The following is a 72,089-nucleotide window of genomic DNA, read 5'->3' as shown; positions in this document are numbered from 1 at the left end:
ATCTAGACGGTCTAAACCTATGGTTTAACACCTCCCTTTGTACACTCTTCATGCTTCAATGCATTTTTTGTGTTTTATTTTTTAAATGAGGCCATCCAGAAGTGGTGAGTGATACTATTGAGAACCCCATATTGAATTACATTAAAAATATGCATTCATGGCTTAAATGGCACAAAATGTGATGCAATGATGAGAAAAAAGGGACCGTGACAAACAAGGAGAACAATGAAGGTAGTGTGATGTTTTAATCATCCAATGACATGTACATGGAAACTATGGAGTTAAAGAAAAATCCTATAACATGAGAAGTGCAAATGAGTGAACGAAGTAATATGAGAATGCATGTTATGAAATAAAAGTTAACTAAAATAGAAATTTTAAAAAGTAATTGAAACAATTTCACAACATGTAATCTGGAACTCTTTTTAGCATTCCTTAATGATGGTTCTAGAATGCAATATTTTTCAATCTAGAATTAAGTTTTTTACTACTTTGAATTAATTATTCTGAAACGCCTAATAATAAGATTTATTATTACATATAAGCTTTGTAGAATATTTCAAAATTCATTATAATATTATTTTTTAAAATAGTTTGGAATTTATTTTGAAATAAAATTTCTGAAATAATTTAGAATTCATAAAAAAATGTTGTTTCTAAAACAATTTAAAATTCACTCCAAATCAGTTTTGAAAAACGATTTTTATAGAAAGGCTCATTCTCCCTGCACCCAATGCTTTGTGACTGGCACCCAATCAGATTTGTGAAAAGACCATATTACCCTTAATGAAATTAAAAACACTTAAATTATGATCTGCACCCAATGCCTGCACCCAACAATAGGGTTCTTCTTCTTCTTCTTCTTCTTCACCGTGAAGCAACAGCCACCGTGAGCAGAGTTGGTTTGCTTCGTCGTGAGTGCTTCATCGTCAAAGAAGTTGAGGTACCGTTCATGGATTTTTCTTCGTAGAGTAGTACATTCCGGATAATTTTATCCGCAGATCACCATTTGCTTCCGGATAATTTTATCCGTAGACCACCATTTGGTTCCGGATAAATTTATCCGCAGAAGAATATTGGCATCCGGATTTTTTCATCCGGACTTCATTAATGGCTTACGGATATTTTTATCCGTAGTGCAAGAATTGGTTCCGGATTTTTTTGTTCGTAATTCAAAAGTGGGTTCCGGATATTTTTATCCGTAAGCTACGTTTGACTTGTGGATATTTTTATCCAGATTGTTGTTATTGGTCTGCGGATATTAATATCCGTATTAGTGTGAAATTTTTCACAAGTGTTTTAAACTATATGTGTTATAATTTTGTTATATATGTTGGATTGAATGTTACTTTTATGAAATGTAAGATGGTGCGGACTAGAGGTGGAGGAAGTTCTAATTTGGATCGTGTGCGTCCAACTGCATCGATTAGAAGAAAACGGGGTGGGTCTAGTACTTCAATTCCAAATGAAGAGTTTGAAGATTATATTGAACAAGAAGAAGTTGAAGTTGATGATGAAGGCTATCCAGGAGGGCCATTGGATAAGTCCTTACTTGTTAATTATGAACATCACGTAGCCAAACAGTTGTGGGATGGTTTGGTAAGTAATGAAAAATAAATTTTTGTATTTGTTATGTATTCCTGATTATTGATGATATATGTTGATTATTGTAGGATCGTGGTGAGCTGAAGGTCGTTTCACATGGGAGGAAGATAAATAAGTTAGGAGCACCTCATGAGCGCATAGAAGCTGCTGTAGAATTGTCTGGCTTAGGTGGTCTGCTTCATGCTAGTTATGAGAGTCTAGACCGAGGACTGCTGTGTGCTTTTGTAGAGAGGTGGCATGCAGAGACAAACAGTTTTCATTTACCGGTTGGGGAGATGACCATCACTCTTGATGATGTGTCAAATTTGTTACATTTACCCATTGTCGGTCAGTTTTACACACAGGAAACCTTAGATTCTGATTCGGCGACTGATTTATTGGTAGAAGCCCTCCGTGTTGACCATGCACTTGCATCTGAAGAAACAAGACACTGTCGGGGAGCTCATGTGCGCCTTAGCTGGTTAAGAGAAGTGTATCAAGATGCATGCTCAAGGAGGCAGTGGACTGTGGCTGCCAGAGCATACTTACTCCACCTTGTCGGTTGCACTATTTTTGCGGACAAGAGTGCTACATCAGTAAGTGTGTTTTATCTTGGATTTTTTGTTGATTTGAGGCTTACCGGGGGATATTCTTGGGCAGCAGCTGCCCTAACTCACATGTATGAACAGCTAGGAGATTGTAGTTATGCAAATACAAAGCAACTAGCTGGTTATGCAACATTGTTGCAGGGGTGGATTTATGAGCATTTCCCGTCTATAGGGATGAGACGTATGCAAGCATTGTATTCTGAAGATCAACCTCGGTGCAGGCTGTATGATGCTGGAAAAGGTACTTCAATTGTTGTTGTACGATCACAGTTGGATACATTGACACCAGCTTCCATTCGGTTTTGTCCATACAACGAGCACAGGGAAGAACGTCCATTCGAGTGGATTTCCTTATTCTGTGGTTATTTGAGGCTTGGAAATTGGACACAGCTGCACATGCCAGAACGTGTTCTGCGTCAGTATGGCTATACACAGATCATCCCTCGCAACCCATCTGTAATTGGGCATGGTCATCCGGATACAAATGAAATGGACCGTCGATGGTTACATTTCAATGATTATGTCATACATGACTATGCCATAGCACGTCATCCTGACGCTTGCGTTCAAGAGTACATGGGTTGGTTTAGATCTGTATCACATCCATATGTGATTAATACAGATGAGGATGACCGTCCTGTACCGGTACCCTCAGATGCACGTCATCACGAAGCAGTGCCAAGTCATCATGAGGAGTCACATCCTGCTCTGGTATGCTTCTAACCTTGTTAAGATATTAATTTCTATTGTTTTTTTCTAATAGTATGTCATTCATGCTTGTAGGGTATTTGTCGTAGAATTACAGAGACATTGCAGCCATTACTTGATCATGACGATGTCGTGGAGGGCAGCCCTGTTTGGGAAGGCATACAAGTAGCCATTATGTTAGCACGAGGAGCGACTGATGAAAGAGCTGTTTATGTCAGGAGACATGCACGTAGGAATGATTGATTAGGATTTCTCAATATGTCAGATGTATTACGATTTCTTTTTATGTAATATTTTGATCCATGACAATGTATCTGAACCTTAATTATATGTTTCAATATGATCCTTATCGGTTCTTGCTTCACATTACTTTTATTTTATATGTTTCAATATGATCCTTATATGTTTCAATATGATCATTAGTACAGAAATCACTGGCTTACGCATATATTTATCCGTAGGCAAAAGTATGACTTACGGATATTTTTATCCGTAGGCATAATTGTGACTTCCGGATTTTTTTATCCGTAGGCATAACTGTGACTTCCGGATTTTTTTATCCGTAGGCATAACAGTGACTTCTGGATTTTTTTATCCGTAGGCAAAAGTGTGACTTCCGGATTTTTTTATCCGTAGGCATAACAGTGACTTCCGGATTTTTTTATCCGTAGGCATAACAGTGACTTCAGTGAATATTGTAGGACAACTGCAAATGTACTAAACATCCATAAATCTAAATTATGCTATTACAAATGTTATAATTACAAATATCGTCTAATGGACATTAGTTGGGTATAAACTTGTATCCGGCTAGTGTAGTATGTTGACCAAGTTTGGGCCGCCGGATAACGATGTGATGCCCACAATATATCCGTAGGTGGAATTGGACAACCATCTTTGAGCTTGACCTATAAAGGTAATAAATATAAGGTACACAAATCTTGATTTAGCACATCAATCTTGATTGGTTTAGTTTATACCTGGACAAAATGATTTCCGTGGACATGTCCAATTGCAATGATTCGGTGTTGACGGAAGTTACTTGGTGCTTGGGTTCTTAAAGGAAAAATACTCAATGATTGTAACATGGACAAAGAAACAAGAATGACATTATACCGATTTGCAATAACATATCCCATGTCTGGAATTGTCATCCACTTATTTGTTCCTGCCTGCAAGTACAATTGACAAACAAAGTTAAATAAAGAAATGCAATGTAAAAATGAAATGGTTTTAGTGGTTGGTACCATAGACATGTGTTCCACTAGAAGTGAGTTCTTCAAGTATTCATATCTATCATCACCACCAAAGAGTTGAACATATTCTTGTCTCCATTCACTTAGTTCTTTTAACAAATTCATTCGAACAACAGCCCATGACTCCTCTCCCATTCCCAATTGGGCAGCAACAGCACGATAGCCACAATGGCCATCAGCCCTAACGTCAACAACATCAACAATATATGGATGATACCCTACAGGGAACTGATCAAGGAAAGGAATACATTTTGCTGGTACAATTTCTGGTAAGCTTTCTTCATTAGATTTTTTGCTTGCACAACTATCATGTTGTGAGTGTAAGAAATCCACATGTTCAAAATAAGAAGGGATTCGCTTAGTTGATCTCATGAATTTGGTAGGACGAGACATCTTTACAGCACCTTTTGTTTTCACCTTATGATCTGGTGCGTAAATAGATGTTTTCTCTGGAAAGGCAATATCCTGCAATTTACTCTTGATGTTAACCTTACCTGCAACATCCAACTCTTTAAACCGCTTCGCGATGACCTCAAACTCTTTATCAATTGACAACTCAGATGAAGATTGTTCAGTAGCAATGTCTTCAAAACTTAAACGAGTCCACATCACATGTACTGATTTAAGTGGTATGCTACCAACACCAAATGAAGCCAATTGACACGCACAAGGAAGACCATGAGTACATGTAAGACTACATCCACACCTACTTTTATCAAACCCCACTGATTTAACCCTATCAAGTTCTTCTGAAATAAGGTTCAAAGCATATTTAGACACAAAACCTAACAATTTTTTGTAAGCTGTAACCTTGAACCGATGTCCAACCACATGCAAACTCTTTTGGAATGAATCTTTGATTGCATTATGTTGTAAAATAATCATCTTATTGATGGAATCCCAGCAGAAACATAAATCCCCCATCGAATTCTGAAGAACTCTCTTTAGGCTCCAGTGTGCCGCCTCAACTCTGTTACTTGTTGTGTTTCCTAAGTGCATCACCTTATCTATCCATGCCTTGACAAATTTTTCTTTATGTGGACGTAACCATGTATCCATCACATAATCAACAAATATAGGCCATGGAGAACAGACAACTCGAAGAGCATTGACACGATCTTCAAAGGCCTCAACAATATCACAATCCACAACAGATCCCCACACTTCCATTACTTGATCCCATGCCTCTCTTGGATGCACCAACATTTTACATTTTGCTTTCACATTTTTATCAATGTGAAACCGACATAGCAAATTATAAGCTTCAGGAAACACCATTCTAATTGCATTCATTAAGGCAACATCTCTATCACATACCACCACCCTAGGGCATGAATCAACTCTTAAAAACAACCCTTTAAGTCTGTCAAGGGCCCAAAAAAAATTATTTTCCTTTTCTGCTGCTAGTAAACAAAATGCAACGGAGAAAGTCAAACCTGTAGACGTAATCCCAACAACCTCAAGTAACGGCATCCTATACTTGTTCGTCTTGTACGTACTATCCATTAATATGACAATGTTAAATGAGTTCACCAATTTTACTGAATCTGGGTGTGTCCAAAATATATCTTGCACAATATTAGAGACCTCATCGCACCTACACCAATGCACGTACCTGTCTCGCTCTAGTAACAACATCAGTTGTTGCATTTCTGTTCTGTGACCTCGTTGTGATCTTCGGTGAACAGTGATTGCATTATAAACCTGCTTAATCGTTGTCACATTCTTCTCATTTCTCTCTTTCATGGTTAGTAAAATATTTCTTGGCTTCACCGCAGTTTTACTCATATCCTCAACCATAACCTTTTCCTCTATACTTAACCTTCCAGCATAGGGATGACCCACCATTGTCTCTGCCAAGTCATGATTGTGAGAACCACAAATTAATTCAACCTTCCACCCTTGACCACCTTTGACTGGTTTGCCTCGCAATCTGAAAGGACACTCACACTTCCTACTTCCAGTTTGACTGACATCTACTTCTTTTTTATACCGTTTGTATTTACCTCCTCTCTCACAACCTAACAATACATAGGTCATCCTTCCTCGTTGGCCCGTCCATGTATCTGACCTTAATATAACAATGACAAACCCATAACTATAGCCAACACTTCTCGCCCAATCTAACAGCTCATCTCGATCACGAAATACCTACAATAACATTCTTAAAAATTTAAAAGAACATCTTGATCATCATGCCAAATTTAAAAATAATTCATATAAAAAACATTCACAACCCAACATTGACCATACCTCATTTGTAGAAAATGCCTCACTACATTCATGTGCCCTGTGTTCATTATCTAATGCGTTATAACTTGTTGACTGCTCTAGATCAACATCATCTAATCCATCCCACACATCAATCTCCCCTAAAACTCCCATGTATGACTCTGTTGTATCCATTCGGTTGCTGAAAAAAATTAACACTTCACTTCCGGATAAATTAATCCATAACCAAAAAAATATCAACAGTTAACTTCCGGATATATATATCCGTAAGGCAATATTATGAACTACGGATATTTTCATCCGTAAGGCAAATACTAGTCCCGGATATTTTCATCCGTAAGGCAATATTATGAACTACGGATATTTGCATCCGTAAGGCAAATACTAGTTCTGGATATTTTCATCCGTAAGGCAAATATGAACTACGGATATCAGCGTCCGTAGGCAAATCCTAGTTCCGGATATTATTATCCGTATACAAAATTTTGACTTCCGGATATTAATATCCGTAGGCAGCAAATTTGAATTCCGGATTCCGATATCCGGGACCAGCTGAGCTCGAGAAAATAACCAAAGACGAACGAAAATGGATTACTTACCTCATTAACTTGCCAAACGAAGCTTACACTCAACTTAGCAACAATGAACGAAGCACAACCTTCTCTTTTGCAGCTCAAACCAAAGCTTCACACATTCATGAACTTCTTCTTCCTCACCATTCAATGTTTTCATAAATGAAGAAGACAAGGGCATTTTTGGATTTTAAAAAATGTGTCGGGTGCCAATCACAATTGATCGGGTGCAGGAAGCAATTGCCTTATAGAAATCACATCTTTTTTTCTTCTTTTTTTCTCTTAGCTCCAATAAGAAAACCATGTTTCAAAAGCCCACAGACACGACTATCTCTCTCTCTCTCTTATTGTCTTTACCCTTCTCGCTCTCCGACAACAAAATCTACAATCAACTCCTATGTAAATCCCATATTCCGGAAACAAGGTTCTAGAATGAAATGAAATGAAATTATCCATTTGAAAATGTGAGAGAATTTATCATTAAATTTTAGTTCCAAAATATTAAAACTTATTTCAAATTATATATTCCGAAATTGTTTTAATTACTTTACAAAATGTCTACTTTGGGTACATGGAGAACTACTTTTTTTCACCTAGCATGTCATAAACAAGGAATATTGAAATTTTGGGGTGCAATAAGAAATTTGTGGGTGCAATAGGCATATGCCTACCGAAGCTGGCTAGGCTTGGCCCATTCAATTAGTTTATGGGTTGATTTCATTTCAAGCTTTTAAGGTCAATAAGTGGTCTTAGGGGAATTCGACTTAAATGAAAAGTTTCAAACTTGTGAAAAAACAAAGTTTAATAATCCTATCATTCATGTATCATCATTTATAATTGAATTCATCATCAAGTGGAGGTATAAATTAGACTACTAAAAAGTGTGTCTTATCCGTTATCTTCATGGATTAAATTTTTCAAAGTTAAATTTAAGTTTAATAAAATAAATTGGATTTAAAATGTTCGTTTTAACTACATCAAATTAAAATTTTCCAATCTAATTTAAATTAGATTAAATTTAATTTGTATAATTTTTTTAAATTAGATTTAAATTAGTTCAATTTTGGTTCGAGTTGGTCAAACCCAATTTATTGTGGGCTCGCCCTCATCAAACCGAACTTGACCTGAACTCGACTCGGTTAGATTTAATTTGACTTCAACTTAACCTAACTTGAGCTTTGTCTAGCCTGATCAAACTTAACCTGAAATCGGTTTGATCCAATCCATTTTGACTTGGGTTAGACCCTACTCAACTTAACATGAGTTTGTCTTAATCCAACACAGACAACCTTGGCTTCACCCAACTTAATGTAAAGATATCAAACGATCTATCACCCATTAGACTGAGAGTTAAGAGTTTTGATGATAATAAATACTATAAGATGTGTTGTGATATATAACCAAACTTACTCTTGTACAAACCATTAGAAGCTATATATGAGACAATACATGTGATAGACGTTGTAGATAATGAATGTTAGATGATTGTCTCAGCATAAAAGTGAAAGATGATGTTACACAAAGTATCAGACAATATCAAACACTAGTGTAACAGACGATGACAAAAGTGGTAAACGATGTCTGTAGAAGAACTCAATAGACAAATCTCGTTATACAGTATTAGAGAAAGCTAACACAGTTGATAGACGATGAAAACACTACAACGCGACAGACAAATATCAAGTCATACATGATAGACCATGATGCGCGTTGGACGATCTTCAAAGGGAAGTTTCCAAACTTAAAATTAGCAGTGAATGGGATTCGAAGCCAGGTTCCTTCAGCAATCCTTCAACAACTAAAGAAAATTTAACCACTACATCAAGCAAATTCTTTAGTTTTATTATGATTTTTATTATACTTATTATTATTAATAATACTAACAATATTAATAATACTAACAATATTAACATATGAATCACATTTAATTTATCTATAATCTACTTGAATCTAAACATAATTTATTATATTATCTATTAGTATAATCACATTTAATATATGTCATACTCATAGTCATCATATTACCTATTACATTAAAATCAACTATCATATTAATTATTATTTTACGATCATATTGACTTAATTAAGTTCATTATAGGTAGTTGGTTTTACTTGTGTGTTATAGTAAAGAATATTGTCAACAAACAATATTATCTTTTAACATAGAATGATGACTTTTACATTAACTATTAATTAAATCTCTAATACAGATTACTAGTTAACATATCATTATAGTTTAAACTATATTAATTATTCCATAAATCTATGTAAAAAGTTGTTACTAAATAACCCTTTCTACTAATATATAAATCATAATGACAAAGTGATTAAATAATTTATAATTTAAAATATTTTAAAAATTAATTTTAATCTATGTAAGTAAATATTTGAAAATAAGATTTTTTTTATCGACAAAGAATAAAAAAAATTAAAGGAAACATTTTAAGGATATTTCAATCCTTATACAAGAATCTCAAATCAGAAAAGAAGTGTAAGATACAAGCATCTATATAGCCATCTAACAAAAACTTCACAACTACCTATAATAACCTATATTTGAAAATAAGATATCAAATAATTTTATATTAATATATATATATATAATATGAAAGTAAATTTAAATTTAACCATGAGTTTTAAAAAATTAATGATTAAATTAAAAAATATATTAATCAATATATATGTATTTATAGTATTAAAGTTATATTAATATTATATAATTTCTTCCTTTTTCTCTCTATCTATCTATATCCGAATAAAAGTAATATTACTCAAGTCAAATAAAACTACTATACACACACAATAAATATCTAAATGTATATTTATATCAAAATTAATATTAATAATATGAATATAATATTGATAATATGAATATAATATTAATAATATGAATATTAATACTAATAATATTAATAATAATACTAATAATATTAATAATAATATTAATAATATGAATATAATGTTAATAATAATAATAATAAATATTAATAATATGAATAATATTAATAAATATTAATAATATTAATAATATAAATATAATTTATTTTATTATTATTATTATTAATAATTATATTAATATGTATAAATTATATTAATATGTATAAATTATATTAATATGTATAAATTATATTAATATGTATAAATTATATTAATATGTATAAATTATATTAATATGTATAAATTATATTAATATGTATAAATTATATTAATATGTATAAATTATATTAATATGTATAAATTATATTAATATGTATAAATTATATTAATATGTATAAATTATATTAATATGTATAAATTATATTAATATGTATAAATTATATTAATATGTATAAATTATATTAATATGTATAAATTATATTAATATGTATAAATTATATTAATATGTATAAATTATATTAATATGTATAAATTATATTAATATGTATAAATTATATTAATATGTATAAATTATATTAATATGTATAAATTATATTAATATGTATAAATTATATTAATATGTATAAATTATATTAATATGTATAAATTATATTAATATGTATAAATTATATTAATATGTATAAATTATATTAATATGTATAAATTATATTAATATGTATAAATTATATTAATATGTATAAATTATATTAATATGTATAAATTATATTAATATGTATAAATTATATTAATATGTATAAGTATAATAAAAAATGATAATATGATTAAAGAATTTGTCTGGTGTAGTGGTCAATGCTTCCTCTGGTCACTAGAAACACTTGGGTTCAAATTCTGGCTGCTACAATTTTTTTTAATATTATTTGGGGTTTTGTTTCGAGCCCTATGGGCTTGGGTTCGAGTCCTTGCGGCCTCTAGGATTAATAAAAAATATAGGTAGTGATAAAATAATAATTAGAAAAAATTAAAAAATAAAACCTGTTAAAGGGTTTTTTGAAATATATTCACAAGAATATAAACCAAATTAAATCTAATTGTACTCAAATGTTTTAATTCAAGTTAATATGAAAAATGTTGATAATTTATTTCTGAATTAATATATGAATTAGAAAGACTTATAATTCAGAAATAGTCTAAGATATTATTCCCATTGATATTCATTATCCAATATAAAGATTATATTGATTGTTTGGATTCACGAAAGATTTCTAAATATGTTTTAGTAACATCAAGAAGCACATAAGTCAATATTTAGAATTTTCGTACTCAGTGTCTAACTAAAAGAAATAAAAAAAATTGATGAACGAGATTTAAGGAAATCAAATATTAAAGTGTCATCTAGTCATTGCTTAGAGGAAACACATCCAACAGATTAATTCTAAGAGTAATTATATGACAAATAAGTATTCAGAGCTCGTATCAAAACATTCTAAGTGTCTGATACATGAAGATTTGATTTCTATCAGATCAAGTATAATGTTCTCATTCAAGTGTAATGTTCTTATAAAGCGAGTACGTGATGAAGAAGTGAAGAACATGATTCAAGCATTGCCAAATATATATTCAGCATTCATACAACCACAAGTATAGAAAGAAATTACAAGTGCAAAGATGCGCATATATCAACAAAACTTAAGGTTTTTTATCCAGCGTTTACTGCATTAATGGAGATACAACGTGACAAATGATTGAAGAAAAATCACAAAGTATTTAAAGGTTAACATTCACATCAAAGATTTGAAAGGAAACAATTCAAATTGTTTCACATGCTCAAAGACGCGCATAATCAAATCAAAACAAAAGATGATTAAAAATACACATCAATTAAGGATATATTGAAGATACTCGAGATTACAATATTAAAGTATCAACATTCACATTTGGGCAAAGAAAAGAAATAATTCAAATTACATTTAATGTCCAAGACACAGAAGGATCAACTAGATTAAAGAACTTCCATATCCAACGTCTAACGACTATGTGAACAAGAGAAGAATTAAAAGCTTCAACAATCACTATCTAAAAGCTATATAAAGACCTTGAAGATGAAGAAGACAAGTACGAAATATACGAGAGACCACAAATATAGAATGCAATCAAAATCTTTAGTGTGCCTAATCTTACTCTCTTTGTATTTCATATTTACTCTTTAGAGCAATTATACTTTGGGAGTGAGCTATATATTGTAAATCCTTCACTGTGTGAAGATAATCATATGCGCTTCCATTGTTGCTCTCTGATTGAGAGTGTTTCTTACTTGTTGAGAGGTCTCAATCTTAGGGGGACATTAAGGCTGGTTACTTGAAAAGATGTAGAATACTTGTTACCTGAAGAGGTGTAAAATACTTATTACCTGGAAAGGTGTAGAATACTTGTTACTTGAAGAGGTGTATAATACTTGTTACCTAGAGAGGTGTAGAACATTTGTGTTAGTGAAGGCTTTTAAGCGATTTGCTTAGGGGGGATTGGACGTAGTCATGTGATTGGGTGAACCAATATAAAACTCTGTGCATATTTCTTTATATCCCTTGCCTATTATAATATGTGGTTGATTGTGTTTTAAATAAGCGATTGTGTCCCAAATTGACTAGGCTTAACGTGGACTTGACCTAATGTGACCCAACTTGTGCTAGACATGAATCGCCCTAATGTGGGCCCTTATTGAGTTGACTCAATGTGGACTTTGGTCGACTCTACTTGATGTAGGCTGACCTGACTTAACATAACCCGTCTCGTAACAACATAGGTTTCAGTAGACTTAGCCTTATACAAGTCTAGTGCCTCTTGGGCTAACTTAAGCTTGAATTGTCTCAAAGCGACCTAACTTGGCTTAACATGTGTTTGGTATGACTTAATCTAACTTGACTTTACATGAGTTTGACTTGATTTGACATAGTGTGGGTTTTACTTGATTTGGCCTTACGTGATGTGACCTAACTTGGTATAACTTGTCCTGACCCAACGTTAGTCCTACTCAACTTGCCTCGAGCAAGGCTTAACTAACTCTAATATGACTCTAATCCTACGCAAATTGACATTGACCTAATTTAACTTGAATTAACTTGAACCAGGTTTGACGCAATATAACTTTGTATAAATTGAATTGAACTAACAATTATTTTGATTTTAGATTTTCAAAATCCAAACATTATTTAATCTATATCCAATCTAAATCTAAGATTTAAAATAAAAAATATATAAATTTAATTTAAAATAAATTCATTTAAATATACTTAACATAATATTAATATGGATAATTATGAATTGATTCTTTTTTTCACACTTATCTGTGCACAATAACTTAAAAAAAATATTAATGGAAAAACTTAAAAAATTTAAATAGAGAAAATGAAAAATCATAATTTTACCTATTTGGTTTGCGTGGGACTCATTCATTTATTATTAGTTGACGGTTATACGTATCTTTAGAAATGTTTATATAACCAACAGTGACATTTTAGAGAAAGAACATAGATTTTTTTTCTCAACTAAGCTAAACATTGAAAACGATATTAAATTATAGATAATGTCATTTAACACATTTAAAAAATATAGAAAAAGAAACAAATTTAAATAAAAATTGTCATGGACGTACTAGGTTGTAACTCCTACCCCCTTTACTGTGAGTACTTTATGCTTTATCTGCTTTAAGCTCCCCCATAACTTTTTTTTGCTAGATCTACCTTCTATTTTTTTTATTTTTTTTTTATGTTACATTACCCATCTTTCGATCATAAATTTCACTTTTAAGTTAAAAAAAGTTAAACTTTATGCATGTTTATTTCAAATTTTTTTAAATATAGCATCTGCATTAGTGTTTATACAATGCATCTTGGATCCTTCATCTAATTCCAGATTTTACTTTTGTTTTAAAGTAACTGCATTTTTGGAAAAGTAAAACACTTGGATCAGATCAGATACACATGGTGTTCTTATTTTTGAAAATGAGATATTTTAGTTCAATCTCCCACTTTATATATAATTCTTTTTTAATCTTGGCTAATTGAATCCTAAATTTAATATAACAACTTCAACCCAATCTCCAATAAAAGCATATTATTTATTGATTCTTTAACTGCTGTGATTGATGATTTACTTGGAAATCTAAGTGCAGATTCATGTAATTACATATTTAACCTTGATTTAGGATGATTTTGCATAATCTCAACATCTGTGGTCCTATTCCTACTCTATCCTGAAATAGAATTTCTTTTATCAAAATAGATAATTTCATTGCTTAATTATTAGATAAAATTTTAAAAAAATATCAAAAATAAATAAGTTATAGCAATTTTATTATATTTAAATTAAAATTGTATAAATATGTTACGGTTTGATAAGATTTCAGTATAATTATTTTTTAATTGAAATTGTCTAATTATTGATATAACTTTAATATTAATTAAAGTCCCATTACACTAAAATTTTCTCAAAATAATACAATTTACTCATATCAATAATTTTTTAAAATTTTATTTATTTTGATAATTAGTTTATAAAATTATTTTAGTTTGATAAAAAAATATGTGCAGAAGTAACCAAAAATATATTTGCATGTATATGGAGTTAAAGGAAAGGGAAGTTGAGACCTAGAAACCACCCACCTTTATGAGTTGAAAACTCCCACAACACAAGAGAGACCAATAATTGAATAATGGAGTTGAAGTAGCCATAAGAGGGATTTAACCTAGAATGAGTTTACTATAATCATTTGGGGTAGAAAATGAAATAGTCTTGTAGAGGTGCAAAGTTTAAACTTAGATGCCCTATAATTGCATAATAATGTTTTGGTTACACGAAAAGCAAAGGAGAATTTGAAAGTTGGATTTGGTTTTGAAGTATAAAAGTAGGTATATAGGGTTCTTAGAATCTATTTCTTAGATAAAAATGCATAGATATACATGATTATTATTGTGGCGCAACTGCACGCGGGGACGCTAGTTATTCCCTTCACATGCTATCATACTCCTCACTCAATGCTTTGCTATTCATTCCCTCTCACGGATTCATTCACACCACAACCAAACAATCTACAACACATAACCTTCACCCATTTAACCACTTTCTCATTATTACCACAATTGCATTCTACATGTCTATTCATGTCACTATCCCCTCTATTCTCTTTTTTTCTTTCAAATTAATAATATTTTATAGTATATAATTGATATAAACTTTATCTTATTCTATGTAACACAGATACGGACACTCACATGATATAGATATGGACACGGAGATACGTGTGTAATCTCTAAAATGTAGGATACGGGACGTGGATCTATGTATTATATAAATTGAAAATAAATATTTATGTGCAAAAAGATTCTTTTGGGAGTAAGAAGATATTTGTTATGACTGATTCAAAAAAATTTGTTCCTTATTTTTATAATCATTATAAAAATTTATACAATAAATTTGAGTTTTTAAAAAAATTATTTAAAATTGTGTTATAGAATCGTGCTAGAATTTTCAAAAATTCAATAAATATTTTTTGAATTGAACACTTCACTGATAAGTGTTCTACGAGATATGTGTGTCTGACACGAATACGTCATTTAAAAGAAGTGTCTGACTCTCATAGCTTATAACCTCATTTTATAAAATTGAGTTGAATTTAAAGTTTATTTTTTAATTATTTTATTTTATTTTTATCTTTATAGGTGAGTGTTATTCTAGTTAAGAATTTTTTAAAATGGGTTTAAAGTAACTATTATTCTAATGAAGCTTTTATTTAAATGGAATTGGACACGACAACTAAATATGGTGGCAATAGTATAGAAACATGGCGATTGTGATTCCAACATTTCCTGCTTATCACGCCACAACCCATGACTCAATTAGTCAATCCAAATCCCAACAAAAATTCAGCCGGCCACATCACTTTCTAATGTCTGTCATGACTCATATTTAAGATGACTTTTGATTTATTATAAGAGTAATTTTTTTTTCAGTTATAATATAAAAAGTTGAACTCTCTTAGTAAAGAAAAACATTAAGATTATCTCGAATTCGAATTCAATTTTGTTGAAATGACATCATCAAAATTTATGATCGTATTTGATATATTATTTATAATAAAAAATTCTGTCATAGTTTTATTCATTTTATTAAATTAAGAGAATAAAATATATTTAAAATATCTTGGTCTAAACTCTTATGATACGTTATTAAGTATAACGAATACAAACTTTTATAGTTTAACAATAATTCTGAATCATCTAAATATAAGTAAAACACACAATATTTATAATAATATATAAAGTGTTTCCCTATTTATTTATATTTTCATATTTTGTTTTTTAATTTTATCTTTTATAATATAAAATATAATAAATTTAATAATCAGTAAGAATGTAAAACATGTTGAATGTGAAATTTGAGTTTTTGTTGAAACTAGAGAACAAGTATCAACAAAAAAGAGGTTTGGGTCCAGTTTGTTTTTGGTGAAGAAAAGCAAATCTTTTACTCTATGCAAGGAAAATGTGAAAACCAATGCAAGAAATTTTAAAAAACACGATAATTAAAAAAAAAATTGAATGGAAAATTGTAATTAATTAATTAAATATATATATATATATATTTAATTAATTAATTATAATTTACTTTTTTACATTTTTATTTTAAACTTAAATTATTTTTATTTTTATTTAAAATAGAATTATAATTTAAATATAAAAATATAATCAAAATTATAAAAAAATAATTATTATAAAATAACATAATTAATCATATTATATATATAATAAATTATAAACATAAATAATAATAAAAATAAATATATTTTTTAATAATAAAGAAATAAATTTATATAATAACTATATTAACTAAAAAAATAAAAATAATAATGTTATTTAGTATAAAAATAAACTTTTATCAAATATTTATAATTATAAATATTTCAATAATATTTTAATTAAAAATAATTATAATTTATAAATAAATAAATAAAATTAATTTTTAAAAAATTTTAAATATAAATATATAAACTTACATTTCTATCGATTTAAATAAATATAATTTCAATCAAACCCATTACAATACTCACAAACTTATCATATCACTCACAAATTTTCATATTTTCTAAATTTTTCACTTTATTTATCTTAATTCAAACATCTTAATTTTCTTTATATTTTTTCTTCAAAACATTTTTTCATTTTCAATCTTTAATTAAAACACAAACAAATTGGAGTGAGATTAGAATGGAGGGAAGTAATTTGGTGAGTGTGACTGCCAATCTCTGTCTGCATAACCTGTTTTCCAATCTCAGCAAACTCATCACAGCGATCCCTTTGCAAATAAAACAAAATGATGAAACAAACAACACTAACACTAGATACAACCCAAATCCAAGTAACAAACTTAATACAAACCATGATTAATCAATTACTCACACCTTTGCATAAAAAAGACCTAACTTTGTCTTCCTGCTGCTGCACATTTTTCAAGGGGCAGAACGGTCCCGACAGAAAAATGCTTCTGACACGTGGCAGCAGAAGATGAGTTGACAAAGTGGGAAAAATAAAAGAGAAATTAGAAAACACGTTCGGCGTGGTTGGGGAGAAGTCAAGTTCAGATGCTTCCCTCCTTTTTCTGACATTACAGTTCTGCAGAATTCAGAAACCCTTTTTTTTTCTCCGTCAATATTTTTTTTTTTATTACGAGATTAGCGAATTCCCCATTTTGCCCCTTCCATCACCACCCTTTCTGGTCTCTGTTTCATTCATTTTTCTTCTGTTCCTCCAAATCCCATTTCTTTTTCCAACACATACATCGCACCAAAAAAGGGTATTGCGTTGAGTTTCTCTTCTTCTCTCTGTGAGTTCTTTCTCTATATATACACACACTCCTTCCTCTGTCTCTCTGCAACCGACAACCTCTGCTTCTCTTCACTTATGCCTCATTCTTAAGGTATGTGGCCCTTTTTCTTTTTTATTCTTCGAATCGGTTATTTTTATGCCTCCGAATCCGACGAGGAAGAAAAAACCAAATGGTAAAATTAAGCAAAAACAAAATAAAACAGAACCCGTAATTTTCTCTGTCTTTTTATTATTATTATAATATATATGTTGTTTTTTATGCCTCCGTTCAATCTGGTTTGTGGTTAGTTTTTTTTTAACTGTTATCTTTCTTTGCTGATAATTGTTTCTATTTTTATGACACTGTTTGTTCTTCAACCGTTTCTCAACGTTGATGTTTCTGCCCGGGTTATGGGATATTCAAAGCTGAAGAATTTTGACTCTTGCTAATCGTGGGTTAAGATGTATGTGTTTTGAACCATATTGGTTTGTTAACTGTTGTGTCTTCGTTGTATGGATAATAAAACGGTTTGAGTTAGAGACTTGTTTTTTTCTTTCTTGTGTGTTTGTTTGGTTTGGATTGGATCTGGTTGTTTGTGGGTGGTGTTGATTTTGTGGACCATGTGTTTGATGTTGGTTGTTACAGGAGTTTTTGTTCGTGGAAGAGTTGAAGATGTCAGGTATTGTTACGAACGAGGTTCGTGATGAAGGGGAAGGTAATGAGATGAATGGGAACCGTGATTCCCCTTCTAAAGAAACCTTGAGTCAGGTTAAGTCCCCCAGGGGTTCCTCGAGTCCGGGAAAAGGTGAAGGCGATACTGCTAATTTTGGTGTTGAGGAGGTGGTTGAGCCCTCCATTGAACAGCTTTATGAGAATGTGTGTGACATGCAGAGTTCGGATCAGTCACCGTCACGGCAAAGTTTTGGATCTGATGGCGATGAGTCTAGAATTGATTCGGAGTTGCGCCATCTAGTTGGAGGACGGATGAGGGAGGTAGAGATAATGGAAGAGGAAGTTGGGGAGGGGAAAGGGCCAGAAAGGAGTTCAAGTAGTGAAATATCTTCTGGATTGGATGGCTTGACCAATGATAAGAAGGTGGATCAGGTGAATGAGATTCAGGAGGTTCAGCCTGCAGCTACTAGTTCTGGTTCCTCAGTAAAATCTGTCAAAGCATCGAGTTCATCACGGGTGGGACCTGATACTTCGCCCAAATCAACAGCCAAGGGAAAAAGTCCTCTCCAAAAACCTCCAATTGAAAAAAAGAATGGTAGGCATTCGAGGAAACAAAGTAGTGGTGGTACTGGCGTGAAGAATTTGAAGAATTCTCCTTTGGGAAATAAGTCAGTGTCACAAAACCGTGTTGAGAAAAGGGCTGAGTCCGTAGTAGAGAGACCTGAGAGGGCACCGTTATTACTAAAACAAGCAAGAGATATGATTTCCTTCGGGGATAATCCGCATAAGGCTCTTGACTTGGCTCTTCAAGCAATGCAACTGTTTGAGAAATTAGGTGATGGGAAACCGAGTTTGGAGCTGGTTATGTGTCTACATGTTATAGCAGCAATATATTGTAGCTTGGGTCAATATGGTGAGGCAATTCCAATTCTTGAGCGTTCAATTGAGATTCCTGTTATTGAGGAAAGTCAACAACATGCCCTTGCTAAATTTGCTGGTCACATGCAACTCGGAGACACTTATGCTATGCTGGGCCAGCTTGAGAATTCAATTACGTGCTATAACACTGGATTAGAACTCCAGAAGCAGGTTTTGGGAGAGACAGACCCAAGGGTTGGTGAAACTTGTCGGTACGTGGCTGAAGCTAATGTTCAGGCTTTACAATTTGATGAAGCAGAGAAGCTTTGTCAGATGGCTCTAGACATTCACAAAACAAATAATTCAGCCCCATCTCTTGAAGAGGCAGCTGATAGGAGGCTCATGGGCCTTGTATGTGATACAAAGGGAAATCACGAATCTGCTCTTGAGCATCTTGTTCTAGCCAGCATGGCAATGGTAGCTAACGGCCAGGAAGGGGATGTGGCTTCTGTTGACTGCAGCATTGGAGACACATACTTGTCTTTGTCCCGATATGATGAAGCTGTTTTTGCATATCAGAAAGCATTAACAGCTTTCAAGACCAACAAAGGAGAGAATCATCCAGCAGTGGGATTTGTCTTTGTACGTTTGGCTGATTTGTATAACAGGATAGGGAAGATAAGGGAATCAAAATCATATTGTGAGAGTGCACTTAAAATATATGAGAATCCAATTCCTGGAGTTCCTCTAGAGGAGATTGCTAGTGGTCTTACAAATATTTCAACTATCTATGAGTCTATGAATGAGCTTGAGCAGGCACTCAAGTTACTGCAGAAAGCACTGGAGATATACAATGATGTCCCTGGTCAGCAAAGTACAATAGCTGGAATTGAAGCCCAGATGGGAGTCATGTACTACATGTTGGGGAAGTATTCTGAATCTTACGAAACTTTGAAGACCGCTATTTCAAAGCTTCGTGCTATTGGAGAAAAGAAATCATCTTTCTTTGGTATTGCTCTTAATCAAATGGGACTTGCCTGTGTGCAGCGGTATGCCTTAAGTGAGGCTACAGAATTATTTGAAGAAGCAAAGAGTATTTTGGAAAAAGAATATGGTCCGTATCACCCAGAAACACTTGGGGTATGTAGTAATCTTGCTGGCACATACGATGCAATTGGCAGGTATTTACCTTTTTTCTCTTCCTTTTTGGTGGCATCTCCTTTTTTCTATTTGCAGATATCTTTTAACTAGTAGAGCATATGCAGTACTTTCAATTTACTGCGGTATTAAGAAGTCTAATAGTAATACGGTATGTTATGTTAAGTCTGCCTAACCCAGTCACGCCACTCGGTATGTTCATTGTCATGCTCATGCTCATGCTCATGCAACTCCTGAATACAATGATCGATTTTCATTGTGGCATTCATGTTGAGGATGAGTTCACTAGTTTAATGTCACTTTCTTCCCTCTAGGCCATTACATTAACAACATATAAACAATTGCACCTTGTGACATTAATACTACGGCTTAGAGGATTGCATCTTTGTGACATTAATACTATACTATGGCTTAGAGGAAAGAAATTGACGGAAGGGATAACATTTTTTAAGTTAGAATTGAAGAGAAAACAGAAGGAAAGAAAAATCTTGATTTTGGCTTCCAAAAGTAAACTTTTCTCTCCTTTCTTCCTTTTACTTTTTCTTTAGTCAAACAAAAAAATGCACCATCATTTTTGTTTTTTCTCATCTGTATTATCTTTCTTGGCATCCAAATGGACAGCAAGAGTTTTAGATTATCCATATAATGGTTAGTTGGTTTTTCTCTTCTCATGGGGTTTGATATTTTCTATTGCAGGCTGGATGATGCAATTCAAATTCTGGAGTACGTTGTTAGCACGAGAGAGGAAAAGCTGGGGACAGCAAATCCTGAAGTGGATGATGAGAAGAAAAGGTTGGGTGAGTTGTTGAAGGAAGCAGGTAGAGTTCGGAGCAGAAAAACCAGATCACTCGAGAACCTTCTTGATGGCAATGCTCACACTGTAAACAATGTTGTCATCAGGGCCTGACGATGATTTCTACCAGTGACTCATGAAAGAAAAGCTATTCTTTACTGGAACTCAAAGTAGCATATGCTGAAATGTAGAAGAGATAAACCTGCAGTCTGGAAAGTATTAATTTATTGGGGTATAATTGAATGATTGAATAGTGTTATCATTGATGGGGTAAATTTGGAAGAGTGTAATTTTTGTGATAGATTATTCTTATTTAAAAGCTATGTTATTGTTTATATGATATTATGTAAGTAATTATGGTGTATAGATACTCCCCTTGTTTGTGTATACAACATTTTTTCCCTCGTTTCACATATCAAGAGAAGACTTTTTTTTTCTCCCATTTGTTTGAGACTCTACGTTGCCGATATGAGCTTAATGGTTGACAGTTACGTATATGTTGTTTCTTAATTAAAGTTTGATAGAGAATGAATAAATAAATAATTTGGAGTTTGGATAAATCATATGGCTCCAGCTCCTAGTCTTCTTTTTTTCTCAAAAGGAATCTGAATAATTATGTCTATTCGTTTGCACTTTTGGAGACACTTGTTTTAACGTGTTCATTTCATGACCAACGATCTTAGTTGCTAAACATTTCATGATAACATTGCTTTCTGTTACCCAATACAGTACAGTCCATAGAAATATATATTATGAGATATACAGATAAACTCGGCATGCTTATTACAGTGCAGCAGTACGCATTCTCAGTTAGCAGAACGAAACTCAAAACAACACTAATTGAATTGCATTTTGGACAGAGGTATGCATTTTGAAATTTGTCACTTTCTTTCTTGGTGTTTTACACGGATTGCAACTGCTACTTGGTGTTATACCGAAAAAGATACTAATCGCCACACGAGTTTGAGGTTTATCCAAATAATGGAAGTGTATTAGAAGAAAGAAAGACTCCCAGAATATGTATGTCGGTGCCATTCATTTTACAAGTTTTTCTCTTTTCCAGAGAGATCACTTACAAAGGCTTTTAATAAAAAATGAAAGGACTTTGTCTTTGATGGTTGGTTGGCTAGTAAATTGCTAATGAATATGCAGGCAGCATAAGTTTAATTGAAATAACATGATCAATCACCGGACTTGATATATTATCTATTTTAAAATTCTGATCATGTTTTTGTCTCTAAAATCATTTTAAAGAGTTAAGGAAGAAATGTCTAGTTAAATTGTTTTTGACACTCTTAAAACTATTCAAAATATAATAGAAAGATACATAAGTTTTAACCCATTTCTCTTTTTTAATTTTATTTTTAACATCCATTTGACAAAATAGAAATTATACATGCTCTGTTTGTCAATAATATATATCTATGAAAGACTACAACTCTCATCATAATTTATTATGGCATTTGAATTAAACACGTACAGAAATGCATGAAATTCAGTAATTATTCTTGAAGTACATTACTTTTGAAGTCTCAAAAGTAGATGCTATTTATTTAGAACTTAAAAGTAGACATAGACATGGAACAAGAGCATAACTCATATGAGAAACTTAGTAAGCTGGTTGAGGTGCGAAGTTGGAGTGATCCATCAATGATGGATTGAGAGAGGGATGGTAATGGGTTGAGTGATGTGAGACTCGTGCTTCCAAACCTTGAACTCTCCCTTCACAAAATCATAGTAACCCCCCAAGAGTCCTATGCTCTTGTTCCTTATTCCTCTTTCAACATATGGATATGTCCTCAGGTTCACTAATGAGTTATTCACTGACTCCTGTATCACAACATACCAAAATGGTTATCACTCACTATTTAATGTTAAAAGCATGGTAGTTGAATCAAAATTGAACTACACAACAAAACCTTTTCACAGAATTTGCATTGTTCCTTGAAATCATAGCCTTCATATTCTTTCAGAACATCTACTTTAGCTGGCAAACCAATTTTCACCCAATCATCTATGAAGTCACTGCACATTTCAATTTAACAATATAAAAAAGGGTTCAAGCAAGGCTAATCGGAGATTTGTTCCATCCTAAACATTCTATATACTTTTACTTTTATATACTTTTAGCATAGAAAAGGAATTAATATGTGATTACTGACAACCTTAAAATTGAAGGTTTCTATATATTCTTATATGTAGAAAATGAATTCTTACAAGGGGACAGAACCATCCTCTGGATGACTCATAAGCCTTTGGATTCCACCGCAGCGACTGTGGCCAATAACCAAAATGTTTGGTACCTGTAAATATATATATAATGTTAATATTCCTCTATGTGTTAATTAAAGAAATGAAATTAAAGTAATTGGTTCTAGAGAAAACTTTTGCAACTTTTAGTAAACCAATCATCACCTTAAGAGCCGTGATAGCATACTCAATGGCTGCACCTACTCCACTGTACCTTAGCTGTTGAATGGACATGACAGTGAGAAATTTAACCTCTTCTGTTTAATTCTATGAATTGACGGAGAAAGAATTTAAATAGTATAATTTAAACTTAAAGTAAAATAGTATGAAACTTGAAGTCTTGTTAATCAAGTGCGTTGAACCCACATGAATTTGGACTGAAGAAAATACTTGAAAAACAAGTGTTAGAATGTAAAGTTAATAATATACACAATTCATGATGAAAGCGGATAAAAGTTTCTTTCTTTTACATCCAAAAGTTTTGCATTTTAACTAAAGAAACAACTTCCAGAATGAACACTATCTGTTATTTTAGGGTTCTATAAGTTGAGAATATGAGAGAAATGGACCTGATTAAATGGAGGGACCATGTTGGCAATGTTGCGGACCATGAAAGCTTCTCCAGGTTGGAAGTGGAGAATGGTTGAAGGACTCACTCGAGAGTCAGAGCAAGCAAACACCAGATACTACACCATATTCAAAACATATCAAAATTAGAAGATCCAAAGTGGAGAAAAATGGTGATAGAACTTGTAAGCATTCATCACCTGAGGGCTCTGGCCATTGGCAAGTTGCCCATACAGATCTGGCTTCTTGCTGCAAGATATGAATAAAAAAAAAAGAAACATGAAAATTTGTTTCATAAATCTGCTGCTTAAATTATTCTTTTACATGAACACAATAATGAAGAGTTAAATTGGAAGTTAACTCGAAATTGTTGATCTTGAAGTAAGTGAATCCAAGTATGATTCTTTGCACAGCAGGGTCATGAAGTTTTTGCAACTCAGATATAACTTCTTCAACTTTTTCTGCTGCCACTGCATTAAGCTCCTCCTTTTCCCTGTAACCACTAAGCTACATTATTATACAAGCATTACTATAGTACATTCTAATTTTTAACTTAAGTTTTACACTTTTTTTTTTTTTTTTAGTCATTTTAATTTGTTTTGCTTTTCGACAAATATTCTCTGTGTACAAAATCAATCATGTTTGAAATGCAGTTGTCACTGAATTTCAATATAATTTTAATTTTGAAGCACTGATATCTTTGGTTAGACTCAACTCTTACTGATATTTTAATTAAGGTATATTCACATTTGACATTTTTTTTTTCAATTTTTAAACTAAATAGTTAATTTTATTTTTAAAATTAAACAAAGTTAATACTTTAGTTAATTTTCTTTTACCTAAAACCACTAAGTTTTACCTTTTTTATTAAAAAATCCTTCCAAATTAAACAGTTTTAAACCTTCCTCTCCTCAAAACTCATTAATCGATCAAAACATTAAATCTTATATGAAATAAAAAAAAAACTCAACTTTTATCCTCTTTTGACCTTCATCTCACATCTTGCAAATTCATAATTTTTTTATCAATTGTTTTCTATTTTTAAACTTCTGAAAAAAAATTCATATAACTTTAGTAGAAACTCCTAAACATTTGGTAAAAATGATATTTTAAAGGTTTTAAATAATAAAAAATTTACAGAGACACTAAATTTGGACCAATTTTAAAATGAAGAGACTTAAATAACTTGAAATTTATAGAAAATAAGCACGTGATACAAATGAAGAGATAAAAACTACAATTAAGCATATATTTTTAAATGAAAAAAAAATTATATACACCCCAACAAGAAAATCATGAAATAAAAACCATTTTTAGAGATAAAAAATAATTAGTTGTTATAAATTTAGATTAGATTCTAAATTATGAGTAGATTCTTACCAATTATTATTTAGATTCTAAATTTGGTAGTAAAAAAGTTATTGCTAATGAGATACCAATTTAGAAATCATTTAACATTAATAGAAAAATATAGAAATAAAATAAAAGATGTACTCTCTAAAATGGTATTTAATTTAATTACTATAGCAACTAATTATTATTTAAAATACTATTCAAGTTAGTTTTATTTAACATACTATTCAAGTTAGTTTATTATGCATAATTAAACTAGTTTAAGGGTAAGACAACAGTGTAATAAGGGAAAGTAATTTTCATGTGATTGAAGTTTAGAAGTAATTAATTAACCTGAGCATCTTCTTCAGCTCTTCAATGGCCACTTCAGATGACTGTTTTGCCATAGTTATCTCTTCTGATTTGCAAATTCCAAAACTATAACTAATTACAAGGCCATTAACAAACCATTTCATTATTTAATGGATTTCTCCAGGCCTAATTATTGTTCAACTTAATGTAAAACATTTTTCAACACAATGGTTTACAAGAACCATAACATATTTAAACTTTTTATTTTATTTTTCTGAGTTTTACTTACCATTTTATCATTTTTATATTTATTCAAATAGCAGAATCTCATACAAGTCATATGTATTAATATTTTATTTTGTTATTGATGCTTTCAAGACAAAAAAATAATTGTCTTTTTTGATATTAGAGGTTTAATAATTTTATAGCATATCAACACACTTCATATAGAAATTTTTTATAATACTCATCTTAAATTTATAATCTTAGTGAGTTGCTCTCCAGCCCTTTTAACTTTAAAAAAAGTTATTGTATAAAAAAAATATTATTTCCTAATAAAAACACAAATTTCCAAGTAAACACACAAAAAAATCTACATAAAGTTTATTTGAAACATAATTAAGTAAAAATAAAAAGTACGCGCTTCTTGGAATTATTTATTATTAAAACAAAATTGATAATGCATTTCTTAAAATGATGTTACTACAAAAATTAATGCTAAAACCAAAGAAAAAAAAGGAAAATAGACTCATGTAGAATTAGGGTTGAGATAGTATACCCTAGGAAACTAGCAATACTTTTGCACTATGCTTCAGAGATTTTCTGAGAAAAGAAATGAAAGTAATAAAATTTTGTTTGTGCTTTTGACAGCACCAGGGTCTCCTATTTATAGCTGACAATAAATATGGTGAGGGTTTTCTTACGTTTTTTTTTTATTAATTTTTCTAACAATTCCCTTTATTTTATTCAAATGATTTTTTCTCTGTCTCTAATGATTTGACATTTCAAGTGGAATATGAAATGTATAAAAAAAAAAAGTTTTGAAATAATATATAGCATTCAGAAAACGATTTTCACGTACACCGTCCATGGAATAATTCTACCCTATCATAATAAAATATGACTTTAATAGTTACGTTTGAGACCATCATGATATGGACATTTTTTTAACCCCTTTTTCATAAAAAGTTAGCAAAAAAAATATTTATTTACGAATGAAAATAGAAGTTTTAAAAAATTATGATTTTTTTTATAAATTAATATACACAAAAATTAATTTTAATTTGTAAATAAGTCTCTTTTTCATACTTTTTTACTAAATATACCTTAATTTTTTTTTTATGTTAAAAAGTTATCCTATTTTAGTAAAATTTAAGTTCTAAATTTATACTTGAAATGTTATTGAAATACATTAAAGATAGTCATATTATTTATTAAAAACTAATTATCAATAAAAACTCGTAGATATATTGATCCCAAAAATATAGTCATGAGATAAAAATTATTTAAAAATGACATATTTTTGTGTTTTAACCTTAATTATTTATATAAAATTACCAATGTCATATCCTATAAAATCTAACAAAATACCTTATCTAAATCTCTAACCTATATTATTACACATTATAATCTATATTATTACATATTAAATTAATCTAAAACATATTATAACTTGTTAATGAAAAGTTTAATATCCTATGATTTTGACGAAGTGTTGAAAACACTACAAGAAAATCATTGAATAGAAACTAATTTTAGATACCGAAAATAATTAGTTGCTATAATGACTAAAAAAAATTTGGTTTCTAAATTAATTTTTATTATTGTTAAATAGTTTCTAAATTGGTATTTAATTAGTTATCAAGGTTTTGGCTACCAAATTTAAAATCTAAATAATTGGTAGTTGTTGAAATTCTTGAGTGATAGTACTTGTTGGAATTCTTTCAATAAGTTATACAACTTCAACAACCACACCTTTGGTGTTTGAGAAATCATGCCACTTAAGTTTAGTCAACGTACTTGCATGATTATCTAAGTTTTCAAAACTTGTACACACCACAACCAACTTTGTTTGAGTGATCAACACGTCGTTTGAGTGATATCCTTTCATAGAAGAGAGAGTTATCCCAATCTCTCTCTTGCTTAAATTTCAAACTATTTCTTGAGTTATATACTCCGTCGCATAAGCATCTATAATGTCGCTCAAATGATGGTGAGCGTTGAGTGTAATCATTATACACCGCTTGAGTATCACTTGAGTGGTAGATTATCACTTAAGTGAGCTTGAGAGCAACCATTTTCATAATTAAGGAAAAACATAATCAAAAATCCACTTCTTCAATATTGAGTAAGTTAGATACTATTAATAAATTAAATAACTATTGTTATTTAAAGTAATTTCTATTATTAATAAAAAAATTAAAATAATTTCTAAATTAGTATTTAAAATTAGTTACCAAATATAATAATTAATAATTTTATTTATTTTTAAATTTAGTTGTTATTTTATGATTTTTATTGTAATGATGATATCAGTAATATCTTATCTTAAAATCGATCAAAAGTGGAGAAGAAAAAAAATTAAAATCTTAATAGAAAGTTTATACTTTAATTCATATTAATCTTTATCCTTCCAACTCTTAAAAAAGAATAATATGGCAGACAATAATAATCATAAACTTATTTAAATTTAGAAAAAAAAATTAAATTAAATTTAAAATAAAAAAAATATAAAATAAATTTTTTAGAAATAAAATAAAAACTAAACATTTAAATTCTATATATAAAATTTTAAATATTTATCTATTTAAACTTTACCTAATTAAAACTTAGTTCTCAGTGTTTTCATGTAAATGATTTACTTACAAGTTGAGACCATAGTGCTTGCTTACTAAGAGTTGACAAATGAAAAGTTAAGATTGTATATTCACCTAGAACTTTTCATGCACAGTGCTAAATGGAGTGACTAAATTCAACAAGAGCATAGGAGAAGAAGGTTTAGCATCTCTTAATTAGGTGAAAAGTATGTTGGTCCGTGAGTATAACTTTTGCTACAACAGACAAATTATTAGCTAATAAACGTTGAAATTAGTAGGAGAAGGTACACTAAAAGATTCTTTATATGTATTGTGTGTATTTATCTTTTCATGTTATTTTTTAATACATTTGTTCTTATTACTACATTTATTATTCTAAGTTAGAAACATGTATTATCAAAATGGTTGGAATAAATGTAAAATTGATTTAATTTGGGATTATACTTCATTAATTTATCTTCTACCCGGATCGAATAGAACCTGCTTAGCCAAATCTTCTTCATGGAAAACCTGCTTTATTTAGATCGAGAAAATCATATGGTTTTATAAAATTATGTGCTATTTCTCGAATCCGTGGTCAATCCTATCTGATAAGAGCAGGTGACAATTGAATACAATTTATTTTCGTATCCGTAATAGTGCGAAAAGAAAACCTATTGAAAATAATTATAATGGACATCAGTATACAATTAAAACAATAACGAATTTTGAAAAAAAAATTTAACAATCATCTCATATATAGAAAGACTCATTCTAATCATCTTGATAATCTAAAGTTTGAACTAAAAATGAAAATCAATTTTGTGTTATAGTGCAAGAATAAAAAATATATTTAGCCATATATATATATTTTGATGGATTAATTTCTATTGACTTAATTTTGTGTGACTTTTTAGTAAGATTTATCACAGTACACCTCTCTAACAATTTCACTCATTCTTCTTATTATGTTTAAACTTATCTTTTCTATTACACTTTTTTTTTTCACAAATGAGAGTAACCATAATTGAAAGAATATTCTCTGTTTTATTTAATCTGTCTTTCATCTATAGCAATGATACATATATATAACCATAGCATTAGAACCGTACAGAACCGTACAAATTCTTTTTCTCACATAACATCTGTAATTAAGACTAATTATAGACCCATTAATAGTGATTATATTCCTATAATTAAGTCTAATTATAGACTCATTAATAGTGATTATATTCCTGTAATTAAGTCTAATTAAGTCTAATAATGATTTTGTCCGGTAATATCCCCTCAAGTTGGAGCATGTAAGTCTTGAATGCCCAACTTGACCAAGATGGCTCCAAACTTTTTAGCACCGAGAGCTTTGGTGAAAAGGTCAGCTAGTTGTGTATGTGTGGGCACATAGGATGGAAGAAGGCGCTTGTGAATGATTTCATCTCGAACAAAGTGGCAGTCAACTTCGATGTGTTTGGTGCGTTCGTGGAAGACCGGGTTTTTAGCAATGTGAAGTGCTGCTTGACTATCACAATAAAGACGAATTGGGTCAGGATGAGGAACATGTAGAGAAGCGAGAATGTCTTTAATCCACTTTAATTCTCGGGTGGTCTTAGCCATTGATCGATATTCAGCCTCAGCAGAGGAGGCAGAAACCGTTTGTTGTTTCTGGGTTTTCCAAGAGATTGGGGAAGTGCCGAGTTGAATAAACCATCCGGTGAGAGATTTCCGTGTCAGTGGACAACTTGCCCAATCAGAATCACACCACCCAAAGAGTTGTAAGTTGTTCTCTCGAGGTAGGAGTATTCCTTGTCCAGGATGCCCCTTTAAATATCGAACAACACGAAGAGCAGCTTGCCAATGCTCGGAGCGTGGATTTTGCATAAATTGAGATAAAGCTTGGACACTGTAGGCAAGGTGTGAAACACAGATAAATTAACCTCCCAACAAGTCTACGATAAGTAGCCGGGTCAGAAAGAAAAGAACCAGTAGTGGAGCTCAATTTGTGATTTTCTTCACATGGTGTAGTGGCGGGCTTCGCACCCAACAATCCGACTTCAGTAATGATATCTAAGGCATATTTCCTCTGACAAAGGAAGATTCCGTTGGGGGAGCGAGCAACTTCAACCCCCAGGAAGTACTTGAGGCGGCCTAAATCTTTCATATGAAAGCATTGATTTAAGTAGCCTTTAAAACATTGGATGGCAGTACCATTATTCCCTGCAATCACAAGATCATCAACGTAGACTAGCACAACCAACTGTATGTCATTATTATTGAGAGTAAACAGGGAATGATCCTTCGAGGATTGTTGGAAGCCGTAACGAGTGAGAGAAGAAGATAGTTTAGCAAACCAACACCTGGGGGCCTGTCGAGGCCATATAGAGACTTTTGAAGCTTGCACACTGCCCCTGGTTGAGATTCTTGGAAGCCAGGAGAGAGTTTCATATAAACCTCATCATCAAGATCACCATGGAGAAACACATTGTGAACGTCCATCTGATGAAGCTCCCAATCTTTTGCGGCTGCTACTGCTAGAGTTGTGCGAATGGTTACCGTCTTTACGACAGGAAAAAACGTCTCGTTGTAATCCAAACCCTCCACTTGATGATTGCCAAGAATTACCAATCGAGCCTTGAATCTTTCAATTGTTCCATCCGAGTTGTATTTGATTTTGTAGATCCATTTACACCCAAGTGCCTTCTTTCCAGGAGGGAGAGCGGTGAGTTTCCAGGTGTCATTGAGTTCGAGAGCATGAATCTCCTGTGCCATAGCATCACGCCACCGGGGTTCTCGGACCGCTTGAGAAAAGAACAGGGGTTCCTGCTCGGTGTGTAAAGAGGCAAGAAAACTTTGATGATGGTTAGAAAAGGAATCACAATTCACAAAATCATGTATAGGATACGAAACACCTGAGGATTTTGTTGAAGGAGGTGACGGAACAGAGGGGCTTGACGGTATCGTGGTGGCTGCGACAAAATCGCGTAACCGTATGAAAGGCAGCTTCGCGCGATGCCCTCGCCCAAGGGGAACCGCGGCCGTCAGCGGTGGTGAAGAAATCGACGGCGCCGTCTCCGTCGGACGCGGCGGTGGATCCGCGGGTAGCGTCGAGGCTTCTATACACGGATCGGAGTCGTTGATAGTGTGGTCGAAGTCATCTGTGAGGGTAGCATCCTCCTTGGCTGGGATGGGAGATGCAATGGGTTGGTTGACGATGCATTCATCTAGGTTTGAGGAGGCAACTTCATGAAGAAAATGTGGGTCCGTTCCAGTTTCTAAAGAGTTGGCAATAATTGGGTTTTGCAATGGTGGTGCAATGTCCATCTTTTTGGCTTCAAAATATGGAAATTTATTTTTGAAAAAATGTACATCACGAGAGACAAAGAAAGTTTCTATTTCCAAATCAAATAATTTCCATCCTTTTTGGCCATATGGATACCCGACAAACACACATTTTCGGCTACGACTATCAAATTTATCCCGCTGTCTATTTTGATTATGAGCATAACATAATGAACCAAATACTCGTAAGTGCGCGTAGCTGGGTACACATCCATGGATCACTTCATAAGGGGTTTTTCCTTTTAGAATGGAGGATGGTGTGAGATTGATTAAGTAGCCTGCAGTCAAAACGCATTCCCCCCAAAATTTAATGGGAAGATTGCCTTGAAACTGATCGAGCAACATTCAGAATATGCCGATGCTTGCGTTCGACGCGTCCATTTTGTTGCGGGGTCCCGACACAGGAAGTTTGGTGAAGGATACCTTTTTGAATGAAATAGTGTTTTAGACACATGAATTCGGTTCCATTGTCAGAGCGAACCATTTTAACACATTTGTTGTATTGCCTCTCAACGAGTGTGAAATTTTTTTTCAAAGTCACTGATACCTCTGTTTTTTCTTTTAACAAATAGATCCAAACTGCCCGTGAACAATCATCCACAATTGTCAAAAAATATGAAGCACCACAGGATGAAGGAGTTTTATAAGGACCCCATAAGTCACAATGAATTAAATCAAAAATATTCAAAGCTTGATGCGCACTTAAGAAAAACTTATCTCTTGTTTGTTTCGATTTTTCACAAACTGTATTCAACTCATCACGAGTACATTTCCCACTTATATCAGGAAGCATTTGCACAATCTGAAATGACAGATGTCCTAATCTTTGGTGCCAAAGTGCTAGTTGATTTTTCATCTTGACATGACATGCTTGAGTCTTCCGTACCCCACGATACCAATAAAGCCCATCTTTCCGTTCACCTGCTCCAATCAGCGTCCTCAAAGTGCGGTCTTGTATAATACACAATTTATCAGTGAATGTTACAACACAATTTTCTTCATCTGTCAATTGAAGTACTGAAAGTAAATTGCATTTTAATTTGGGAACATAAAGGACATTTTTCAATTCAAGTCCTTCTTCAAGAGTCACTGTTCCCTGTTCGCAAGCTAGAACACGTTCACCATCGGGTAACCCTACGGGGCACCTTTGTATAGTTTCCTTTTCACTCAAATTTTCCAGTGACCCGGTCATATGGTTTGATGCCCCACTATCAATAATCCACAAATCCCAAATGCTCTTACCAGTCATTTTCTCTGATTCATTTGATTTTTGTTTGCTAATCATATCAACCAGTACCTTCCATTGTTCATTGGTCAGACCTGCCATCTCAAGTTTCTTGTCGTCATTGTTGGCTTGACTGTTGCTTCCACTAGCGTGTGCCACATTTGCACGTGTCGGGTTACCTTTGTTTCGCATCCCTTGGCGTCCCCTGCCGTTCCATTTGCCTTCACTTTTTGGTCTGTCACCCCACCATTCGGGATATCCGATCAATTGGAAGCATCCCTTCATGTCATGACCATTTTTACCGCAATGACTGCACGTCATTAATTTTTCTACCATATCTCCACGCCCTTTTCCTTTGTAGTTGGCCTGCATCGCGAGACCCACGACCAACCCCCTTTCTTCCATTGATTTGGCCATCATTCTCACTCTTTCTTCTTGTACCAACATAGCATATACGCGGTTCAGAGACGGCAATGGATCTGAGGCCAGAATGTTTGATCTTACTGTCCCGTAGCTTGCGTCATCCAACCCCATAAGGAGTTGATGAACCTTCTCCTCCTCCCTTCGTTTTTCCAACTGAGCACCAATCCCACACTTGCATCCACCACACGTACAAGATGGAATTTTGTCACTGTTAGCAAGCTCATCCCAAAGGACCTTCAATTTTCCAAAGTAAGTTGCCACCACCATTCCCTCCTGGTTGCATCTTGACAAGTCCGACCTTAGTTGTTGAATTCTAGGTCCATTCACGACCGAGAATCTTTCTTTAATGTCTTCCCACAAGTTATGTGCAGTCTCAGCATATGCTACTGTGGATCGTAAGCTTGGTTCAATGGTGTTTAGAATCCAAGATACAATCATGGACTGCACGGTCCACCAATCTTCAAGGTCGGGTGCCTCATCCTCTGGTTGGATATGCGTTCCATCAATGAAGCCCCATTTTCTCCGGGCACGAAGCGAGATCTTTACTGCTCTTGCCCATTCGTCGTAATTTTCTCCACGCAATTGGACTTGCGTGATTATGTTTCCGGGATTGTCACTCGCGTTGAGATCATATGACGAGTAGGTCTTCTTAGCACCTCCTCCTTCGTGCTCTGCTTTGTTGGCATTATTCTTTTCTGGTGCATCTGCCATGGTTGTGCACCGTTGCCTTTGCTTTGTGTTTGTCGGGTATCAGAGTTTTGTGCTCTGATACCATGAAAGAATATTCTCTGTTTTATTCAATCTGTCTTTCATCTATAGCAATGATATATATATATATATATATATATAACCATAGCATTAGAACCGTACAGATTCTTTTTCTCACATAACATCTGTAATTAAGACTAATTATAGACCCATTAATAGTGATTATATTCCTATAATTAAGTCTAATTATAGACTCATTAATAGTGATTGTATTCCTGTAATTAAATCTAATTAAGTCTAATAATGATTTTGTCCGGTAATAATAATTACTTGGTTATTTCTTCTTTTTATTCTACCCTCCTTTTTACCAATAGGTAAAAGACTTTTTTATGTTTTCTTTTTTAACATTTGTGTAGATGAATATTCAATGCGTGTATTATCAAAAAGAAAATGTAAAAAGTACATAAATTCCTTTGGATACTTAATATTTTGCTATCTTTGATAAAACATGTAGAAACATTCTTTTACTTTATAAGGGGGTGTTTTGTTAAATGATTTTAGGAGCATTTATCTCATTGTGTACTTTTTTAACACAATTATTTACATGGATCACTAATTTTATTTTATTTTTTCTTCATGCATTTCAGTGTTTCAAACGTTTTCAATCCATTATTATGAAAAAAATAAAAATTACATACAAAATTTATACTAAAATTTATTTATTATTTGGAAGCATATAACCTGAATAGTATGATAAACTCGTGTAAAATTGATTATTTCCATCGCTAAGATAACTGTATATTTTTTGTAAATTAGTTTAGATTTTTATTCCTTCAATTTGACACAAATATTTTTTAGTCCTCTAAAAAGATCTATTGATATTAATCCTCCTAAATCATAATTATTTTTAGTCCTTTAAAACATATGAAGAAATTAATCGTAAAAACATATGTTGGTTTTCTTTCACTTTATAGTGTTGCTTATATGGTAAATATAAATGACACATCATTAGCTACCACTTATGATTAATGAATCAAATCGAAAATAAAACATATGTCATTGGAAATGTCATATTTTATTTATTTTTACGAATTCTTATTATATCCATGATCCTGACAAGAAAAAACGTTATAAATTTGTTTTCTCTTAGCAATGAAATTGGTTGAAAGAATGAAAAATGAGAAAATGTTTTGGTTACATCAAAGGTGTAACATCCAAATTTTACCCACCTATATAATAAAATAAAAGTAAAACAAGCAATATCTAATTACAATTAACATATACTACTTTCTCATATGTGTATCTCAAAAGAAATATCCCTCTTCATAGGGATTTAATATATATATCAAAAGTTTTAACAACAAAACAAAGCATTCAAATAAAACTATCTCATTCTCCAGCTGCTCACTAAGGAGCTCTATTACCTGCAATCTCATATGCTCCCGTGTAAAACACGATCATCACAGATAAATAAACAAACACAAACAAATAATAGGGTAAGCTATCTATATAAATTTTTTTGATATAATTCAAATTTTAAATTAATAAGCATAATTCATCAATTCGATTTCTCAAACTATCAAGTGTCTATTACATTCATAAAATTCATATTTCATATGTCGGACTTCTACTGACTGATAACACATAAACTCTTGACTCTACTCCCGAAGACTCGTGCGTTGACTTAGACTCAGAGATCTGCACCTGTCATACTATCTCACTGTGAAATCGTGCACATAAAGAATCTCAATATCATATCTCTCCTAGTATGATAGGGTTAACTCATATAACAGGTCAAGTTAGTTATCTTTCAAACAACTTACCCATGAACCTCCTTCGACTCTCACCACCTGAATAATTTCATCTATATGATTTCATTATCTCACGAGAGTCAGGATATCTCCTTCTAGACGAATCCCTAGTCAATGCACATCCTAAACAATCTTAACACGGTATTTTCTTTTCTGAAAATACTATGTTTTGATTAAAAAAATATATTTTAAACATTAAAATCTCCAACATCAAACAATCAAATCATTCCACCATCTTGAATCAAAAGGATTCCAAAGTGTATCTAAATAACATCAAGTTTTACTATCCAAAAACAGAGACAATAAAAGGAGAATGAAATAAAATTATCTTTCCACTGCAACTATATCCAACAGTATTTAATAAAAAGGATGAGGAAGCCACAACATGAAAATTAAAGTTTGATCACCAATTGTTAAACCCAACAACTAACTTATCTCAAAAACACCAGAATTCATATTACAATCAACATAGCTCTCAAAATAATCAACTCATAATTTACTTTAAAAATTGTCACAAACAATTTTAGTTCATAAACTGAATCATCAGGAAATATTAAAAATATATACTCTTTAAATCAATCATCATCTGAAATCACACCACCACTTCTCATCAAACACATCTCACTTAAGTAATTCAACAAAATATTCAAAGAGAACAGTTCAACTCATTTATATTATCATTCAAACACTTTCAATTCTCAATCACAAACAGTTTCAACAAATTATTCACCTTAAAATCAATATAAAAGATTCAAAATCAACCATTTCAGTCAATATATTACTTTACTCTTCAAAAGAGACAATCATGCAAGCAAAAACAATTGGAATTGGTGACCACGTCACCTCTAAATCCAGAATCTTCTAACCTAGGTTTTATTGAAAATAATAAGAGTAGCTTCCTTACCTGAACTTTAGCTGATGCTCACTAAGAGCTCCAAATCTACCAAAAGCTTAAAGGTAATTAACTTGCACCACAAAGTCCTAATCAAAATCTAACTATATAACTAGGACCTTGAGTTAACAGAGATTAACCCTAAAGCTAAAAGAGTCACATGTAAAACTCATGTAGAGACAACCCTGTCAAGTTCAAAATTTGACTCAAAGAAAAGGGCCAAAAATGAACTTACTTTGTTTAGTATTTTGATTGGGCAATCTTGTAGAGTTTATTATCAGGAGTCCAATGGCAGACTCCATAGTCAACCTGATAACTGAGGATGTCAGAATCATAGAGAAAAGGAGAGAAAAGGAAAAAAAGGGTACAAAAATAAACTTACTCATTTTGATCGGGCAGTCTTATAGACTTCGCTGCCAGGAGTCTAATGGCGTACTCTGATCATGAAACAGATGAACGAGGAGATCAGAATCTTATAGAGAAGGGAGAGAAAGGAAAAAGGAAACTTTTAGAGAGACGGTGGTTATTTTAAAATGAGACCTGAATAAATGAATTTTCTATTTATATGTCATTTTCATTTTAATAATAAAATATTCAGGTATCATTTAAAATATACCACTTTTACTCTAAGGTTATTTTCTAGATCCTTACAAAAGGGACCACGAGTATAATTTCCTCTAAGAAAATAAATTTATTTGATGAGTGAGAAACTACATTATTATTCATTAATTACGAGAGTTCACATAACATTTGTTTGTCACATAATCATCCATATAAACAAAGTGGAATAGAAGGAAGCAACACCAATTTTATAGGACTAGTTTTTAAGAAAATTAAAAAACTAAAAATAATATATTTTTGAAAGACAAGTGTATCGTTAGGAGTCGAATAGACACTTCGTTACTTGATACCGACCAACCGTCATATGAAAAATGCATTAAGGTAAAAAAATATTAATACAAATTAAACCATAAAAAAAAATTAAGTAATGTACTATTAATCATGATACATATCTCAATCCCAATTGAGAGCAAAAGACAAACTACTAAAAGAGAAATTTGAAATAAGAAAGAGATCATGATCGAAGAAGTATCTTATTCAACCTGTGAAAAATACTCTTTCAGTCCCTTATTCAAAAACAACTAATTTCTACATTTTTTAAATAATTAAAAAAAATCTCAAATAGACAAATGTATTCAAATCATTAATATATTGATAATTTAAAGGAGAAGTTCACTAAAAATAAATATAAAAAAGGTAAGGAAAATTATTTTGGTTTACCTTAAAATTTCACTATTTCTTTATATTTTCAATTGACTCTTAACTTTAAATGCTTGCTAAAAATTCTCAACTCCATTCAAATTTTATAAATTTATAAAATTCTTTCCAATCTTATCATTCTTACAATATAAATTTATTATAATTCAAACTAAAAAAATATTGATTAGAAGTGTATTTTAAATAAAATTTTACAAGTCATTACATTTTTATTTAATCTTTTAAATTCACAAAAAAAATTATGTTAACATAATCTTTTAAAATTATAATCCAACAGAACTCCTTAAATTTAGAGATTTTAAACAATATATATTTTAAATTTCAACTGCAAAAAAAAGTTCTGATAAGGATGTAATATACAGACACAAGAGTGGGTAAGATGCAGTGCTATTAATTACCTAATCCAAACAAATCATAGGCAAATACGACAACATTTTTATCCCTTAATCGTACCTAAATTCCATCCTAGGCAATAGTCCTCCACCTATAGCACTTGTAGATGGAATCTTTAATGTTTGTGTATATAAATTAGTAATAAAAGAGATTATCTTTATGTACTTAATTATTGTTATAATCAATTGAAAGAAACAAGTTTTATAATTGATTACGTTAAATAAGAAGGAAATTTATCTGAATTGATTAAAACTATACGAAATTATGTGTATAAAATAGTTTAATAAAATATACAATAACTAAATAAAATCTAATGGCTGAAGTTTCAAACTTGCAAAACATACTAATTATCCTTTATCCTTAAAATCATTTTCCCGTCATATAACAATATCCAAAACATTCGCTAATATTTGATAGAAGATTTTTCTTCTTTTATATTATTTTCTTAGCAAGCTTAAGAATATATGCATTATTTTCATGGTGAAGGTTAATAATCTTCAAACCTCCATTCTTAAGGAGAAAACAAATCGTAGTCCAATTAACAGTAACTATATCTTTTTTTCAGAATCTCATCAGTCTAGATCAAATTTCGACACCACTGCTCAACTTGCTTAAGAAGAGAAACATGTCATTTATACAAATTAAAACTATAACCTAGAAAACTCGTAATCACCGTATTGACTAATTGAACCCGACCCATCATGCAAAGAGATTTACCTTTCCTAGAAGCAAGTTTCAATTTGACTTTATCAGCCAAAGGTTGAAGAAAACGACCCATTTGAGCACCAACAAGGATAAACACTCTTAAATAAGGGAAAGACAAACAATCATGATTACAAGAAAGAATACGCTAAATTTTGGTGTCAAATCTTGCAGAATTATCTATGGTGAAAAAATTACTCTTAGAATTATTAACATATTGACCCGAGAAATTACCATATGTTTTTAAAAAAATACTCAAATATTTAAGAGACTTATTATCTGCCCTATAGAAAATAAAAATATCATCCGCATATAAAATATGAAAGGAAGTGAAAAAACCTTACGGACTAGCCATATATATGTAGTATCTTCTTATCATTCACAAACTTTAAGAAACCTCTATTAAAAACTTCCTCCTCAAAACATAAAAATATATAATACTTGCATGTTTATATTAATTGTATCAACTAATATTTTTCTACTATGTTACACGAAGAATACCATTGTTATAAGTCAAAAGTTACTTGTATTTTAACTTGACATAGTTAAAAACTAAACATAATTTTAAATTGAGACAAATCAGTATAGAAATGTAACATTTTTTTTTCTTAATTTTATCTATTATATTTGTTTAAACTAACTTTTGAGTTATGTTTTCTTTTTTTTATCATATAAAGCTATATATGATAACTTTTTATTACAAAAGGTTTTCAATATTTTTTATAAACACAATTTAGTTTCTTTTTATGTTTTTTCTTTCTCTTACACCTTTTTTTTAATGTTATGGTTTTAAAAGGTAAATATTGCAAACATTTTTTCTTAGTATTTTTGGAAAATTTTAAATTTCTCTTCCATTAAATGTCACTTAGTTTAACATTTTATATTAGAAAAAGAATAAAATTAATATTGTTTTTTATTAAAACATTAAAACATTCATTAGTTTTTCTGTATGCTAATATTTCGTTCATAAATAAAATTTAAGTTATTAATGAAATATAAAAATTAAATTTGTTATTTGTTCCTAACAAATTTAATAATTTTGCATTTAGTCTATGATAATTTTGACTTTTGTCCTTGAAATATTTAGTTTTTTATTTAATTCTTGAAAAACAATATTCATTTGTATTTCATTCCCACTATTGTATTTACTTGGGTTTTTGACCATGATAGAGTTATTTTTTTCGATTTTTACCAAAATGGTGTCCGTTTAAAAAAATTTACAAATTTAGGCAAGTTGTGCCAATTTGGCACGACTTCATATGCACAAATCCTTCCAATTTGACACGACTCTTCCATGTCATACTAAAGTCGTGCCAACTTGGCACGACTTCTGCCACGTCATAATTTTTTTTTTTTTTTTAAATTTTATTGTTTATATATTGGGTAGTAAGTTATGTAATGTTAAAAATTAATTTGATACATAATTTTCTAAGAGTGTTAGTTTTAAGGAACAAAAAATTGGATATATAATTTTTTTTAAATTATTTAATTATTTCAAAATAATTACAAATTATTTATATTATTTGACTTATTTAAAATTTATATAATTATTTCAAAATAATTACCGTACTTATACCTTTTTATATTTTAATATAAATGACATTAAAAAAAATAAACAGGTTTAAAAATGTATTATTTTAATTGTGATAAAAAAATTATTACTTCAGAAAAAAAAATTGAATAATTGTGATACATGATTATCCAATTTTTTTCCCTTAAAACTAACACTCTTAAAAAATTATGTATCAAATTAATTTTTAATATTACATAACTTACTACCCAATATATAAACAATAATTTTTTTTAAAAAAAAATTATGATGTGGCAGAAGTCGTGCCAAGTTGGCACAACTTCAGTATGACAGGACAGAAGTCGTGCCAAGTTGACACGACTTCTGCATAACACTCTTAGAAAATTATGTATCAAATTAATTTTTAACTTTACATGACTTACTACCCAATATATAAACAATAATTTTTTTTTTTAAAAATTATGACATGACAGAGTCGTGTCAAATTGGGACGATTTATGCATATGAAGTCGTGTCAAATTGGCACGACTTGCCTAAATTTGTAATTTTTTTTAAACGATCCCATTTTGATAAAATCTAAAAAAATAACCCCATGATCAAAAATCCTATTTATTTTTTAAAGCTATTTTAAAAATATTTTTGTTTAGCTCCTATTTTTTTTATCATAACAATTAATATATTTTATATGATATGACAACGTATTGTATCGATACAAAATATATGATATATTGTAAGGGATCAGATCCAAAATAAAAAAGAAAGCTTTAGGGATCAAATGTGAAAAAAAAATAAAATTAGAAACTAAATCAAACATTTATTGTGGTAACTCCTGTGTCTTTTATCATAATTTTCGTCTCGTGATTCCGATTGTGAAAATTTCCAATTTTTTTTACTTAATAATTTTTTCTCATTTTGATCTCTCACAATTTTTATTTCTGCTTTGATCAATATTCTTTGACATATTTTAGTGATAAATAATAATGTTATCGATCAAATATAACTAATACATGTACTTTTTAAAATTATTTTTTATAAAATAAAAAAATTAGTCAAATGATACAAATCAGTATCATTTTCTTTTGGTTAAAGTTTACATCTTTTTTCTTTTAACATTTCCTATTTCACAACAAAACTCAATAAAAAACATATTAATTCTACTTATTTATTAACATAAACAACTCATCAAATACAAAATAATAATAATAATAAAATTACAAGGACCAAAATGAGAAAATCCTTGTGAAGGATAAAAATATATATAAATTTATTAGAGATTAAAAGAAAAACAAAATAGACGCACGTGTTAATATGTTTAATTCCTGACCTGTTATTTCACAAACTAGTCATTATTTAATAAATGTATCTAAGTATTAGGATTAAAGTAGAAATAAAAAATTTATCAAAAATAAAAAATGTGATTTTTTTTTCGAATGCCATATATAAAATCTACAAACTTGCGAGGGGATAAAAAGAATTATTTAAGCTTTAAAAGATATTATTATTTTTATTTTAAAATATTTTTTAAAAAGTGGAACAAAAAGAATTTGAAGGACGGATATGCATAGCGGCTCAAAAAGTGAGGGCAAATAATTACTCTTGATTTTGCCTTTTCTCTATCACTGCGCCAATAATCAACTACACTGCGAATGCGATGAGCAAAAACACACCTCAATTCGGAGTTCAGAGATAGTGCGGACCAGGAGCTATGGCTTCTCAATCCCCTTCTCTTCCCATTTCCACACTTCAAATCACAGGTTTCACTCTATACTTTCTTTTCTTTCATTTCTTTTTCGCGTGCTACTCGATAATATTATGCATGATCTGCGAACAATTATTTGAAGCTCACGAACACACTGTCCACTTCGTACTTTGCATTTGGATAGTCATTCGTCGATGAATTCAATTTCCAGAACAAACAAAACTACGGTGATTTCGCTCTGTTTTATTTTGTCGTTTCAGATTAAATTACTATAGCTTTCTATGAAATGTCTAACCTACGTGATTAACCTGAGCTCTGGTTCGTTCTTCCATAGGTGTGGTTACTTTGTGGATAATACCGTATTTTTATCGTGGTTATTTAGTTTACTCTGTCGCTATTGGATATTTCTGAGCTTGATGTTTCAGAAAAGTCGTTGGTTATATTATTTGTGTATTGAATCTTTTGATTAAATTGATTCGTTGGATCTCTTTTTCATGGTGTAGGTGGTGAAATTGCACAACAGGAAAATGTTGGTCAACAGAATAGTGGAGAGGAGCTTGGTAAACAAAGTTCAGACACATCTGTGTTTGTTAACTCAGAACCAATGCGTGAGGAACAAATTCAGAATGCTGTGAAATTTCTGTCTCACCCGAAAGTTAAAGGTTCTCCTGTCATCCATAGGCGGTCGTTTCTGGAGAAGAAGGGCCTTACGAAGGAGGAGATTGATGAAGCCTTTCGGCGAGTTCCTGTAGGCTTCTTGTTTCATCTATTGTTCAATTTTCTATTGTATATGCATGAATACAGCTAACGGATTATCACTTTACCATATTTTCTTCTGTTGTAATGCTTATCTTCAATTTGAATCTCAGGATTCAGCTCCCAGTGTGCAGACAGCTGCTGTAAATCAAGGTGCGGTGTCTGATGATGAAGTTTTTCTTTTTTTAATTTAATTTAATTAATTTATTTATATTTACTAATACTGTCTGATGTTGAAGTTTCCGATTGTTCTTTTGTGTTTTTGGACTTAGTTTAAGCTGCTAGTTAATTTCCCATTTAGTTATTCTGTTCATATACTAGATTCCCTCTTTCAATTATATTAACTCGTGGCTCATTGTAATAGTCACAGATGAACAATTAAATCCATCTTCAAACTTTCAGCAGCAAGGCCAACCACAGCCTTTGAAGACGACTGTACCAGCTTCTACTGGTGTTATTACTTCACTAGCAACCTTGTCACACCGCCGTTTTCACTGGTCTCATGCCTTTATTGCAGTTGGATTACTAGCAACTTCTGGTGCTGGTACAGTTATACTAATTAAGGTATTTGCAACTAATCTTTCTGGATGATGCTATCTAAATTGGTATCTTATTGGGCTCTGTTTGACATATGCATCTTTTCTTATAACCTAACTTATTTTCTTGCTCTATCCAGCTTTATGACTTTGTGATTTGGTTTGAGACTCACTGAACTTTGGTAGCATGTTCCTTGTTTTAGAATTCTGTTCTCCCTTGGTTAAAATCCTGGTTGCGCAATGTTGTCCTAGAAGAGGAAAATGACAAATTAAAGAGAACAGGCTCAAAGCCAACATTGGCAGAAGAAGCTGCACAGGCTGCAAAAGCAGCTGCAGTTGCAGCTGCTGATATGGCAAAAGCTAGCCAGGAATTACTGGCTTCTAAAATTGAAGGTGGATGAATAAAGCTTCAATTTACTACCTGTAAAATATCTATAAATGTTTTAATACTCCTAATTTTTGTTGACATCTTTTGTTACTGAATAATGACTTTGTTGCTGCATATGGTTTTATACTCTGCAGAGAAGAAATATTTTGTAGAAGTTGTGAGCCTTTTGGATAAGCAAGTGGCAGAAATGAAGTTGATGACCAATGCAATAAGAAGATTGGAAGGTAATTATAAATTTTTATTTCATATATTGGGACAAGATGAACAGTTCCAGTGCTCTGAATATTTGCTAAAGGGTTTTGTTTAGGATATGACCATGACACTTGTATATTTGTTAAAAAAGTTCTCGATTGTTTGTTTTATGATTTTGCAGTGGCACTTTTATGTTTATTAAGAATGCTCTTGATTGTTGTTTATGAACCTGTGCATTTATTCCCCCCTCTAGAATGAGACAAGGATAGTGATGTATCATGGTGAACAAGAGCTTTGACAAATCATATGTGCATTTTTACTATTATTCCTGGATTTCATATTGACTGTGCTAGCAAGCTCTCTCTTACACCTACATTTTGCTTTCTTACAATCTTTAGAGGCTTCCTAAAAGTTTAGTGACTTTGCATGTCAGAAATTCTAGCATATATAGCAATACGTTTTCTTAACGTTCTCAATTTTACATTCTTACTAAATATCGTTGCTCCAAATTCTGGATGTAAAATAGCTACCGGTGGACTCTCGGTCTCCAAGCAAGAAGATCACCAAGTCACTAAAACAACTTCAAAGGTTAGATTATTATGGAACATTTTGCCTTAGTGGAATTTTGGCACAACTTTGATCCCCATTTGAGTTGTTCAAAATGTTGACATTTAACAACTGTTTTTTTTATGAAATAGATACAACAACCTATCCTTAATGGAAAGTCCGACTACGAGTCCCGATCAGGTTGTTATACATTAATTCAATCCCTGTCAAATAAATTAGTTTTTTTATGAATTATATTATCTATGGTTAAAATGTGTTATTTGTAGTGAGATCTTCATCCCCTCCTGTATCTGTTCAACCATCTAGTGCTCCTCATCCAAAATCATATATGGAGGTAAGCTTTTGTCTTGTTTATGTTTTCTCTCCCATTTACCCCACTATGCACACACAAACCACTTTCTACGGGCACAAGGTGATATTTGAGTCCTTGCTATCTCTTAAACCAATAAAGATCATTGTTCTACTGATCAAAAGATGACACTTATTGACCATTAAATACTTCAGGGGTCTAGCTGTGGATTATAATTGTGAAAAATTATATATATTTTCTAGGGGTATATATATTTTTTAATTATGGAAAATTTTCTTTGGTTTATGATTCTAAAACTTCCCAAATGAACACGGTTAAATAGATGATTGACATTTTTAACTAAACATCAAATTGCAACTTTAGCTTATCTTGTTGTTCCATTGACTTGAACTACGGAGGGAAATAAGAAATAATTTTATTGATAACAATCACATCAATTACATTCTTAGCTCTTCTATTTGTAACAATAAAATCTTTCTAAAACAAGGAAATAAATATGCATGAATAAGTAAGACTCTAAGTTAATATACGAAGATTCTAAAGATATTTTATCCTAATAATAAGATTTTGAAGATATTTTTTATCCTCATAAAGCTCTATTTACAACACTTTATTTGTTGGTACTAATTACAACATATTTAATTTACTTCATCCACTTTACGCATTGATCAACCACTGTTTTGGGGAAGACTTAATATTAGATCCTCTATTTTGTTTATTTTAATTGAGGTCATATGATCCTTGTGTGGATTATTTCCTTCCATTATTTTTCTGCAGATAATGGCCATGCTCCAAAGAGGAGAGAAGCCTTCTAATATTAGAGTAAATCTTTATGCCTTAAAATCTTGATAATTGTAGATGCATGCCAAAAATCATATATTTTGTTGAAAATCATAATGAAATATTCTGCATTATTGTATAGTGGCTTATAGGTGAGTAAAATCTAGTTTAGACTATCTTCCAATTATGTTTGATAAAAGAGAGAAATTGAGACATGGTTGGCTGCAAACCATGTATTTGAAATTACCAGGGAACTCGATTTATGTTGAAAGAATTAGTGATTAAAGAGGTCAAGGATGATTATACTGCTTTGATACCATGTTAAGAAATTGGTTTTGTACGGTTGAGATAAGCTTAAATCCACTTTAAACTTGGTATTAAAGTCTGTCGGAGCAAAGTTTCTTAGGCCTATCATGTTATTTGTTACCGATCTACTAACAAATATCTAGTTCTATGCTTGAGTTGTCTAGTCCTTGGTAGAAATATAACCAAATTATAGTATATAAATAGTTACAAATCTCACATAGCAAACTGGTTTTGTACAGTAGAGTTAGGCCTCAATCTACTTTTTAAAAGAGTTTATGTTGAGCTATAAATATTATGTATTAAATGCAAAATGTTCTTTTTATAGTAGGTTTAAATTCTTTTAAGTTGAGGAATACTACTCTAGAGAAATTTCAAGAGATTTTTTTAACTAGGAGGGAGAATTCTCTCTAAGTAACATTGGCAAAATGAGGAGGTTTGTCATGCAACTTTTAGTGGTGATCTTCCTATGAAGTATTTGTCTAATTATAACCAGATTTTGGGGTCACCCATGGTACCCACTATGACTAGGGCATCTTCTATTCTTCTTCGAATTCCCCCTAAAGCATTTGTTGAGGACCTCTTTGGCCTTCAACTTGGTGATACTTCTTTCCTTGCTCTTGTCTTGGACATAACTATTGATTAAGTTGTTTGGTAAGCCTCATCTAACCAATGTTGCTCAATCCTCCCCGACTACGCCACCCTAGCTAGCTGATCAACCTTGAGCCTTCCTACTTATGATGACTGTCAAAACTCCTTAACTTATGCAAAAGGGTTAATTTATTAGAATGGTGAACTCATACTTTGTATTGCCTCTTGTAGTTGGAGTGGTTAGTTAGTTTATGTAGGTTGTTTGTCTTGACCGTTGGAGTGTTTCCATTTGCATCCTTAAATATCTCAAAAAGGCTCCATGAGAAGGATTGCTCTCTATGAAGATAAGGAAAATATTCAAATAATTGGGTATTGTGTTGCTAATTGGGCAAGATCTCCTATAGATTGGTGTTCCACAATTGGATATTGTGTTGTAACTGGAGGAAAATTATTTATTGGAAAAGCAAGAAACAAAATGCGATTGCTTGATCGAATGTCAAAGCTAAGGTAGTGGCATCACTCACTTATGAACTTGTGTAGATAAAACGGTTAGAATAAGTTGTCTTAAATAGAATTTATTGAAACCAAGAGTTGCTCTTGTTCTTTCTCTGTTGCTTTCCAGGACTGTGTCCCTGCATCTTCCTTGTTTCAACATGTCTTCAAGGACTATCTTCTCTTTTCCTAGAATCCCTTCAATAAATTGTGAGAAATTAAATGGAAAAACTACCTATCGTGGTCTACCATAGTTGAACTTTGGCTCCTTGGCCAAGGTTTTCATGATCACGTAGAAAAAGATGGAAGTAAAGTACCATCAGATCAAGTTCAAAAGTGGAAGAAAACTATTTTTTAGCTTTGTGCTCTATTTGGCAATCAATATAGCCCAATATTTTGAGCACTCCCAAGTCATTCAAAACCCGTAACTCCTTTTGGAGAAAGGCCCTAAGTATTTTTTTCAAAAAATATACAATGCCTCTACGATTCTGCTAATTGATTGGCTTCTCTCAAGCAATTTGATAATGACATGATATTTTTTGTATCTATAGCTCAATCATCAGTTAAGGAATTGAAGATATTATTGGAAGTTGACTAATTAGATGAGATAAAAGAGAAGTTGGATAAGTTTTATATGGTTATGATCCTTTGTGCAATGAATCTAGATTTTGATCCTGTTAGAGATCAAATTTTAATTGGTCAAGAAGTTCCTTCTATGGAAAACTTGACACCATGACTTCTTTGAGTTCCAATTCTCAAGAGTAGAAAGTATTTAAGAATCTAGTTAGTCTTCTGCCATGATTTCTACTCATGGAAATGATGTCGTGTCACTAGAAGAGGCCGTGGTGGTAGAGGTTGTCCTTAATGTATATATCGTAAAAGAATGGACCACACCCAAGGGAATTGTTACCCTTTACATGACTTTTCTGACAAGGCAACCAATATTTCCAAATCTGAAAATTTTAAGCCAAAGTTCTCTAATGAAGAATATCAAGAATATTTGAGGTTAAGATCCAATAGCGTAGCATAATCATCTACAACTCATTTTGTCATCAACTAGCATTTCACAATTTCTGGAGAGTCAAAATCTATTTATAATTGACTCAGATGCCTCTGATCATATATATGGTAATATCTCTTTGTTTTCTCTTCTCTCTCCTTTCTAAAACACCTCATTTCATGATCCTAGCCAAAAGATCTAAAGTAGGTCATGGAATTGGTCAAATTTGTCCCTTTCTTCTCATTTCTTTAAGTCAATTAACCAAATCATTGAATTGTTCAATAACCTTGATGCCAACTCTTTTGTTATACATGAACGTGGTACAATGCCAAAGGACACGAAGCCTATACTACCTTGGTACTAACTCATCTCTATCTTGTGTTACATCCGTATTTCTTAAACGGTTAAATGAACGCTTAGGTCATTCTCATTTGTCAAATTTAAAGATGGTTCCTGAACTTCAACTTTAGAACGTGAATCATGTCAATTAGGAAAACATGTCAGATTTTCTTTTCTTAAACATTCTAAATCTAGATGTAACTTTGTTTTTCTTATCATCCATTCTAATATTTGGGGCTAATTCGTGTGTCATCTTTTTGTTTTTAGATATTTTGTTACTTTCATTAATGAGTTTTCTAGATGTACTTGAGTTTATCTAATGAAAAATTGTTCTGAGCTTTTGTCTATTTTCATGTCTTTCTTTAATAAAATCAAAAATCAATTTGGTAAAGTAATCAAAATCTTATGAAGCAATAACTCCAAAGAATATTTTTCCTCTAATTTGTCTAAACTCTTATGCTTACACAACATTTTGCATCAGTGTACTTGCTCTCACACACCTCAACAAAATGTTTATAGCAGAAAGAAAAAATAGACACCTGGTTGAAACTGCTTGTACCTTATTGCTTGGTGCAAATATGCTTGTTCATTATTGAGGTGATGCTATCCTAAATGCTTGTTTTCTCATTAATAGAATGCCTTCTACGCTTGACAATAAAGTTCCCTACTCCATTCTATTTCCAAAGGAATCCCTCTTTCTTATTTTGCAAAGTTATTCACTTTACCCGTAATCCTCATCCTATTTACAATTTTCTTAACTATTAGAGGTTGTCTCCTTTCTATTTTTCCTTTACTTCTTCTGTCTCTATGTTACTATTCTAAAAATGTGATAGAAGCACTTGATCATTCTGGATGGTGACAAACCATGATTACTGAAATACAAGATCTTGAACATAACAAAACATGTGAGTTAGTTCCTCTTTCTTCTGGGAAGAAGACAGTTGTTATCGTTGGGTCTGTCATTAAGGTTGGACCTAATGGTCAAGTTGATCGCCTCAATGTTTGATTTGTGGCTAAAGGATATACTTAGATCTATGGACTTGACTACAATGATACTTTTTCTCCAATGGCTAAAATGACTACTATTAGACTTTTACTTGCCATGGCAGCCATTTTTCATTGTCCCGATCATCAATTAGATATTAAAAAAGCTTTTATGCATGACAATTTAGAAGAGGAAGTCTACATGGAGCAGGCTCATGGGTTTATTAATTAAGGAAAGTCTGGTTTGATTTATAAGTTGTGCTGCTCTCTCTATGGTCTCAAGCAATCTCCACGTGGTTGGTTTGGAAAGTCCAGTCACACAGTTCAATCATTTGGGATAAAACATAGTGAGGTAGATTATTCTGTTTTCTATTATCACACCTATGCTAGAAAATGTGTGTACTTAATAGTGTACATTGGCGATATAGTTATTACAGGGAATGATACTGCTAGAATATCTTAGTTAAAGGAACCCTTATGCAGTTATGTTTAGACCAATGATCTTAAAAGTCTCAACATTTTTTGGGTATAGAAGTAGCCCAATCAAAGGAAGGAGTTGTAATCTCTCAAAGAAAGTATGCTCTTGACATCCTAAAAGAGACATGTATGATTGATTGTAAACCAGTAGATTGTCCTATGGATCCAAATAAGAAATTAATGGCGCGATAAGGAGAAACTTTCTCCGATCAAGAAAGATATAGAACACTAGTTGGAATATGTATTTATCTTACCATTACGAGACCAAATCTATCTTTGGTAGTTGGTGGTGTGAGTCAATTAATACAGAATCCTTGTATTGATCATTAGAATGTTGTCATTCGTATTCTAAGGTATCTCTAAAAGACTCTAGGACAAGGACTACTTTATAAAGATAAAGGGAATACCCAAATCTTTGAATACTGTGAGGTTGATTGTACTGGTTCTCCTATGGACAAATGATATACTACAGGATATTGTGTTTTCCTTGAGGAAATATTATCTCATTGAAAAGCAAGACAAAAAATGTGTCTCGATCAACTGCTAGGCAATGACATCTCTCACTTGTGAGCTTATATGGGTAAAACAATTCCTCCAAGTTTTCGATTTTTTGTGAGATTCAACAAATGAAGATGTATTATTATGATAATCAAGTTGCTCTTCATATTCCTTCCAATCAAGTGTTCCATGAGAGGACTAAACACACGTAAATTGACTATCATTTTATTTGAAAAAAGTTGTTCTCCAAAGAAATCTGCATTGAGTTTGTAGATCAAATGATCAACTTGTAGAGGTATTAACAAAATCCTTTGTTGAGAGGACCTCAAATTGAATTTATTAGTTTCAAGCTTGGCACATACAATTTTTCTGCACTAGCTTGAGGGGGATTGTTAGAATAAGTTATCTTAAATATATTGAGAAGTTGTTGTGTGCTTTGTGCTGTACCTAGTTCTTAGATATGGCCTTTCCTATTCTCTTCACTTCCCTGTCATACATTGTATCTGAAGTCTCTAAAATTATTATGAATATGAGATCCTAAGATAATTTCACCATTAGCTTCATTAACTCTAGTGACCAATTGGCATATAATTTCACCAATCGTTGAGGGGCAGTGTTGAAAATTATAATGAAATATTTTTCATTTATGGGCCAGTATATATATACATGAGTTAAAGGAAAAACTAAACCTCTGATGGTATTCATCGCAATCAAGCCTATATAAACTAGTATCCTTTGTGTATTTAAATACTACGTTTTCGCGTACTATTGATATAAATTAATAAAATATTTATGGAAATAATTATTTTTTGTAAAATGTGAGACGTGAAAGGTGGTGCTACCATTAAGTAAAGGATTGTAACACCCAGATACATATACTCTCTTATCTATATGGTTTTCCAATTTTACGTGGCCAGTGTTACTTCTATGACACAGTGATTTAATGCAGGAAATTGATGATTCCCCCCCCAACCCTTATCAGCAACCATCAAACCCTCGGTTAGCACCTAGAGCCAAGGTATGTTTATATTTCTAAGATCTCTAATTACATTTCCTAACTTTTTATTTTAAATTTAGAGTTGTTGCGCAAGTCTATAACTTTTAAATTTTTATTCACATTTCAAGTGTTTATGTGCATTAATTCAATTGCAAAATTATTATTTATAGATCGTTGCTTTTGATTTCTGACCATCTGTGTGATAACACAAATGACTCTCATTGGACCATCAAGGAAAAGATAGTTGATGTAGGCATAAATTTCATTCGTAGTTGTTTTGCTAATATCATAAGCATACCGAATTGCAGAATCAGGTAACTGATTTATATGACAATTTAACAATTATCATCTATTATTTGCTTCTCATGGCTTCTAGCCTTGGGAGGTTAGTCAGGTGCAAAACACCTCAACCCAAGTCCTTCAGTATCAAGCAAATGGCAAGGTCCAAGATAGTGGCGGTGACAACTCAGTACCCTGGTGGCAAACGAAGAACATAAGAATCAAAGAGATTGATAACGAAATTGAGTATAATGTAGCATCTGTTGCTTCCAGTCAGCAGCCAGTCCAACGAGTGTGGGTTCCTCCTCAACCTCCTCCCATAGCAATGGCGGCTGCTGCGGAAGCGATCAGACGCCCAAAATCAGTAGTCCAAAAGGAAGCAGTTCCGGATGATCAGTCAGCACCAAATTCTTCAGAGTCTAATGGATCCAATTCCGAAGAGGCAATTGAAGGCAACGACATCAACTCACTTGTCAGCTCTGGTGAAATCCAAACTCATGAACTCGGTTACGAAGAAAAATGAAGGTAGATCTTTGTATTTGGTCATCTTGATTCATCATAACAAAACATGACATTGGAACTAGAGGTCTCTAAGTTCTGAAATAGCTTGATTTGGTTCAACTTTTATTTCTATTATGTACCCTTTTATATGAGGGTCGAGTCCTTTACGTATACCAAAGTATGAAGGGTCGAAATGTTAATAGTCAGTGGTTACCGTGTCTTTTCCCTCCTAAATTGCTGTCTCACTTTATAGATGCAACACCACATAAACACTTTGGTTATTCCTTTTTTATTCTTTGAACAAACTATTACCTTTTAATAATCAGTTAGTACTTATTAAAATCTTTAGTTCGTATTTAAAATCATTATATTTCAATCCTATGTTAGACTTATTAGCAGTTCTCATACGCGAACAATTTGAAGGACAATTAATAAGGAGGAATGATGTAAAGCTTGAATTCAATAAAAAATTATTCATATATAATTTTTGTTTGCATTTTCTTATTTGTCAATTAAATTCTTACTAGGTCAACTAATTTGTGTAGGTTGTATTTTATTTATTTATTTATTAGCGTTATTTCGGTTCTTTAAAAAATGATGCTTAATGCCCCATTAGAATTGTAAAATGTGTGGGGTCTTATCATTTTACATTTGAGAGCGAGAATGGTACTGAAACGATTGAATTGGGAAAGAGCCTCAGCAGACACTTAAAACAATTATTAGTTGGAGAAAATGTCAAGGCAAAGACAATATGCTATTAAAGAATTTTTTGGTCTTAACAAGAGGCAGCTGCACGTTACTTGAGTTCTCCTAAATCTGATTTCTGTCTTCCCTTCTGCTGATAGGATTCTTCTTCTTCTTCTTGAGTTGGGTTTGACAATTCTTGATTAACAGGTACTTGAGTTTGGAACGTGGCTTGTATATGACGCTACTCGGTGCCCTGTGTAATAGTAATTGTCAATTGCGAACCGTTGTAAAAAAAATTCAGACACCAGTTGCTCTTGCTTTTGTTCCTTTTGTTCCAATGGTGCCTTCGTTGATCCAATGACTAAGAATACTCGTTTGAGGAATTTGCAATCTCAAACTGCGCGCATCGTGAGAAAAAAAAATCGTAAGATCGTCACCTTGTTGGAACAACGCGATCAAACTTTTCGGGAACGTGAATAATCTTTACAGGCATTGTTGACTCTTACATACAACCAATCAAGAACGTCTAAAATAGTTGCAGCGTTCAGTGGAAACGTTAGTTCTGAGTCAATCTCAGCACATTGTAGCCACAAGCTCGAACGCATGTGATCACAAGGTAGCGTCGCCAGTCATTTCTTCATACCAACCTCGTTACATCTCGTTAGGGTTTCCACGTTTTGATGGATTGACTCTGGTTTTTGAGTGGATCTTTAAAGCGAAAAAGTTCTTCAATTACCATCATACACCGAATGAGTGGACATTGCGGCTATCCATTTTGACAAGGAATTCGTTCACTATTTTCAGATGCTTCAAAGAATGCATGCCGTTAATTCTTGGCACGATCTTTTGTCGGCGTTGGAGATGCAATTCGGTCCATCTTGTTTTGAGTGCCCCATGGCCGAATTGTTCAAGCTCACACAACTAGGTTCTGTCTTTGATTACTATCTCTGATTTATGACTCTATCTAATCGATCTAATGGCTTATCTGATGAAGCCTTGGTGAATTGTTTTATGGGAGGGTTACGTTATGATATTTGACGTGATGTTATGGCTATGACGCCACTCTTTGTTAAAGGCGGTTTCTTTAGTCAAATCGTATGAGGAAAAATATGTGCCTTCAAATATTCCCTTGTTACACATAAATCAATTGTCGGTTTCTATTTTAATTGATGGGGTAGTTCGGATAATTTTCTATAACCCCAAATTGCCAAATTGATATTGAACCTGCTCCTTCTTTCAAAGTGATGGTGGACAATGATAATTATATGACAACTGCGGGAATGATATAAGATCTTCCTCTTCACGCACAAGGCCATATTTTTCATTTTTCCAGTGTTTTTGTTACCTGTGCCAGGCGCTGACTTGATTTTGGGTGTTTCTTAGTTGAAGACCATTGATCCACACATTGTTGATTGGGGAGAATTACATCTAAATTTCTTGTACAATGGGTAATTTATTGTTTAGGGTTTTAGAACACTTTAAAAAGGTTTTTCATATTTAAAAAACTCATTTTAATATGGTTGTGTTCTTGTATCGTAAATACCTTTGTGTGGAAAACTTAGATAGTCTAGACACATTTAAACATTTTCATCTTCATTATGTATCATCAAAACATCATCACTTGGAGCTTAAGCATCATCAAGTCTAACATTTATCCGTATCAATATCCTCATTTTCACCATCCTCATCAGTAATATCATCATCAAATTCACTCTCGCCACCAATATGATGTTTCCTCAACCTCCTTTGGATGGATGCTAACTTAGCATCAAACGTTAGCAAAACATGAATCATAAATGACATGTTTCTCCACTTGTCACCGATGAGTCCTATGAACTTTGCTTAGTATATCCTTTTCAAAAGTAGAATCTGAGGCAACAAGATTCACATCTTCAACATCGACCTCTTTGGACGAAACCCATTTGGTGTAAAGCAAATTTTTCTATTGTTGGAAGAAAACATAATTCTAAAGGTTTCTCCGTTGACAAACTTTTTAGTAGTAAAAAACCATAGATATAAAAACAAAATGTGGAAGAGGATTTGAGCAAGATTAATAGATTTAAGTATCGTGTTAGTGACAACCCCGAGCCAATTTATCATAATGTTACTCTTGAAGGTATGAATGTTGCACATGTCTTCGATTGTGATTTAAGCATGATTGCTCCTCGTAGGAACAAGCACCCACACAATGAAAAATGTGAAAAGTCTTCCATCCATTTTCACGCTACTTGTTCTGAAGAATGAATAATTTCTGAGCAGTCAATTCCTTGAACAAGATTGATATACTATTAGCTTGTTGATCTCTTCCAAGATTGAAACCAACCAAATTTGTCCAAACCTCATCATCCAGTACAATATACACTCCCTTTACTCTTGATATAATAATACCTTCATCATGAACAACATTGGAATTAATACAATACCTTGATAAGATCAACGTAATAATTACCCACGAGTTCTACAAATTTTTCCAAACCTTTGGCACAAAGGAGTTCTTGAAAAGTGAAACCATGAGCCCGAAATAAATTCAAGGATAAATACTGTGAATGATGATGGACCTCTCATTCAGTACAACCTATGCTCATTTTGTTGGTCTAATCATTGACCCAATCTTTCAAATATTGAATATGGTAATCCATATAAAGAAGAATTTAGTAAGAAAAGTTCATAAGATGAGGAATGAAGCAAGAAGAAAACAGTCTTTGTTTTCATAACATTGATGAGGAAATTTTGTGTTATAGTAAACCTACCTCTTCCTATAAGTAAACACGAGGAAGGGTAGAATGGTAAAGCAGTAATTACAAATTACAAAAAATAATAATATAAGTTACGATAGTTCCCTCTCAAGCTGGATTATGTATGGTTTTTAATCCAAGCTTGGAAATAATATTTCTAAAGGAAGAACTATGAAGAGCCTTGATGAAGACATCATCGAGTTGATTATGTAAACGTATAGGGAGGAGATGAAAATGATTAGCTTGAAGCTTTTCGCAGACCACATGACAATCAACGTCAATGTGTTTTGTTCTTTCATGAAAAGTAGGATTGTGGACTATGTGACGAGCAAATTGGTTGTCACAATAAAGAGTAGCTGTGGCAGAAGTTTGCACATGTAAATCTTAAAGGAGGTAGGTCACCCATTGCAATTCACAAGTAATAGTAGGCAAGGCACGATATTCGGCTTCTGAAGAAGAACGCGAGACAGATGATTTCTTTTTGGATTTCCATGAAATTAGAGAAGTTCCCAAGAAAATACAATAATTAGTAGTACATTTTCTAGTGTTAAGACAAGAGGCCAATCTGAGTCACTAAACCCCTTTAACTGAATTTCACTATTAGAGAGGAAGAAAAGACCTTGAGCAGGGTTGGACTTAATGTATAGAAGAACATGTTGTGTTGCTTGATGGTGATAAATAGTTGAATTATAAACAAACTGGCTAAGAAGATGAATGGCGAAACTCAGAGTCGAGTGTTGGTGAGATATAAGAGTCTCCCAACAAATCTTCAATAAGATTCAGCATCATACAAAGGAACATCAGTGTTGAACAACAACTTGAGATCCTTCGAAAGAGGAGTATGACATGGTTTACAGCCAAGCATTTCAGAATCAGTCAAAATATCCAAAGCATATTTTCTTTAACAAAGGTGGATCCCATGTTTTGATTGAGCAACTTCTAATCCAAGGAAGTATTTCAATTCCTCTAAATCTTTAATTTTGAAGGTTTTGTTGAGAGCTTGTTTTACTTCTTCAATGTCAGCCAAGGAATTTACAGCAAGAATAACATCATATACATACACAAGCAAAGTGGTGAAAGCAACATATGTTTTCTTAATAAAGAGGGAGTGATCAGATTTAGATTGACTGAAACCAATAGAAATAACAAAAAAAAAGAAAGTTTGGAAAACTATTGTCTGCTAGCTTGCTTTAAACCATATAAGGACTTAGTTAACTTACAAACTTGATTTGATTGGGGCAAAATAAGACCTGAAGGAGGGAGCATGTAGACTTCTTCAATGAGATCTCCATGTAAAAAGGCATTATCTACATCCAATGTTGCGTGGCAGCCAAAGCCAAGAGCAATCTTACAGTTGTTAATTACTGGTGAAAAGGTATCTAAGTAATATATGCCTTCAATTTCTCTGTATCCTTTAGCAACAAGACGGGTTTTATATCTCTCGATGAATCCATCCGACTTGTATTTTATTTTATAAACTCATTTGCAATCAATGGGAACTTTATTATTAGTTAACTTGGTCAAATACCAGGTTTTATTTGCTTGAAGAGCTTCTAATTCCTTTTTCATAGTAGCAATCCATTCAGGAAATTTGCATGCCTCCTCATAATTTTTGGGTTCAATATAAGATGAAATAGCCATGATAAAATGTAAGTGTCTATTAGATAATGAACTATAAGATAAAACAAAAGAAATGAGATATCTAGTTTTACCTTTTAAATCCATTTGAGCAGAGTTATTGATACTGTGATGGCAATCATTCAGAAAATTCGAAGGTTTTATGATTTTGTTGGACCGTCTAAGACAATCAGCATCAACATTCCCATCTTGATCAGTTTCGGTACTAGTAGCATGATTATCTTGATCAATATTGTAGTTTTCTGGATTCTGTAGTGATTTATCATTGTTTTCTGAATTCTACAGTGGTCTATCACAATTTTCTGGATTTTGCAGTGGTCTATTACTGCAGTTCATATCAACACTATAGTGACCTGTCTCAATTTCCCCAATTTGAATTCTACTCCTAGTATTGTATTTGGTTGGCTTAAGCAAAAAACTAAAATCATGATCTTTGACATAATTCTCGTGATGAGAAGATGAACCTTCAACGTTGCTATAAGGAAAGACATTCTCATAGAAAATAACATTTCTATTGACAAATATTTATTGGTTAAACATATCAAGAACTACATAACCTTTTACTCCATTTTTATAACCAAGGAAAACGCATTTCCTAGATCTAGAGTCAAGCTTGGTTATGTTATTTTCTAATGTAGAAGCATAACATAAAGATCCAAACATTTAAAGATTCATGTATGTGGGAGGAATATCATGCAATATTTCATAGGGAGATTTTCCATTTAGAGAAATTGAAGGCAATCTATTTATTATATGTACATCACGAGAAACTGCATAACACCAGTAAAGTTTAGGTAATCTAGATTGAAACATTAAACTGCGGGTAACATTCAATATATGTTGATGTTTCCTCTCCACACAAGTCTTTTGATGTAAAATACCAAATATATCATACAACTCATTATACTCAAACTCTTTCCCATTATCAGTCTTAATAACTTTGACAGCATAATCAAATTGATTCTTAACATATGTAATAAAATTTGAAAGCAACGTTCTAGTCTTACTCTTAGACTTCATAAGATAAATCCATGTATGCCTAGTATAGTCGGCAACAACTGTGAGGAAAAACCTATGGTCGTGAACAGAAGTGACAGAAAAAGGGCCTCAAATATCAACATGAATAAGGTCAAAAGCATGGGTAGTTGAAAAATTACTTAATTGGAAAGGAAGCTTATGTTGTTTAGAGAAATGACAAACATCACAAATGTGTTTAGAATCAGTATGTCTGTAAGGAAAACGTTTACACAATATTTCAAGAACCTTATTTGAAGGATGTCCTAGTCTAAAATGTCACATATCATAATCAGTTTTCTTCTAATTTAAAATACTATTCACAAAAGATTGGTTGTAATCAGATAAAACTTGCCAATAGTACAAGCCCTTATTCAATTCAATATGACCAATCATCTTAGAAGTAGCTTTGTCCTGAATCTGACAACTCTTGCAAGACAATATTAGTTGACAATCCAAGTTATCAATTAAACGTTGCACATAAATGAGATTGAAAGTAAAATTAGGTATGTATAGAACATTAAAAATTATGAGATTTTTAGTAAATTTAACAGTGCCCGCATAAGTAGTTGTAACATGAGAATTGTTAAGAAATTTTATGCAAATAGGTTTAATCTTGTAGAATGAAATGAAAAGGCTTTTATCAAAAGTGATATGCCAGTATCACTACATTCATGTGCAATTACAAAAGTATCCCTTAGATCTTTTAAAAACCCTAACGTAGCATACCATGATGACTATTTCTTTCTTCCTTCTCTGCCATTGTTGTGCTCAGAGCAAACAGAGTGCAAGGAGTTGCAGTGCATTGGTTGTTCTTGGTGGTTCATTTTTCGACAACTTGGTGGTGGTTAGGTTGTGCGTGCGGCGACTCTGCATTCGGAGAAGAAGATAAGTAATATTGGGTGTTCCATTTTTTTGGCGTATTTGGAATTCCACAATAGAATTTTTAGGATTCCAAACAAAGCATTCCATAATAAGTCAAAAAATACATTTCGAATCCACCAATCCATAAGTCAAAAATACATTCCAGATCCACCAATTCATAAGTAAAAAAATGCATTCTAGATCCACCAATCCATAAGTCAAAAAATGCTTTCAGAACACCCCCTCATCTGGAATACAAAAACCTTACTTATGGATTAGCCATTTCGTACTTATTTTTGCACCTGTGGATTGCTTGATCCGTAATACAGTCGCGGAACCCGATTTTCAGGAACCTTTAAATCCAATAACCACTCAAACCTCTTCAACAAAACTCAGTTCTTACTTATAAAAGACAACCAAAATTTCAAGACGGGAGCCAACAATCAACCAACAAAAACAAAAGACAATCATGAAAACCATCAACAATGTCTTTTCAAATAAAAATGGCAAGGCTAGTTTTGGAATTTAAAACAATTAGGAGTGCATGAAAAACACTCTTAGTTTGATAAGAAATTCTTTGGCCCATGAAATGAGATATAAACAACACCTATTGATTAAAATCATGCTCACATTTAGGGGGTTACTTTCATTCATGTTTTTATCATTAAACATATGCGAGCTAATAATATATATATATATATATATATATATATATATATATATCACATATGTAACTCATTAATAATAAAAACCAGGTCTAATTATATTTTTATTTTTTGTTTCTGTAATTTTAATAGGTTGATTTTAGTTTGTAAATTTAAAATATTAAAACCACGTTTATATTCAAAATCCACGTTTTGACCACTTTTATAAATTCAAAACCACTTTTAGTTTCCTCTAATTTGTTCTTGATAAATAAGTCCTAATTTAATTATAGGTTGTATTGTGAATGTTAAGAATTTATGTATTATATTATTTTTAATTTTTAATATTATTAAATTATACTTTTATTATATTTTATTAATATTTATATAATACTAGTTTTTTACATATTACTACATCAACATCTTTTTAATTTTAAAAAAATAAATTTAAAATCTAATTTATTTATTTTAATAAATCAAAATTTTAATTGAAAATTCAATCTAAATATTTGAATTTAAATATATAAAAATAAAAATTATTTTTATAAAAATATAAATATAAATATAAATTTAAAATATGATCTAAATATTTAAATTTGGATTACCACTATTACTAAAAATGTTAGAGTCCCAATAAAATATGTTTGGTTGTATGGGTCGATTTGGAAAGTTCATAAAACATATTGAAGTAAAAAAAAAAAAAAAAAAACCTAAATTGAATTGAGTTATTTTTTACCCAACTACTAATTCAGGGCGCAATCTAAATAAGTTTAAGCTTAACCAACTCCACTTATAGATCGAATCATTTTATAAAACAATAATTATATTTAAAAATTAAATAAGAGTATTAAAAAATTCTTTTATTTGAAAATATACCTGTATCATAATGTATATATCAAGTCATCATATTTAAAACTGAAATTCATTTCATTAATATTACTTAAACGTGAAAAATAATTTTTTAATTTTTTTGTGGCAGCTTCTTCCTGCACCTCTACAAATTTCTTCCTACACCTCCTCACTTTCTGAAAAGACTGTTTTGCTCCTTTAAAAATGACTTTCGAATTGTTTTTTCTGAAATATTTCTGGAACGTTTTTTTTTTAACATATTTTATGAATATCAGATTTATAAATCTGGAAATAAAAAATATATATTCTAGAAAAAATTTCCAAAATAATTTTTTGTAAACGAATTTTCTATTCCAAAAATATATTTTACTTAAGAAACTACTGGAAATACTTAAAACGGTAAAGGATAATTTTAATATTTTCAAATAATATAGGTGCAGGAAGAAATGTGTAAAAGAAACACCTTTTTATTATGTTTTACAATCGGCCAAAATTATTTGTTGGTCTGAGGGCTAGACAATATCAAAAAAAAAATTATAGCGTATTTAGAAAATGAATCAACACAAATTTATTAAGTAATCCAACCTTTTGACACCTCTATTTAGAATCATGATTCCTATAAATCATAAATATCAAGAATTAGATTCCTAGAAATAATATTCAAAAATATTTCTAAAAAGTTTATGGAAATAAAATGGTACTGCATTATTTTTATTGAGGTTTTTAATTGTTTAGTGCATTAAATTTTTTAATAAGTGTAATAAAATAATATTTATACAGTAAAATATTATTTTCTTAAGAAAAGATAAATTTTCACCTCAGAATGATTTTGTGAAAAAATTGAAAAAAAAAAATTATCGAACAACATTACTTGTTGAAAATGTTATTTTTTAAAAGCTAAAAATCAAAATTATTGAAAAACGAAAAATTTCCATAAACAAAGTCCCTTAAAAGAAATAATTTCATTTCCTTATACTACCATCTAATAATGCATACTAATTAATATAACTAAATATTTTAAATATTAATGTTTAAAAAAATTTCTATTTGGTTGACATTAATAATATTTTTTTAGTGAAAGACCACAAATATTCTTTGTGAAAGATGATATTATTCAAATTTGTAAAGATAAAGTAAAAAAAGAAAACTATTTAACATAACAACATATATCTAGAATGTGGTCCTAAGATAACTAGTTCAGTTGAAATAAATAAGTACTTAGTGGAATTCGTAGTAAAATCAATCTAAAAGGAAAAGTTGAACAATTTTCAAAATTAATAAATGTAAGTGCTTAAACTTCAATTAAATAATAAAAAATAATTTAAGTTAATAAAAAATAATTTAAGTTAATAAAAAATAATTTAAGTCAATAATGATACTGTAAGATGCTAATTAAATCAGCCTGTGGGGCCTATCCGAAAATAACTCAATAAACTATCTCTTACTCCCTCAGTGTCATCATAGACAATCACGTTGACTTACAAAATTTGGAGAAACCATGATTTTTAAATATATTTTTTATAATATTCAGATGAAATATTTATTAATTTGTTATCTTTTTATCTTTAATAAAATATTATTTAAGACAAAACTCAGTATTTCTTAAACTATTGACATACTAGTAAGGTTATTAAGTTAAAACTTACTAAACATATATGTTATATTTGAAAAAAGAAAAAGAAAACATATAACATCATGTAACACAATTTTACATATTTCAAATATGTAGATGTAAATTTGATGTGTATGAGAAAAAAAAACATTTATCAAAATAAATAGTTCATCAAATGAAGCATCTTATTTTTTTTAATAAATAGAGATTTTCTATTAAAAAAATTAATATATAAAAAAAGTAAATTAAACTAAAAAGAATATTTAAAAAATAATCAAACTCAAGTTACTTCACATTTACAAACTACGATTATAAAAAAATCATTAAATAACAACTAAATTTAAAAATAAAAAATAATTAATCACTATATTAATTAAATTAAATATAATATTAAAATCTAAAAAATTATTTGTATTTAAAATATTTTTATTATTGATATAAATTTATAAATTAATTTCTAAAATTTTAACTATTAATATTTTATATTTTAAATTAATCTCTAAAATATCAATCAAAACTAATGTAAAATATAAAATAATAAATAAGTAATAATTATATATTAATTAAAAAAATTATAAATTTTTATTTATACTAAAATTATTTTATAGTCCGAGTGGCACATTAAAACTAAATCAGGCATGTCTTATATAGAACGAGTGACACATTGAAACTAAATCAGCCATGATGTTTACAACACCAACCAAGATTAAACAAGCAAATCTTCAAAACCCATGTTATCAGCACATGCTACCCCATTCTCCTTATAAACTGGTCTCAGTTTTTATTTTATTAGAAACTTCTAACCAATATATATCCATAATATACATTTTCTCAAAGAAGTTCTGATTAGCTTCTAAAGAAGTTCTATTAGCTTCTAAGAAGTTGTGATTAGCTTCTAAGAAGTTGATACTTAGTGGCAGCACTAGAAAAAGAAAGCTTTTGTCGAAAAAGGTTGGTTCATGGAAATGGATAGATGGTATGTAATGTAGAAGAGAAGATGAGTTTCCACCACTGATTTAAAAGCAGAGAATAAGAAAGGAAAGAGAATGAAGTTTGTCTGCCACTTTAGGTGAAGAGAGTGGAAACCTAAAACACTCACAAGTGGGTTTGCATGTTCACTTACAACTCAACATGCCAAGCCATCTATACAACATTCACTATGAATCCTTAATTCCCACTAACATCACATGATAATGTACGATCCTTTTCTAGCTTGCAATTCCTACTATATTCTAACCATCCAAATGGTATATTATAACATCATTTATCTTTATGGTATGTCGGAAACAATTCTTTATGAGAATTTTCAAGAGAAAAAAAAAGGAAATGGATTATTTTATATAAATTAAAATTAACTTATACATAAGTTAATTTGAGAAGTTCTTTGATAAATTTTACTATTTTTTTATTTTTTAACTTGTATGTAAACTTTATTTTAACTTGTGAAAAAAAAAATTTATTTTTTATTTTTTAACTTGTATGTAAACTTTATTTTAACTTGTGAAAAAAAAAACATTTTTTTTTATTTTTTCTATAAGGTCTTATAGAATAGTTTGTTCAAACATCTTTAAACAATAAAGTTAAAAAATTTAAATGTACAGTTTGGATAATGATTCTTGTCTCTTCCAATGCAATCCTTTTCTCTTTAGAAATTTATCACTTTTTTGAAAAACATATCTGAGCTTTTATATTATTCTTCCAATGATTTTATTTTTTCAACAAAATTGATATTGTACCCATATATTTTAATCTATGGATAATTTAACAAAAACACCATTTACCTTCAAATGGTTACATACGCAATTTTGTTTTTATGTAATTTCAAATTGTCTACTAGTTATATTTATGGATACAATAATTAATAATATTTATTTATTGTTATTTTTCTTTAACTAGTTTTTTTTAAAACCCTAACACCTAGCATTGTCATTCATCCTAACACCTAGCATTGTCATTCACGATTCCAGTTCTCTTTTCTCTTTACTACTATTGTACCTCTTTTCCCCATTCGTTATTAAAGCAAAAATGACTTTTCATATTATTAGATACAAATCTAAATCTAAATATGAAAATTTTGTTGTAAAAAATTATAATTTTGATAATAACAAATAATATCATGTTTAATATTTTTTTAGTATGTATGGAATAGGTAATATTAATTTGTAAGTCTGAAGGACTAAACAAAAACACTAGAGGCATGTTTAATAAGATTAGACAAAGTCTTCAAAAGAAACAATAAAGCAAACACATGAAGACTAGACTAAGTCTACAAAGAAGTGTTGGACTAATAGACATGAAGACTATATACAAGTCTAACAAAGCATTAGATACATGCGAGAGTAGATTAAGTATATAAAAAACAACGCCAAAAGCAAGTGAACAAAGATCAAACGAAGTTATAAAATAGCATTAAAGAGAACAAACATTCAAGGAGTAGACAAAACCTTGTGTGACAAGACTAGACACTAATTCACACTTATAGGTGGAACAAGTCGCAATCATAAAATGCAAGTAGATGAAGCTAACATGTTAAACTCGAAAGACACATTTGTTAGTGTGAGAACATCTATCTTTGAAGCAATTTGACTCACTTTCTAAAAATGATTCTAACATGAGCACACCATTTTATGAGTTTATATACTCAATTTGGAACGATAAGAAATATAGAGGAAGATAAAGGGAAAAAATATGATACGTCATGCACATTGAGAGTAACAATGAAAGTTATCAGTGAAAAGTTAAACATGTTCTATGAAGTTATTCTCTTGAGCAAGGAGTTATTTGAAATATGGAATACTCTTACAATCACATATAAGGGTTACATTAAGGTAAAAAAGAACCAACTTAGTCTATTTACTTGAGAGTGTAAGCTTTTCAATATAGAAGAGAACAAGAACAAGCAAAGTATGTTCAGTGGGTTCCAAACCATATTAAATGAACTTTACTCATTAGGGAAACATTATGACACATGTGATTATGTTAAAAAGTTTTATACAACTTGCATATACAATGGAGACGACAAGTGACAACCTTATGTACATCCAAGGGACTAAGCAAGATGCACCTAGAAGATCTCAATGATGTTCTTAAAGTGCAAAAGTTGATGTTGTGCTAAGTGTCTAATTTCAGTAATATTTCATATTAAAAAATAAGCACTTATGAGGATTTATTTCTAATTTACATATAAAATAATCCTTAATTTATGAATTTATACATTTTTTACATTTTTTATGAGTTTTATTTGAATAACAACATTTTATTTCCAAATTTGGTGTTAATTGCAGACTTTTAGGGACGATTGAAGATTTGGAGTAAAGGAGAATAATTTGAGTTAAAAAGAGAAAGGTCCCAAAATGGAAAAAGATGCAAAGAAAGATTGGGTTTTTTTTTATGTTTTTATCACTTAGCTCATTAGCGCGACACAAGAAGCGACCTAACCTAGAAAACTAGGATAAATAGGGGGCTAGAGGCTCAACCCTAGTGCGCCAAATTGAGAGGAAAATACCATAGAGTGAATTGTAACCCAATTGGGAGAATGGAAGGTGCTAGAAGTATACGTGACTAATTCTACCATTTGGGATTGAGTGTAATCTGCTCGAACTCTTATGTATTGAGGTGATATCTTATATTAAAATATTCAGTTCTTGATTGATTATTGGTATTGTTGTTTTACTTTTAAAGTATTTTTAGGGTTCTGACCTAAATAACAATACTTAACATATTTGAGTGTTAGGAATATACTTAAAATGTTAATTGCTATTAAACGCCTGAGCTTTGTTCTAAGTTGTTCTTATAATTATGCAAGGGATCGATAGTTAGGGGACATTCTTAAGAATTTTATATGCGATGAATTGATATAAATAATTTTTATACGGGCATCAATTTCAATAAAAGAACTTAATATTGACATGTTAATCAGAATACATGAGAGTGAGAGAGATGAAACCTAATCCCTATTTTTCCAACTAGAAACAACCAATTCTTTGTTTGTTTTCTTATTGATCATTGTCAACACAACCACTTTCAACACACTTTTAATTGTTTTGTTCTATATTTAGCGATTATTGTACTTGATAATTCATTGTTCCTTTTGGGATCGATATCTGTCCTTATGAACAATTATTACTTCTGACAAAGCGGTGCACTTGCCGTAAAAAGTCATCAGGTTGCAACAAGAATAAAATGTAAAAAAAAAAAAAACATAACACTACAAGAAAATCATCAAATTGCAACTAATTTTAGAGACCAAAATAATTAGTTATTATTGGATTAAATTAGAGACAATTTTAGAGACTAAAAATTATTGGTATCTAAAGTAATTTCTATTATTAATAGAAATTTATAAAATAGTTTTTAAAATGATATCTAACAATTAGCTATCAAGGTTTTAATTACTAATATTTTAGATTATAAATTGGTCTCAATTAGTCTTTCAGAGACTAATTTAGAATCTAAAATATTAGTAGCTAAAACTTTGGTAGCTAATTTAGATACCAATTTAGAAATCATTTTAGAAATTTTTATTAATAATAGAAACCACTTTAGATACCAATAATTTGTTAGTATCTTAAACAGTATCTAATTTAGTTAATATAATGATTAATTACTTTTGGTCTTCCACATCAATTAATTTACGCCAAACCCAAATGCAACTGATAAAAGAAAAATGTGTGTGGTACTTTTGTAATTAAATCCTACTTGTTTACGTCAAACCTAAGGTGGTCTGACATAAAAGGCTTTTAAAACCTTATGTGTGCCTATTCTTCTCCCTCACAAACGACGGTTCCCATTGTGATTTTGGTTTTCTCTACGACAGCGACTCTGACAACGTCGTGGAGGTTCCTTTGATGATTTGAACAATGGTTTTGTTGGTTCCTTGAGACTAGTTTTGCATATTGGTCATTTCTATTTGATCGGATTGAGTTTTTGTATTTTATTAAGGTTAGTGGTCTAAAACCCTCATTTAAAGAATTATTATGCATTTGGTTTTCACTTGCATTTTGATTTATAGTTGTTTAAAAAGTACTTGATGTTGGATAGGTTGAGAAAACTTCAAATGGGTATAGTTGAATAATACTTTATATTTTGTTTATGTTTGTATATTTGGATTAATTATGGTCAATTTTGGTTGGAATGGTGGGAAAATGTAAATTATGGTTTAAGTAGTCGAAGTTCAACATATATGAAACTAGTTGGGAATGCTATTTTGACTAGGAAAAAATGAAATAAAAGTTTATAGTGTTTTTAGATGGGAAAATGACTTCATAGTCCACCCATATCATTGCTAAGAAATGTAAGTATAAATGCACTTGCTATCATTTTCATTTCTCCTTGTTTTTAAGTGAAATAATATTCTTCATGTTTAATTATTGTTTATATATGGCATGATTCCTTAGTTAAGAAGAAAACATAGGGTTCATTTGTTTCCAAAGGATATTTTGATGACAATCATAGGAAGACAGAGCACCCAAGACATGTGTGTGGTACTGGTTGTTCATGGGGACTCCGAGATTAGTTCGACCATCACGGAGAACCTCCAACTCTTCTAAGCAGGATGCCTTGCAAATGATGGAAATATAGTTTGAAAATAAACTAAAGAAGATTTGCCAATCCTTATAGTAAGATTTTGATGAGAAGTTAGAGTCCATTAGTTCTCAACAATAGACTTAGGAAACACCTACAATTTTTAAGGATGTTTGAGTGAGAACGAAAGGGAGTTATGTTTTTGTAACTACAAATCGCTCAGGGGGATCATACTCACACTAATGAACAATACTAGTGAGAGATATATGTTGAAGATAATCCCCCATGTCTAGTCGCATTTGGACAACAAATAGAGGGAGGATTAATCATCCATGGTGTCCCTTTATGCAAGTGGTGGTCGAGATGTTACTACTCGAGTGCCTCTACCCAACATAAAGGTCCAATTTTGGGGTGAGGCTTTAGCACATTTTTTGGCTCGACCTAAAAATCTAGTCAGGCTAATCTCAACACGATCTCAAGTATTAAATTGTCTTATTTTTTGTTTATTTATTATTGTTATATAACCTTCAATATTGAACTAACATTTTATCTTTGTTTAGGATTATGTTTGTCATGGTAAGTAGGTTATAAAAGAACCTACTAGTGATTGCGATTACATGGTAAAAGTTGAGGATGATCCAATACCTCAGTTTCTAACCATGTTACCTAAGTTGGGGAGGAAATCATTGCAGCTACATTGGGATAACAGAGTATTTGGCATTTATAGTACTTTTGTTCCTCTGTACATCTCCTTACCAGACGCAATGGAGGTTGTTGGGGGAACCTCTATGTTCAACAGTTCATTGATACAACTATGGATCATGAAAGTCATTCCATGTTGTCTATGGTTTCCATATAATAATTACATTTGACTTATAATTCATTGAGTTAGGTACATGCAAATTGAGTGAGGACCAAGATAAATAAAAAATATATGAATTTCTTAAGCCTCAATCCATCCAAAAATATGGGAACACAAAGGTCCAAATCCAACAATATATGCAAACATGGATGAGTGACTCCAAAAACATATTTACATGGCTTCATACATTAAGGGTTATAGTATTCTAACTTTCATTTTTATAAATTATGGTAAGTATATAACTAACTTTTTTTCATTCACTGTAGGGTCCATTGACTGCAATTATTCCTTAGGGTTACACAATAGTGTAGTTTTGTTCTTTTGAAAAAAAACAAGAAATGTAAAGTTAAAATTGTACCTTTTTCATTACATAGAATGTATTTGAAATATATCTCTACTTTAATTAGATTTGTGGCTAGCACAAACATTTTAAGTGGAAGGAGTAGAACAAGGTCACTACAATTCATCTTTTCTAAGATTAGGCATCATTTAATACTTATAATAATTATTTTATGTCCAAGATGTATACAAAAAAAATACTTCTTTCTCATTTTATTGTACTAGACAAGCAAATCCATTCAAATGTGGCTACTCATAATGTATTGGATGAAAGTCATTAGTTGAGCGTATTAAGGAAATAATAATTATCAAATTATATGCAATTATTGTATGCAATATTGTATGATATTGTACGATATTGTACCCAATTATATGCAATTAATTTAATAATTATATAGAATCTCATTATTAGTATCCCTACCTAATTAGATTGTAATTTGGAGAGAGAAACCCCTATATATTTCCTATACATGAAGTGATGTAACCATACACATAAGAGGATAAGAAACATTTATTCTTCTTACCCTTTTTTTTTTCATTTTCTTATAGAGCGGGTATCATTGACTCTTGGTGATAACACATCTAAAGATAAGATAATTTATACTTTACCTTTATCATCATAGTATAATCAAGTAGGTGAAATGTTTTAGGTCTTTTATGATGAATCTTCCTTGTTTCATGATGATATCCAAAAACTCAAAGAACGAAGGACTATTTTCCTTCTCCAGCATAAATAATATACTTTTATTTTCTTATTTTAAAAAAAAGTTAGATTAGATAATTTTGTATAAAATTTTTAGTTGAAACTATTATATGCAATATTTATTTCGAATTTTCGATATTTTAAATTTTGTTTTAATCTAAAACCAATATAATTTATAAAAAAAATGTCTCAAATTTATGTAGAATAATGTACTCTCTAACCGATTTAATGATTATTATTTTTTTTATAAAATAGAGTTTATAAACATCATAATATACGTCACAAAATATATTCTAACTACCAAAAATTTGTCACCTTTTGTGACTACTTTATCATTAAAAAATATAGTTACTGAAAGAACATTTAGTTTCCCTCTCTAAAATGTGTGCCCACGTATTTTCATGAAATATTTCAACCATAGATGCTAAAACTATCACATAAGTTAACCAAAGACAGCTGTATGAACTCTAGTTCTTGACGAGTTTTATTTACAAACATAGGAGTTTAAATTTAAAATCAATTAATTTCAAAAGTAAGTTCCGTAATTTCGTGGAAACAAGAATAACGATATTTCCAACTAAGATTACATCCTTTCGTATATGACCTATAATGTGTTCACATTTACTTCACAATTGTAATCATAAGGAAGCCAAAAGCATTAAGATTGTGAAAATGACCTTACACTTCAGTCAATAAGGCAGAAGATATATACCTCAGTTCTCACTCTCATTCACTTGAAGGAAAGTAATATATTCTGGAAAAGTTTGATTCAGTGCTTGACTAATCCTCCTTGGTACCTTTCAAAACCAATTACATTTTCCAATCCTTAATATTTTTTCCTTCTCTACATTCTATTAACCTTTTGACCTGTCTCATTTTGTGTCAATCAAGGAAAGATAAAAAGACAAAAATACCTCGACAATTTAGCCCCTTGTTTTGGAACTTTGTCGGTTCCAAACTGCATTCAGAAATTCTGTATATAATACAGTAAAAAGAAAAAGAAAGAAAACTGTGATAAGAAAAAAAAAAATTGTATATGCGTGTTACATGTTTTGGCTTCTCAATTTTATACACAAAGACTGACGTATCCAGTATAAGAATATGAATTTTATGGTAGAAGACATATTAACTACAACAAAATAAAATCATAAAATAAAAATCAAGTTTAAAATAATTAATTGATACAATAATTAAATTAAAAATATTTTAAAAATTAAAATAAATTAATTTTTAAATTAGTTTTTATGATTATAAATAATTTTTAAATTAATATTTAATTAACTATCAAAATTTTAACTATCAATTATTTAAATTATAAATTTGATAAAAAAATATTTAATAACTAATTAAATACCGATTTAGAAATAATTTAATAATAATAAAAATTAATTTAAGAATATTTTTTTTTTTAATTTTTAAAATAATCTTTAATTTAATTATTATAACAATTCATTATTTTTTATCTTTAAAATTAATTTTTATTAATAATTATTATAATATTTTTTTTATGCATGAATTTTCACATCACTCTCCCACGTCATGAAAATAAAATAAAAAACCAAAAATATGATGTAAAAAATTGACAATGGTAAAATGCTTTTTCAGTCTAGTGCTTTTATTTAAAATTAATTTTTCATAATCCAAACTTTAAATTTTAATTAAAAAAATCATTGAAATGAGCTTTTTTTAAAAAAAATTACACGTGTAAATTAAAATGTTAAAATAATTAAATTTTTTATAACATAAATATTATAAAATTATAATACAATTCACAATAAAAATCTATTTTTTATTAAAAAAAAACACAAGCCCATCTCAATAGTTTACAAGAAATAAAAATTAAGTTTAAAATAAAAATCAATTTTACGTAACAATATATAAAAAAAAAACATATTTAATCCTAAAAAATAAAACAAATCACTAAGAGATGATCCAAATTTATAAATGTAATTAAAGTAAACAGCTCATGCATTAAGAACATAAAATCTGTTTACATTAACGACTAATTAAAAATTAATACCCGCAATAATTATTAATTCTTACAAAATAATTTTTAAATAATTAATTATGCACAGAGTTTATGCTTATAAGAGTGAAAATGTTAAGAATTTAATCTTATATGTAAATAAGTTTGGCGTAAAAGGAGTTATTTTTCAGACAAACCCCATTCCAAAAGCCCTGCTAAGTTATCTGTGAGATACTTCTT

General features: G+C 30.9%; 4 protein-coding genes, 1 long non-coding RNA gene and 1 pseudogene across 9 annotated transcripts; 4 read left to right on the top strand and 2 right to left on the bottom strand.

Annotated features, from left to right (window-relative positions):
* Nucleotides 1–3,532: 3,532 nt before the first annotated feature.
* LOC150025246 (uncharacterized) lies at nt 3,533–6,136 on the bottom strand. Its single transcript, XM_090295499.1, has 2 exons — nt 3,881–6,136; nt 3,533–3,808 (listed from the first exon to the last, which is right to left on the bottom strand). Exons 1-2 carry the CDS (start codon nt 6,002–6,004, stop codon nt 3,662–3,664), a joined length of 2,271 nt encoding a protein of 756 aa, XP_090151625.1. The 5' UTR covers nt 6,005–6,136; the 3' UTR covers nt 3,533–3,661.
* An 11,089-nt stretch (nt 6,137–17,225) lies between these two features.
* KLCR3 (Tetratricopeptide repeat (TPR)-like superfamily protein) lies at nt 17,226–21,614 on the top strand. 3 transcript variants are annotated; one of them, XM_068624396.2, is made up of 4 exons: nt 17,428–17,802; nt 18,117–18,154; nt 18,337–20,402; nt 21,076–21,614. In XM_068624396.2, the coding sequence occupies exons 3-4, from the start codon at nt 18,364–18,366 to the stop codon at nt 21,284–21,286; spliced, it is 2,250 nt and encodes a 749-aa protein (XP_068480497.1). In that variant the 5' UTR covers nt 17,428–17,802; nt 18,117–18,154; nt 18,337–18,363; the 3' UTR covers nt 21,287–21,614. The 3 variants fall into 3 exon arrangements, with proteins under 3 accessions (XP_068480494.1, XP_068480497.1, XP_068480496.1); XM_068624393.2 differs by lacking the exon at nt 18,117–18,154 and having other exon boundaries at nt 17,226–17,802; XM_068624395.2 differs by lacking the exon at nt 17,428–17,802 and having other exon boundaries at nt 17,989–18,154.
* Nucleotides 21,615–22,593: 979 nt separating this feature from the next.
* Nucleotides 22,594–26,492, bottom strand: LOC137822622 (carbonic anhydrase 2). Its single transcript, XM_090295795.1, has 8 exons — nt 25,676–26,492; nt 24,351–24,482; nt 24,190–24,238; nt 23,992–24,108; nt 23,588–23,641; nt 23,390–23,475; nt 23,092–23,197; nt 22,594–23,002 (listed from the first exon to the last, which is right to left on the bottom strand). Exons 1-8 carry the CDS (start codon nt 25,795–25,797, stop codon nt 22,820–22,822), a joined length of 849 nt encoding a protein of 282 aa, XP_090151921.1. The 5' UTR covers nt 25,798–26,492; the 3' UTR covers nt 22,594–22,819.
* A 15,755-nt stretch (nt 26,493–42,247) lies between these two features.
* LOC137820139 (peroxisomal membrane protein PEX14) lies at nt 42,248–52,755 on the top strand. 3 transcript variants are annotated; one of them, XM_068623989.1, is made up of 12 exons: nt 42,248–42,478; nt 42,927–43,171; nt 43,293–43,332; nt 43,544–43,743; nt 43,919–44,108; nt 44,238–44,327; nt 44,822–44,883; nt 44,994–45,042; nt 45,129–45,196; nt 45,950–45,994; nt 51,586–51,654; nt 52,010–52,755. In XM_068623989.1, exons 1-12 carry the CDS (start codon nt 42,430–42,432, stop codon nt 52,433–52,435), a joined length of 1,533 nt encoding a protein of 510 aa, XP_068480090.1. In that variant the 5' UTR covers nt 42,248–42,429; the 3' UTR covers nt 52,436–52,755. The 3 variants fall into 3 exon arrangements, with proteins under 3 accessions (XP_068480090.1, XP_068480092.1, XP_068480091.1); XM_068623990.1 differs by having other exon boundaries at nt 42,278–42,478; nt 43,550–43,743; XM_068623991.1 differs by lacking the exon at nt 45,950–45,994 and having other exon boundaries at nt 42,274–42,478.
* Nucleotides 52,756–53,307: 552 nt separating this feature from the next.
* On the top strand, nt 53,308–54,312 carry LOC137820140 (uncharacterized). Its single transcript, XR_011082549.1, has 2 exons — nt 53,308–53,716; nt 53,905–54,312. It is a non-coding gene; the product is annotated as an uncharacterized LOC137820140 (long non-coding RNA).
* A 3,272-nt stretch (nt 54,313–57,584) lies between these two features.
* On the top strand, nt 57,585–69,166 carry LOC150025245 (uncharacterized; annotated as a pseudogene).
* Nucleotides 69,167–72,089: the final 2,923 nt, after the last annotated feature.

Source organism: Phaseolus vulgaris, chromosome 9 (assembly GCF_051622355.1).
Source record: "Phaseolus vulgaris cultivar YP4 chromosome 9, ASM5162235v1, whole genome shotgun sequence".
NCBI lineage: Eukaryota > Viridiplantae > Streptophyta > Magnoliopsida > Fabales > Fabaceae > Phaseolus > Phaseolus vulgaris.
Note: the sequence above shows the minus strand (reverse complement) of the source record. Positions and strands in the feature narration are given on the sequence as shown.

Coding starts and splice junctions, on each gene's coding strand:
- LOC137822622 (XM_090295795.1), bottom strand. CDS start 25,797: ATGAAATGGTTTGTTAATGGCCTTGTAATTAGTTATAGTTTTGGAATT. Junction 24,239..24,350: donor TTCAAGATCAACAATTTCGA/GTTAACTTCCAA, acceptor CATATCTTGCAG/CAAGAAGCCAGATCTGTATG. Junction 23,198..23,389: donor GAGGATGGTTCTGTCCCCTT/GTAAGAATTCAT, acceptor TGAAATGTGCAG/TGACTTCATAGATGATTGGG.
- LOC150025246 (XM_090295499.1), bottom strand. CDS start 6,004: ATGGTGGGTCATCCCTATGCTGGAAGGTTAAGTATAGAGGAAAAGGTT. Junction 3,809..3,880: donor ACGGAAATCATTTTGTCCAG/GTATAAACTAAA, acceptor TTACCTTTATAG/GTCAAGCTCAAAGATGGTTG.
- LOC137820139 (XM_068623989.1), top strand. CDS start 42,430: ATGGCTTCTCAATCCCCTTCTCTTCCCATTTCCACACTTCAAATCACA. Junction 44,109..44,237: donor ACTGGCTTCTAAAATTGAAG/GTGGATGAATAA, acceptor TATACTCTGCAG/AGAAGAAATATTTTGTAGAA. Junction 45,995..51,585: donor AGAAGCCTTCTAATATTAGA/GTAAATCTTTAT, acceptor GATTTAATGCAG/GAAATTGATGATTCCCCCCC.
- KLCR3 (XM_068624393.2), top strand. CDS start 18,364: ATGTCAGGTATTGTTACGAACGAGGTTCGTGATGAAGGGGAAGGTAAT. Junction 20,403..21,075: donor ACATACGATGCAATTGGCAG/GTATTTACCTTT, acceptor TTTCTATTGCAG/GCTGGATGATGCAATTCAAA.